The sequence below is a fragment of the Mus caroli genome, unplaced genomic scaffold, assembly GCF_978045245.1.
Source record: "Mus caroli unplaced genomic scaffold, Mus_caroli_1 scaffold_15, whole genome shotgun sequence".
Lineage (NCBI taxonomy): Eukaryota > Metazoa > Chordata > Mammalia > Rodentia > Muridae > Mus > Mus caroli.
The window spans coordinates 116,871,892-116,932,839 of NW_028227270.1; the positions used below are offsets into that span (position 1 = coordinate 116,871,892).

General features: G+C 44.3%; 1 protein-coding gene across 1 annotated transcript; it reads right to left on the bottom strand.

Annotated features, from left to right (window-relative positions):
• Nucleotides 1–40,138: 40,138 nt before the first annotated feature.
• Asb13 (ankyrin repeat and SOCS box containing 13) lies at nucleotides 40,139–60,030 on the bottom strand. Its single transcript, XM_021180263.3, has 6 exons — nucleotides 59,872–60,030; nucleotides 50,720–50,907; nucleotides 49,333–49,483; nucleotides 48,066–48,200; nucleotides 42,312–42,503; nucleotides 40,139–41,667 (listed from the first exon to the last, which is right to left on the bottom strand). Exons 1-6 carry the CDS (start codon nucleotides 59,912–59,914, stop codon nucleotides 41,540–41,542), a joined length of 837 nt encoding a protein of 278 aa, XP_021035922.1. The 5' UTR covers nucleotides 59,915–60,030; the 3' UTR covers nucleotides 40,139–41,539.
• Between the last annotated feature and the right edge of the window lie 918 nt (nucleotides 60,031–60,948).

Below are 60,948 nucleotides of genomic sequence, written 5' to 3' on the forward strand. Positions count from 1 at the left end.
TGCTTCTACTTCTTTAGGGTATATAGGACTGTTTAGATCATTAATCTGATCCTGATTCAACTTTGGTACATGCTATCTGCCTAGAAATTTGTCCATTTCATCCAGGTTTTCCAGTTTTGTTGAGTATAGCTTTTTGCAGAAGGATCTGATGGTGTTTTGGATTTCTTCAGAATTTGTTGTTATGTCTCCCTTTTCATTTCTGATTTTGTTAATTAGGATGCTGTCCCTGTGCCCTTTAGTGAGTCAGGCTAAAGGTTTATCTATCTTGTTGATTTTCTCAAAGAACCAGCTCCTCATTTGGTTGATTCTTTGAATAGTTCTTCTTGTTTCCACTTGGTTGATTTCGCCCCTGAGTTTGATTGTTTCCTGCTGTCTACTCCTCTTGGGTGAATTTGCTTCCTTTTGTTCTAGAGCTTTTAGGTGTATTGTCAAGCTGCTAGTGTGGGCTCTCTCTAGTTTCTTTTTGGAGGCACTCAGAGCTATGCGATTTCCTCTTAGAAATGCTTTCATTGTGTCCCATAAGTTTGGGTATGTTGTAGCTTCATTTTCATTAAACTCTAAAAAGTCTTTAATTTCTTTCTTTATTCCTTCCTTGACCAAGGTATCATTGAGGAGAGTGTTGTTCAGTTTCCATGTGAATGTTGGCTTTCTATTATTTATGTTGTTTTTGAAGATCAGCCTTAGTCCATGGTGATCTGAGAGCATGCATGGGACAATTTCAATACTTTTGTATCTGTTGAGACCTGTTTTGTGACCAATTATATGGTCAATTTTGGAGAAGGTACTATGAGGTGCTGCAAAGAAGGTATATCCTTTTGTTTTAGGATAAAATGTCCTGTAGATATCTGTTAAATCCATTTGATTCATAACTTCTGTTAGTTTCACTGTGTCCCTGTTTAGTTTCTGTTTCCACGATCTGTCCATTGATGAAAGTGGTGTGTTGAAGTCTCCCACTATTATTGTGTGAGGTGCAATGTGTGCTTTGAGCTTTACTAAAGTTTCTTTAATGAATGTGGCTGCCCTTGCATTTGTAGCATAGATAATCAAAATTGAGAGTTCCTCTTGGAAGATTTTACCTTTGATGTGTATGAAGTGCCCCTCCTTGTCTTTTTTGATGACTTTGGGTTGGAAGTAGATTTTATTTGATATTAGAATGGCTACTCCAACTTGTTTCTTCAGAACGTTTGCTTGGAAAATTGTTTCCAGCCTTTCACTCTGAGGTAGTGCTGTCTTTTTCCCTGAGATGGGTTTCCTGTAAGCAGAAAAATGTTGGGTCCTGTTTGTGTAGTCAGTCTGTTAGTCTATGTCTTTTTATTGGGGAGTTGAGTCCATTGATATTAAGAGATATTAAGGAAAAGTAATTGTTGCTTCCTATTATTTTTGTTGTTAGAGTTGGCATTCTGCTCTTCTGACTGTCTTCTTTTAGGTTTGTTGAAGGATTATTTTCTTGCTTTTTCTAGGGCATAGATTCTGTCCTTGTATTGGTTTTTTTCTGTTATTATCCTTTGAAGGACTGGATTCTTGGAAAGATATTGTGTGAATTTGGTTTTGTCATGGAATACTTTGGTTTCTCCATCTAAGGTAATTGAGAGTTTGGCTGGGTATAGTAGCCTGGGCTGGCATTTGTGTTCTCTTAGTGTCTGTAACAGTGTCTGTAACACCTGTCCAGGATCTTCTGGCTTTCATAGTCTCTGTTGAAAAGTCTGGTGTAATTCTAATAGGCCTGCCTTTATATGTTACTTGGCCTTTTTCCCTTACTGCTTTTAATAATCTATCTTTATTTAGTGCATTTGTTGTTCTGATTATTATGTGTAGGGAGGAATTTCTTTTCTGGTCCAGTCTATTTGGAGTTCTGTAGGCTTCTTGTATGTTCATGGACATCTCTTTCTTTAGGTTATGGAAGTTTTCTTCTATAATTTTGTTGAAGATATTTGCTGGCCCTTTAAGTTGAAAATCTTCATTCTCATCTACTCCTATTATCTGTAGGTTTGGTCTTCTCATTGTGTCCTGGATTTCCTGCATGTTTTGAGTTAGGATCTTTTTGCATTTCTCATTTTCTTTGATTGTTGTGTCCATATTCCCTACGGAATCTTCTGCACCTAAGATTCCCTCTTCCAACAGATTGCTGATGCTCGTATCTATGATTCCTGATTTCTTTCCTAGGGTTTCTATCTCCAGAGTTGTCTCCCTTTGGGTTTTCTTTATTGTTTCTACTTCCATTTTTAGATCCTGGATGGTTTTGTTCAATTCCATCACCTGTTTGGTAGTGTTTTCCTGTAACTCTTAAGGCATTTTTGTGTTTCCTCTTTAAAGGCTTCTAGCTGTTTACCTGTGGTTTTCTGTATTTCCTTCTTAAAGTCCTTCTTCATCATAAGAAGAAGTGATTTTAGATCCATGTCTTGCTTTTCTGTTGTGATGGTGTATCCAACACTTGCTATGGTGGGAGAGTTTGGTTCTGATGATGCCAAGTAACCTTAGTTTCTATTGCTTCTGTTCTTACACTTGCTTCCTGCCATCTGATTATCTCTAGTATTTGTCCTCAATATATCTGATTGAAGCCTGTCCTCCCTATAATCCCAGTTGATTCAGGACTCCTCAGGGTCCAGCTTTCTCTGTAATCCTTTGCTTGTGGGCTCCTGTGAACCTGAGATTTTGAGTGTGTCAGAGTTCTTGGCAGTCAAGTTCCTCTGAGACCCTGAAATACTTGTGTGACCAAGCTCCTTTTATCCTAGGATCCTGTTGTCAAAGATCCTGGGTATGTTACAGTGCTTGGAAGTGATGTCTCCTTTGAGGAGCGTGGAGCTCTCTTGTCAGTGGTCCTAATATCGCATGGAGAGTCCTCTAGGGACCTTGGGGGTGTCCAAGGACTCCGAGCCCAAGGTGACCCGGGTGCTGACACCGACTGGAAGGCTGGAATTCTCTTTACACTCGTCATCACAAGGCTACACAGACGGTTGGGTTGCTACGCCCAGGAAGCTCTCACAGGTACGTTTTCTCTGCCTGCTCATCTAAATTCTGTTCCTTTTGGGCTAGAAGCACTAACAACAAAATCAAAAACCCTGAGCACAGCACTTAGAAAACTAAAGGTATTTTGGAGGCACCATGTACAAAATTAAACTTAAAAAAAAAAAAAACAAACAAAAAGAGGAAAATTACCATAGGCAATGATAGGAATGGCTTTCAAATGTCAGTGCTTAAGGTCATTTTATTGTTTTCTCCAAAACCCAATACTCTGTGGAGTATGAAGATGGTGTAAACTATGTTATATAGCCCAAAGAAGTCTTTTGTTTTAGAGTTGTTTCATTTTGGAGCCCATGGGATGGCTAACTAGGTAGAAGCACTTGCTGCCAAGCCTGGTGACTTGTGTTGATTCTTGGAATTCACATGGTGGAAGGAGAGAATGAAGTCCTGAAAACCACCCTCTGATTATAAAGACATGTGGAAATGGAATACACTAAAAATCAATGTAAAAACATCAAACTTGATTAATTTTACCCACAGATCAGCTACTGTTGAAAGGCCAGTAGGTTAAATGTTGAATAGAAGATAATATTAAACAGAGTAAGTTTTAAATATATATCTATATTTTTTTAGTGTGTGTCTATCCTGCATTTATGTAGATGCCTTCAGAGCCCAGAGAAAGGTGTGGGGTCCTCTGGACCTGGGGTGATAGGTGGTTGTTACACACTATTTGGTTGTGGGAGATTGAGTCTAGGTTCTCTGCAGGTGTAGTAAGTCTACTAACCACGAGCAATCGCTAGCTCCCAGAGTAGTCATCAATACAAAAAGTCAGGGTCATGTTAACAAGTCCTAGATGGACATTGCTTCTCCTACCCAAACTGTCTGAGTTTAGGCTCAAGAGAAAGTGCTTACATTGCTCGAGTTATTCTCTGTGTGACTTGCTGAGACACACAGCTGGGATGTGGGAGAAGACTCATGAATAAAGATCAGGCTTTGAGGGGATTGCAAGCTTGTACAACCACTCTGGAAATCAGTCTGGCAGTTCCTCAGAAAATTGGACATAGTACTACCGGAGGATCCCGCAATACCTCTCCTGGGCATATATCAAGAAGATGTCCCAACCGGTAAGAAGGACACATGCTCCACTATGTTCATAGCAGCCTTATTTATAATAGCCAGAAGCTGGAAAGAACCCAGATGTCCTTCAACAGAGGAATGGATACAGAAAATGTGGTACATTTACACAATGGAGTACTACTCAGCTATTAAAAAGAATGAATTTATGAAATTCCTAGGCAAATGGTTGGACCTGGAGGGCATCATCCTGAGTGAGGTAACACAATCACAAAAGAACTTACATGATATGTACTCACTGATAAGTGGATATTAGCCCAGAAACTTAGTATACCCAAGATATAAGAGACAATTTGTAAAACACATGAAACTGAAGAACGAAGACCAAAGTGTGGACACTTTGCCCCTTCTTAGAATTGGAAACAATCACCCATGGAAGGAGTTACAGAGACAAAGTTTTGAGCTGAGACAAAAGAATGGACTATCTAGAGACTGCCATATCCAGGGATCCATCCCATAATTACCCTCCAAACGATGACACCATTGCATACACTAGCAAGCATTTGCTGAAAGGACCCTGATATAGCTGTCTCTTGTGAGACTAGGCCGGGGCCTAGCAAACACATAAGTGGATGCTCACAGTCAGCTATTGGATGGATCACAGAGCCCCCAATGGAGGAGCTAGAGAAAGTATCCAAGGAGCTAAAGAGATCTGCAACCCTGTAGGTGCAACAACATTATGAACTATCCAGTACCCCGGAGCTCTTGTCTCTAGCTGAATATGTATCAAAAGATGGCCTAGTAGGCCATCACTGGAAAGAGAGGCCCATTGGACACGCAAACTTTATATGACCCAGTACAGGGGAACGCCAGGGCCAAAAAGTGGGAATGGGTGGGTAGGGGAGTTGGGGGGGGGGGTATTGGGGACTTTTGGGATAGCATTGGAAATGTAATTGAGGAAAATATGTAATAAAAATATTTTAAAAAATGATGAATCATAAAAAAAACAATATATACTGAAAAAAAAAAAAGATCAGGCTTTGAGATTCATATGGGACAGCTGGTTTAAGTTTACTCCATAACCACAGACTATGCCAGAAATTCTCTGAGAATCTTTGCAAATCTTTCACCCAAGAATAATCAGAGAAGAGAGTATGTGATGGTCTTGAATATCTGTTGTCACTAATAGTTAAATGTCTTCATGTTCATGCTAGTGTTAGCCAAGGTCTGACTCTTGTGACATTGATAAGTGAAAAAATAATCTTTTTTAAAGATTTATTTATTTATTTATTTATTATGTATAGAGTGTTCTTCCTGCATGTATGTCTGCAGGCTAGAAGAGAGCACCAGATCCCATTACAGATGGTTGTGAGCCACCATGTAGTTGCTGGGGATTGAACTCAGGACCTCTGGAAGAGCAGTCATTGCTCTTAACCGCTGAGTCATCACTGCAGGCCCTAAGAATAGTCTTTCTGATATTAGGAAGTTGTATGATTTGGTTGAGGCCAGAGAAGACTGAGTAACTAATCTCTTTATGTGTACATTTGTGTGTGTGTATACATGTGACTCTGTGAGTGCATACATATGATTGTGAATGTTTATGTGATTGTATATATGTGTGTGGTGTATGTGCATGTGAATATGGCTGTGTTAATGTTTGCATGTGTGTGTGTGACTGTGTATGTGTATTTGTGTGTGCATAGATGTGAATCTGTGTATGTATGCATGTGATTGTGTGTGTATGTACATGTGACTGTATGTGTGTATGTGTGGTATATGTGCATATACCTGTGGGTATGGGTATTGGTGTGTGCATGTATGTGGATGCATTCATGCTTGTGTATGTGTGTGTGTGTGTGTGTGTGTGTGTGTGTGTGTGTGTGTGTGTGAAGGGCATGTCTTATTAGGTTTTCCACTTTAGTTTTTGAGACAGGATCTTTCTGAACCTGGAGCTTGCTGATGTGTTTAGACTGGCTACCTAACAACCCCTGAGATCCTCTTGTCTCCACCTCCTCAGTGCTGAGAAGACAGGCTCACACTGCTGTACCTGACTTTTTATGTGGGTGCTGGGAATGAAACTCAGGTCCTCATGCTTGTCCAACAAGCATTTTACTGACTGGGACACCTCTCCAGTCCCTTTGTCTTTTTGGAGAAAATCTCTTTATGTAGTCCAAACTCTTTTTTTTCCTTTTCTTTTTTTTTAAATTGGATATTTTATTAATTTACATTTCAAATGTTAACCCCTTTCGCAGTTTCCCCTCCGGTAATCCCCTATTCTATCTTCCCTCTTCCTGCTTCTATGAGGGTGCTCACCCACCTGCCTACCCACTCCTACCTCCCTACTCTGGCATTGAGGGTGCTCACCCACCTGCCTACCCACTCCCACCTTCCCCACTCTTGCATTCTCCTACACTGGGGCATGGAGACTTCCCAGGACCAAAGGCCTCTCCTCCCATTGATGCCTGACAAGGCCATCCTCTGCTACATATGCAGCTGGAGCCATGGGACTCTCCATGTGTACTCTTTGGTTGGTGGTTTAGTTCCTGGGAGATCTGGGAGGTCTGGTTGGTTGATATTGTTGTTCTTCCTATGGGTTGCAAACTCCTTCTGCTCCTTTAGTCCTTTTTCTAACTCCTCCATTGGGGACAGAGACAAAGTGTGGAGCAGAGACTAAAGGAAAGGCCATCCAGAAACTGTCCCACCTGGTAATCCATCCCATATACAGTCACCAAGCACAGACACTAATGCAGATGCCAAGAAGTGCTTGCTGACAGAAGCCTGAGGTAGCTGTCTCCTGAGAGGCTTTTTCAGAGCCTGGAAAATACAGAGGCGGATGCTCGAGGCCAAACTGACTGAGCATGAGGTAGTCCAAACTCTTAAAGCTCTGTCTTCATACTCTCAAGGGATGGCATTACAGGTGTTTGCCACTGTGACCAGCTACTGTCATTTTTACTAAGTGTCAATGATTTCTTTTGGCATTCAAGTTTGTCATAATTTATAATCAGCAAAAAATTCAAACTGTTAGACTAGATAAGCCAAACTTTCTTGAAGCTCCATTGTTTGTAGTTCTGAAGAGTTAGCTTTTTGGGGTAGTATGATCAAGGGTTCCCTTAGTCATAGAACAGTTCTGGAAAAAGGTTTTCAGTGAACTATGAAATATTTTCTCTCTTCATTGGCTTATTGTTTCCCAGAATGCTTAAGATTTTATGACTACATACTTAGTGCTCTCTGGACAGTGAGTGCCCGGGGCTTCCTGAGTTCCAGTAGACAAATCATTGGTTGGGAAATCCACAGGTGTTGTTGGGTTTGTACTGAGGATAACTCAAGACTATTTATCGTATTGGAGCTTTAAAAGCAAGTACTAAGGCATGAGCCAAATTCTTCCACAGCTGAAGGGTAGTGCTGAGTACTTAAGAGTATAGAGTTAGGATCTTGGTTCCTGGATCCCTCAGACACTGGTCTGCACAGGTGAGAGTGTAGACTACAGAAGCTACACAGCTTCTGGGGCAGACCCCATTTCAGGCTCCAGACATCCGGGCACCTTCCCTGCCAGAGGAGAGGTGTACGCCCCTCCCGGGAGGGCTTTGCTGGAGCACCTGGGGGAGCCATCTTGGTTCCCAGATCCCTCAGAGACTAGTCTGCACAGGTGAGAGTGTGGACTACAGAAGCTACACAGCTTCTGGGACAGGCCCTGTTTCGGGCCTTTATCTTCTGCCAGGAGGCAGGTCCAAACGCCAGATATCTGTGCACCTTCCCTGCAAGAGGAGAGCTTGCCTGCAAAGAGTGCTCTGACCACTGAAACTCAGAGGAGAGAGCTAGTCTCCCAGGTCTGCTGATAGAGGCTAACAGAATCACGGGAGGAACAAGCTCCAACCAGAGACAACTATAACAGCTAACTCCAGAGATTACCATATGGTGAAAGGCAAACGTAAGAATCTTACTAACAGAAACCAAGACCATTCACTATCATCAGAACCCAGCACTCCCACCTCAGCCAGTCCTGGATACCCCAACACACCCAAAAAGCTAGACCCAGATTTAAAAGCATATCTCATGATGATGGTAGAGGACATCAAGAAGGACTTTAATAACTCACTTAAAGAAATACAGGAAAACACTGCTAAAGAGGTACAAGTCCTTAAAGAAAAACAGGAAAACACAACCAAACAGGTGATGGAATTGAACAAAACCATATAAGACCTAAAAAGGGAAGTAGACACAATAAAGAAAACCCTAGTCAGCCATCACTGGGAAGAGAGGCCCCTTGGTCTTGCAAACTTTATATGCCCCAGTACAGGCAGGGGAACACCAGGGCCAATAAGTAGAAGTGGGTGAATAGGAGAATGGGGGTTGGGGTGGGGTATGGGGGACTTTTGGGATAGCATTTAAAATGTAAATGAAGAAAATACCTAATAAAAATTTGGGAAAAAAAAAAAGAGAGAATTTCAGAGCTATGTGGTGACTCATGGTTGCAGTTTTAAACAGGGAAGGCTACATTCTAGTTGTTAAGAAAGACTGGAAAGTTGTGGGATCCACACACAGCCTTACTGAGAGAGACAAAAGAGCAACTGAGCCTTTGAGCATGAGGAACAATAAATTGTCTCTTGACTCTGTGCTACATATGCTGTTTTAGAAATTTTCTATAAAGCACACAGCTTTTCCCAGCCAATTCCAGGATCAGAGCAGTCTTTCCCTACTGAATTATCATCCCTCTGAAGACATGGGGGTTTTTCCCCCTTCTAAATTACTGGGTCAAGGATTTAGATTGGAACAACAATAATAGCAAGGCCTCCAGGGTCCTCTTATGGTTCCAAGTCTGAAATGTCTCCCACAGACTCATGTTTCGAGAGCTCAGTCCGTGCTCTGTGGCACTGTTTTGCATGGGGTGGAGCCTTTAGCAGGAAGACTGACCCCACCCGTGAAAGCTCCATCCATACAACCGATCTTTCTCCAGACCTGATCCCTCCTCATATTGTCACTCTGGGGTGAGGACTTCAATAACATTCAACACAGCACCCGGAGAAAGGTGTGTGTGTATGTGCGCGTGTGTGTGTGATATAATAGACCGGGACCCTGAAGCATCGTTAGCATTTGATTTCTTTCATGTAACATGGGCAGAGTTGTTCCCTATAGCTGTACACTAAAGCTTAGGACAGCTTGTCAAAGCTCTGAACCAAACCTGGGAAACTAGCAATGAAGACAGCACCTGTTTTTCTGGCTTTAAACTAAAGCCTTCTCTGGAAATGTTCCCTGCTTTCTTTCCACGCACTCGTTTGTGGGGTGGGGATGGGGTTGCCTGCTTAGGTTGATTGCTTTGGCTCTGAATATTTTTCCAGAGTTGGGTAAAAAATTCACTAAGCAAAAGGCCCAGCGTGCATTCTTCCATTTAGCTCAAGTCCAAGAACGGGTATGGATAATCTCATTCTAGAAGTCAGAAGTGTGACTCCACTTGGCAACAGGAAGCAAGTGAGACCCGAGGGGCTTCTGGAGAACAGGTCACAAGGGATGTCACCAGTGTTGTCTAGTCACGTGTTGACCAGCACAATACTTCAACACGTAGCTTTTCCGGAGTAGAGCTGATGAAGTTAAGACAGAGAGGGGACACCAGCATGTGCAGAATTCTTCAAATGTCGGGGGCTCTTACAGTGTGGGCTTCTCTTCTTCCCCTAAGGCTGGTTCCCTCCTCAGCCTCCCATAGTGATAATGGCAGTTTACTTCTCAAGTCCCAGAAGTTCGGTCTTGACTTAAGGAGAAACAAATTCTCCTGGCTTCTCATTTCTCTATAACCCAGTGCCCTAAGGAAGCTGTGCAGTGAGTCAGACTCTACAAGCCCGTGGAGAAGACGCATGCAGCATTAGTTAGCCCCTGCAATTAGCAAATACAGGGCTCTGGGAGAAGGAGCTATCTTTGCAGACTTGGAAAACATGAAAAAGAGGGAGTAAAGACAGTCCAGGTTCCCAGCCAGGCCCCTCCCTTGCCATGAGGCTGCTTCATTGAAAGCTACTCCTAAGGAAAATCTGGAATGAGAGGTAGAAGTGGAGGGACCCAAGGCGGTATGATTTTCAAAACTCGGGAAAATGCCAGGATCAGGAAACCATGAGCTACCTCCATGAAAAGTCGAATAAGCACCGCCCCCTGCCACCTAAAAAAGTAAGTCCCAGTTTCAAAACAAGCCCATGGGGTTATTGACAGCCCACCTAGCAAGGGAAGTGGAAAGAATGGGTTCCTGCTGTCAAGAACAAAAACAAAAAATCCTGCCAGCCAGTAACCTAGTAGATCAGCCCCCAGAGAAACCACTGCAAGGTACACACACCCTAGCACAACCTGCTGCTGGCCAGATGTCACATAAACTCTTAGCGCATCCTAGAGCTCAAGATGCCTTTCACTACACACACCAACGGAGATCAGAGTCGAACCTTTACATCGTGTTTTATTCAGAGAACCAGTGACCTCAGAAAACAGATGAGGGAAAGGGTCCAAGAAAAAGAAGTCATTGCGTATCATCTCTAGGCAGCAGGCTTTAAGAGGACAGGAAAGAGACAAAGACGACAGTGTAGTTAGTTACTCTGGAGCTCAGCTTTAGCCCACTCCCTCCTGGGAGAGATGGTCAGCCACATTTGTGAGATTTATGGTGTTTGCATCATCCCAGGCACTCTAGTTAGTGCAAGCTAGTACCAACCTCATACTCCTCCAGGAGCACCTGGCCTCTGAGGTTAACTCAAAACAAACCATTTATGTGCCATTAGTAACATGTCTGCACAGAGTCCTTTCTACAATACCAAGCACAAATGTGTTTATAATGTAGAATATAAAAATGCACTTATCAGCTCCTCTGGTTCCCCCCAACACCCATGAATAGATATTCTGGGGCCACTAAGTGGAAACTCTGTAAATTCCTGTCATAATAACCCTATGTGTGCCTATAATATCCTGAGAAGTATAATATGCTCACTCTATAGAGTCCTGAGGAGATTGGGTGATGCAATGAATGAGATGTTTCTGGAAGATTGTCTGGCAGCATTATTCAGAAGGCATGGAGAAGCAGAGAGACTAGAAGTAGAAAAGGCAACTGGACGGTGCAAACCACGATTAGGCCCAAGGAAGGCAAAATAGGGAGAAGAAAAAGATAGATGAAAAAATTTTCTGATGGTGTCAGCCTGGAGAGCAGTGGGGTTAGCCAGGAGTCTTATGGTGTCAGGCTGGAGAGAGGAGGGTTTAGCTGGGAGTCTGATGGTGTCAGGCTGTGCAGCAGAGAGGTTAACTGGGAGTCTGATCTCACATGGAGCACAGTGAATCTATGCTACAGTGTGGACAAAAGAAAAAGCTAATGGAAGGATAACCGGGGGGGGGGGGGGTGGGGAGCAGGGACATAAGAAACAGGAGTGAGTGGTTGGGGAAGAACACTTAAGAACTATATGTGCATGAAAAGGCCAGAAAGAGACTTGGTACTTCTTCATGTTAACTAAATTAAAAAGGAGTTACACTGGAAAGCTGCTGTGACCAGAAGACCAGTGTGGCAGACTGCTTTACTGAACCTCAACACTTGCACGGCTGAAACTGAGAAAGAATTCCTTTGGTTTCAAAACCATTTGCAGTTCTGTGAAGTTTGTTTTTCTTTGGTTCGGTTTGGTTTGGCTGAGCGTGGTACCTCGTCAGAGCGGCAAGTGGAAGAGGACTTACGGGAATAAGAGCGTGAGAAGTAAGTCCTCCTCTGGACTGGACTAGAAAACGACTCAGTAGGGACGGAGAGAAGAGAAACAAGCACATTTCCTATTAAATCCCAGTTGGGTGAGTACCAGATACCATCAGTGCCCATACACTGGCTACACAACTCAACTCAACCAAGGGTTAAGTTCAAACAAGAAGATCCCACCTTCCAGACTTTCAAATATCAGTGAAGCAGAGCCTTTCTGAGATACACTGCTTACTACAAAGTAGCTAACATTCATTAAGTGTGGTAGAATGGCTCACATAGGCTCTTATATTAGAATGTTTGGTACCCAGTTGGTGGAACTCTTTAGGAAGGATAAGGAGATGTGACTTTGTTGGAGGAAGTGTGTTATGGTGGGATTGGGGGAGGCTTTGGGGTTTCAAAAGCCCATGCCATTCCCATTTAGTTCTTTGTGCCCCATGGTTATAGATCAAAGTGTGAGCATTCTGCTGTTCCCCCATTCTGTCATCATGGACTCTCACCATCTGAAACCACAAGCCAATTAAACACATTCTTTTATATGTTGCTTTGGCTGTGGTATTTTATCACTTCAACAAAAGAAAAAAAAGTAGCTAAGATGTTGGATGGGTAAAGGCAATAAAATGTTACCATTTGACAAGTGAGGAAACAGAGGCCTGGAAAGGCCCCTAGTTGGTATTTCCACCTACAACTAAAGAAGCCTTGTTGTTTCTCCAAACATGACCACCACATCCCCAAAGGAGCCTTTGAACAGTAGTCATCTAGTCATACTGAGTTCAGCTCCCTCTGAAGAGAGACTAGAAAAGTGAGGGAATCAAAACCACTGGGTTCTTTCAGTCGCCAGCTCTTGGAGGAAGAACACGGATTACAGTGAAAAACATCCCATGTTCCAAACTCAGAGTACCCTCTTTTTTTATTTGTTTTTTATTTGTGTGTCTATGTGTCTTTACATCTGGATGTCTGTGTGTGAGGGAGTATATATTTGCACATGTGTATAGGAACATGTGTGTGTAAGCATGCAAAGCCACAGCGTGGGCATCCAATGCCCTCCTCTATCAGGCTGAGCCTATGCTTTTGAGACCAGGTCTCTACCTGAATGCTTTCTCAGCTAAGTTAGAAGGCAGCAAGCTCCCAAGAGCTGAATTTATGGAGTTCACAGCTGTGTGTAGAATGCCTGGCTTGTTACATGGATGCTGACATCTGAACTCTGGTTCAAGCACTCTTTAACTGCTGGCCCATGTCTTCAGTCCAAGTCTCAAAGTTTTCCACTGACTACTTTGGGGGCTCAGTTGGAGGCAAAAAAGGGGTTCCTCATCCTCCAGTAGGATGTGTGTACCTAGTGCCAACCGCTTGCAACTTCTCTCCCCAGTGTGACCCAGGAACCCTGCCTCACCTCTCACATCTGGGTCTTGGGAATGCCTCTCACTGTGCATGCTTATACACCTGGAAAGTCCCCCTTGTGTGTCATTCAGTCACAGAAGTATTGACGGAGCCATGTAAGGTTAATGGGAAGGGCTTCTGTGCTCATTGCTATCAACGTGCAGTTGTTTATTCATTGGAAAGATCTACTCCAAAGACCAAGGCCCAGTAGCTTTCCACAGTGCCCTCCATCGTGATAAGCGAGGATGTGGTCAGAAGCCATCAAGAAAGTCCTAGCTTTATAGTTCAAAGCCAGTGGGTACAACCCAAAGTCGACAAGAGCTCCTGGAACAGCTGGTGTTTGCAGCTCTGAGTGAGTCACAGATTAGAGGAAACTGAGTCATAACTCAGCCTCCTCATTTCCCAGGAATCTGAGTATACTGCTATCACACACTTTTGGACTTGTGGAAGAGTGGCATATGGCAGCCCTTTAAAGAGAAGAGGCCAAGATACAGAAGAAAACCAGGAGTTAATCAATGACAAAGCTAAGTGTAGGGCTCATCCCCTACTTCTGGATTCCTACCCACTCTCCACCTCAGAAGGCAGTGGGGTTTTTCTTGACTCCATCTTCCTCCTCTCTACTTGAGTGACAGCTTGTACTGAGTATTGATTGTCACACAGAAGAACTTCCAAGTTTGCATTTTAGAGCCTGAGTTACACCTCCTAAACTCTTTGAACTTACTTCATTTATAGGGTCACCAGGTGATTGCTGGGTCCTTAAAAACACTACCTGGGTTATTTCTAAGGACTCTTCTGGGGCAGCTAATTCTGACAGTCTACTTGACAGAACCTAGAATGAGCTAGGAGACAAAGCTTTGGCTCTGTCTCTGGGGGTATTCTACACTGAGTTCATTGAATGAATGTTACCATTCTTTGGACTCGGGGTACCAGAGTAAATAAAAAGGAGAAAGCAAGCTGAACACCTGCATCCATCACTGTTTCCTGACTGGAAAGGAAGTGTGGTCATCTGTCTGACGTTCCTGTGTTGAGTAATGGAAATCCTAAGTGAGCTTCTACTGACATGAGCATGGATGGCCACATGGTGTCAAAGACACCAGTGCCTCAGACCCATGGCAATGGCAAAGCCTTCCTCTGGTCCAAGTCCTGATATTAAGAATGATGGACTTTTAGCTAAAAACACTGTGTGCAGAAACTTCCTTCTCTCATGTGTGCTAGGCAAAACTGCTCCCCTGAAACAATGGTTCTCAGCCTTCCTAATGCTGCGGTGACCCTTTAATACAGTTCCTCCTGTGGTGGTAACCCCAACCATACAATGATTTTATTGCTACTTCATAACTGTACTTTTGTTACTGTAACAAATTATAATGTAAATATCTGATATGCGACCTCTTTGAGGTCATGGCCCATAGGTGGAGGACCACTTCCCTACAGAGACCTCTTACCCAGATTAGCTAGCCCATCTCCTACTGGTTTAGCTGTATACAATAAACATGTCTCCTCACTCAGCTGTATACAATAAACATGTCCCCTTACTCAGCTGTATACAACAAACCTACCTCCTTGCTCAGTGGTTTGTAATAAACTGTGAATTTCTGTGATTGCATTGGTGCATCTCCAACAGAGTGCATGGCCCACCTGATCGCACCTTTTCTGTAATTGTGTCCATGTGTCTGTCTTTTCTCCATTCTCTCATTGCCTCTCTCAGGTCATGGAATTTGCCACCATGTCTTTCTTATCATTAGACTGTACCTTCAAATTACGATCCAGAACGAACCTTCCTCCCTTAAGTTACTTCTTGCCAGATATTTGATCACAGCACTGAGACAGCAAGCACCACATCTGAGTAGCAAGCAGACTCCTTATAAGGATTTCCTGATGAGGGTATGCACACAAATTTTGACATAAAATAACAAATTCAACTTTTAAAAAAATGGTTTATTTAGAGCCAAGTATAAGTGACTGTAGCTCAGAGTCATGCATCCAAGTTACCCTGAAACAGCATGTTCCATATCACATGAAGTTGTATAGTCACAGAACAAAAGAAATCATAAAACAATACATCTGTCAGGTATATTGATTGGATTGGCAGATAAACTCCAGAACAGCAAAGCAATCTGCCCTACAAGACTCATGTGTCATTGTATCGGCATCCCTAAGAGGGTTTCCGAAGGCCAGTCGGATGGTCTTTGTGGTGTATTCCCGGAGTTATCTTGTCGCCATGAGGATTCGAGATAAGATGCAGAGGTTGGCAGTTAACCACTATTAAAAGGGCCTAGAGATAGCCCAAGCCAGCTTTGGCTCTTGACTTCTCTCTCTCCACAATCATGAAGTCCTGGATGGCTGAGATCAGGAAGTCTCCAGCTTCCTCGATATTGATGCGGCTTTGTCAGAGAACTTCAGTCTGTACACACAAGCTAACATCTTAGGATTTCCTTTCCCAGAGTATGCCAGACTGTAGAGATAAGCCGCAGCATGAAGAGAGGCTACAAGAGCAGCCCTTTGAAAGTCACCATTCTTCCATTTTAAAACCTTCTTCTCAGCACTGGATCCCACTGGCTCCAATGTCTCCCCCGAGGCCCCATCCCCATTTCTCCTCTCTCCTTCATCCCTCTACAAGCAATGAATAAAATAAATGGCTGGGTGAGAGAGAGTCCCAGTTGGATAGCACTATGGGGTTTCTTCATTCCTTACTCCACTCCAAGAGAACTCTGGTTGTGTAAAGCTTCATGCGGGAGATGGAGGCTGGAGGGGAAGTGTATGCTGCCTAACTCATCTGAGTGTTTGAGTAGATTGCCTGGTTTCAAGGAAAAACTATAGATCCAGTTTGGGCTGTGGAAGTGAACAACTTAGCTCTAAAAGACAAATAGGGACTGGAAATGGAGCTCTGTTGGTACACTGCTTACCCGATATGCACAAAGCCCTGGTTCCATTCCTAGTCCCCCATAAATCCAGATGCCTGGATACCTATAATCCCAGCACTCGGGATGTGGAGGCAAGAGGATCAAGAGTTTAAGGTCATCCTTGGCTACATAATTCAAGGTCATCCTGGGATACAAGAGAACCTCTCTATAAAAATGTAAATAAATTTTTAAAAATTACCAGTCTTTCTTTTAAAAACTGTGTTTATGATGTGCAAATTCATCAGCCTTAGAGCTACTGTTTCTGAGATGCAGTAAGGAGGAGGCTACATGTGTTTTTTGTTTTGTTTTGATTTTTAGCATTGGGACCATTTTGTAGAATGTTTTTCAGGAAATCCAGATCTGCCAGGAACCAGGAATCTGGGTGTGTTTCACTATTCACATTGACCTGAGTGGTCATGGAACTGTCCAGAATTCCACATACCTAACCCACCCTAAACTCAGTATTTTGGTTAGATGTGTTTTGTACCACCTCATCACTAGGCCTGTGGTTTTCTAAGGCCTCCTCCCTGTCTCTGTTCCATCGGGTTCTTCTTTCCCCAGTGGCGTATATTGCTTAGGGCCAAAACAAATATTGAAAACTGGAACAGAACAGGGCTTTTCCAAGGGAGGGGCTGCCTGATACCTTTTCCTCTATAGTCTCTATCCTAACTCCATTTTCATGTTAGCTGCACACCCCAGCTGGACTAAGGCCATTCCCCTAAGCGCCTCGCTGTGAATATTTTCAAGTTTCTTTAGATTGGCAGCAAAAAGGGGACATTGTAGAATTGGAAAATACTGTACTTTTTAATCTACCTCAAACTACAGAGCACCATGATCCACAGGCTCAGAGAAATCAATCCTTTTGCCTGCCCTGCCATCTCAAATGTGAACCTCTCTGCTCTACGGCAGGATGCAAGAAAAAAAAAAAAAAAAGAGTAACGAAGACCCCAAGCTGGACATGGTTAACCACGCAGGGGTCAAGCACATACTCTGATTTCCTCAATCAAATGTGTTTGCTTCAGGGTCGTGGAGATAGCTCAGTAAAGTGGTTGTTGTCAAGAACAAGGATGTTAGTTTGATGTCTAGAGCCAAAGCCATATATGGTGATGCACATGGGGATGTCAGAGATATTCCTGAGGGCTCACTGGCCAGCCAAACTTGTCTACTTGGTGAGTTCCAGGCCAGTAAAGGAGCTTGTCTCAAAGTTTAAAAATGTGGATAGCTCTTGAGGAAAAACATCTGAGGTTGCCCTCTGGCATTCACATGCAAGCATACACACTCTCTCTCTCTCTCTCTCTCTCTCTCTCTCAAACACACACACACACACACACTCACATTCACAAACTCGTACACACACACTCACACACATATGCACACACACATGCACACACATGTGCACATACATACACACACCCATGCACACATGCATGTTTTCATCTTCTGGCTGGAAGTATATAGGTCAATGACAGAAAACATTACCTGCATGAAACTCTGGGTTCCATCCATGAGGCTAAACTAGTTTATTAATCGTAATTACATAATCTCGGACTTGTATTAGGCACCTCTGTCAATGTCATTCTTCCCTTGAGAACACCAGTGGCCTGGATCTGATGCTACTAAGCTGGCGAATGGGCAGATATAAAACAGCCTTTCTAATTGTGATGCAGATTACACAAGATGATGTCTTTAGATGTCTGGCACATGCTTGACCCCCAGGAGATGGGCACTAGCTTATAACCACAGCTCATGAAACTTTCTCAGACCACTTATGGCTGTCAAGGTCTTTCTTCTGTCCAGACTCTGTGAGTCTCATTTAGCAACTGTCGTGAGTAAAACTCCAGTAAGCTACCTTATATTTACCATATCCAGAACAGTGTTGTGTTCCAGAAAAGATTAAAAACAACAGCACTGTCCAATTGATCCTGGATGTTCTCTACCCACAACACTGGGTACTCTCAATCCCCCATCTACTCCACAGGGTCCTCCTCTTCTTTCTCCATAACTGACCACAATGGGTTAACATCTCCGTGGGTACAAATGCCACCAAAGTCTGACCAACAGACATGAGTGGACATTTAAACCTGCAGCAGGTAAGATGACCATGGGAATTGTTTCCAAAGTACCAAAGTACTATGGGAATTCATTTAGGGTGCACTATATACTCATATAGGAAAGTATATTAGAAGGGGGCACATTCCTGAGCATGGTCAGTTTATAGCCATGGTTTAAGAAGAAAAAGACAATGGATATTCTTCTGAGCATGCTTTGCTTACGACAATGTATGGGGTATGTGTTTGAAAGACTAAGATGGAGGGCAGGAATGCCTTTGGAATTGATCCGTCAGCTTATACCACACAGAGAGTGGACAGGAATGCCTCTGGGGAGAGAGGTGGGGGGGTGGAGAGGGAGAGGGAGAGGGAGAGGGAGAGGGAGAGGGAGAGGGAGAGGGAGAGGGAGAGGGAGAGGGAGAGGGAGAGAGACCATGCTAGCTCTGAAGGTGTAAGAGTTTGTGTCTAATGTTTGTTTGTTTGTTTTTGTTTTTCGAGACAGGGTTTCTCTGTGTAGCCCTGGCTGTCCTGGAACTCACTCTGTAGACCAGGCTGACCTCGAACTCAGAAATCCGCCTGCCTCTGCCTCCCAAGTGCTGGGATTAAAGGCGTGGGCCACCATGCCCGGCTGAGTTTGTGTCTAATGATGACTGCCTCACTGAGTGGCTAGCATCTCCTTTGCCAAAGCAAGGTAAGATAGGCAATCCTTCAATTGTTCAATGAAACAATTTTCTTTGAACAGCTGCCCCCCCCACACACCTCCCATGGCCCTTTTTTTTTTTTCTTTTCTTTTCTTTTTTTTTTTTTTTTTTTTTTTTGCACAGGAATTCAGGAACTCAAATGTTTTAGAGTTTGAGGAGACTGCTGTGGTGAGCTGTCATGGATTGGAGTTGAGAGACTGTCTAATCCCTTCGCTGTCAGGGAGAGTCCTTGTTAGGAAAATGAGCTAAATTTGAGCTCTAGACTGGCCCAGACCCCTGGCTTTCAGTGGCAGGGGGACCATAGGGGAGAGTAATGAGATCATGTCTGCAGAGGCCCCCCAGCCCCATGGAAAAGGATCCTTCCATCACTTCTTAGAAAAGCCTTAGCCCTCCAGCACATTTCTACTCACACCATCTCAATTTTCCTGTCTGGCTACAGCCACCAACAGCAGCCTGCCGCATCCTGCCAAATTTCCATTTACTTGGCCTCTGGCCTTTCCATGCTGTTTCTCCCCTCAGGACCAGATGCAGGTCTGAGTACTTGAGCAGAGTTTTTAAACTTGTGGTCCCCAACCAATCATTTAATCCTTCAGATAACTTCAATAAAGGATGCCTGGTGACTGAGGATGCATGGTTAGGTGTCTTTTTCTACCCTCACGCAGTCCCTCTATCTGTCTGGATATAGGGATCTAAGGAAGGAGAAGACAGTGTGTTTCTTTGTAGGAAATGTGCTACTGGGGGTAGAGTAACTCGGGCTTTCTGGATCTTTTGTTGACCTTTAGCTATGTGGGGTTTCCATTTAATGGTTTCTCATTGCACTCAGGTGGCTGTCAATGGGGAACCCCAAGGGGCTCCTTAAACAACTCTACCCCAGACACCATAGGATTGGGCTCCAATTCCACCTCTCATGTGGATTCTTCTTGATATTAGAAGATAAATCCCTTTTAAGCCCTTGTTTCTAGTCTCTTGCCTGTGAGATATCCATCCCTGTCTGGGAGTAGGAAAAGACTTAAGGAGGTTCACCAGCTTAAGGAGCCACTGGAGCAGGAGGACAAGGATGGATGTGTAAATCGTAGAAGAAACAGAGGGTTACAGATGTCTCAGCCAAATGGAAAAAGCCAGCTACTGAAGGCAAGGCCATGGAACATTGGCTTTCCCATGCATTAATTAGGCTCAGTGTGTTATTTAAGACATTAGTTGGAGAGGGATATGAGAAATGAATGGGGAGGAGTTAGAGACAGGATTGGGGGTGTGAATATGATCAAAACACATTGCTACCTATATGAAACTCTAAGAAATAAACCAAAATAGATAGCAGCAGAAGGGTTGGAAAACATGAGCAGACAGACAGGGCCTTCAATACTACACAAAGACACTGGCATTGCTATTCAGAACCAAGAGTTCTGAGCAAGATGTCAACGGAGCTTGGAAAAAATCAACAGCAGGAAGATTCAGCCAGGCACGGTGGTCACACCTTTAATCCCAACTCTCTGAATCAGAGAGAAGTGAATCTCTGTGAATTCAAAGCCAATCTGGTCTACCATGGTAAGTTCCAGGTCAGCCAGGACGCTGTAGTATGATCCTGTTTTTAAAAACTAAAACAGGCAGAAGGATTCACCCTGTGAAGGGCATTCCGGAGGCAGCATGTAAGTAAGAGACACTCAAAACAGTCAAGCAAGTACCTCAAGGTATAGAAAATATGTGACTGTGGGGTGCTCACCCCTGAGAGGAACATCTGTACAGACTATCGAGGAAGGGGGGCAGGTTGTAAGACTCAGAAGTTGGGAAGACTAAGGAGAAACAATGAACTATAGACTTGACAGAATTGTTGCGCTCATGAACTCACAATAGCTTTGGCCGTTTGTACAAGACCAGCACAAGATAAAGCTAGTCAACATTCCAGAATGGAAGGAAAGAGGCTCATCAGCCCCTACCTCTAGCTGGGCAGCTATTGACAGTTAGTGGTTCCCAAGGGAGGAAGAGTCCAGTTTCTGTAGGGATGTGGCCCTTGGTGTGTTTACCATGCTCCAGTGGATGGACTCCACACCCGTGAATATATAAACAGCATTAAATAAGTGTGGTGGGTTATTTAAAAATAATAAATAAATAAATAAATAAATAAATAAATAAATAGGAGAGGGGTGTGGAAGGTGAGTGGGGAGGGGTTGGAAGCAGGAACAGAGGTGAATAGGATCAAAAAGTGTTGCTATAGGTATGAAACTCTCAAGGCATAAATCAAAATGGTATAATTAATAATAAAAAAGTGTACCTTGAAGCCACTTAAGAACAAAAGTCCTTGCCCTGCAGCCAGGCAGCTCATTTACTGTCTGTCACTCTACATGCAGCACCAAGACAGGACTCAGAATTCTCCTTTAAAGAGGAAGCCAGTGTGGCACTTCAAAGGAAGACGGCAGCCTTGTGGGTGGTTGTTTCCTCCCTGGGAGATGGACTCCATTAAAGTGTGGGTTCTGGGGTCTAGTGTCCCAGTGGGAATCCTAAGGGTCAGCCTTAACCAGTGTGTGCCTGGCATGCATTTCTGCACTTCTCTGGAACTCGATTCCCTTAGTCGTGATCTGGAGGTCACAAGAGCCCATTGAGATAGTCTTAGAATTTAACATTTTAATCCATGGAAAAGACTTAGAACCACACTTTGCACGTTACATGGGCTCCACTAAAGTTAGTTAGATGCTGGTTGTTTTTCTTTCAATCAGATAATGAAAGCTTTGGAAGAATTTTGGAGGTTTGGGCTGGGATATAGCTCAAACAATGAAATGTTTGCCACACAATCATGAGACCCCAAAGTTGATCCCTAGAATCTACATAAAAAAAAACAGGAATGGTAGCATAGAACTTGTAATCCCAGTACTGAGGAGGTGGAAACAGGATGGTCCTTGGGGTTTGCTGGCCAGCCAGCCTAGTCTGATTCCCCAAACTCAGGTTGCAGTGTGAGAGTCTATCTCAGAAAGGAGGAGGAAGAGGAGGGAGAGGAGGGAGAGGAGGAAGAAGTGGAAGAGAAAGAGGAAGAGAGGGAGGAGAAAGAGGAAGTGGAGGAGGAGAAAGAGAAAGAGGGGAAGGAAGGGAAGGAAGAAGAGGAGGAAGAGAAGGAAGGGAAGGAGGAAGAAGAAGGAAGGGAGGAGGAAGAGGAGGAGGGAGAGGAGGAGGGAGAGGAGGGAGAGGAGGAAGAGGAGAAGGTGAATAAGTTCTAAGGGACAAGACTGGTGGCTGACATCTGTTTTATTTCAATATGCACATGTGTACTTGCTAACAAATGTATACACACCCACACACACACACACACGACTATTGGAGGCAAAAGTATAGCTATCCTACAAGTCCCTTGATGAATAAACAGAAGCTAGGAGAGTTAAATAACATGGCCAGGACCTCCCTGCTCTGAAAGTCTCTAGTAGCCCATTTCTCATCACAAGTATGGAAGAGGCCAGTCGAACATTGACCCTTCTAAAGCAGCTCATGTTCAACAAGGACAGGAGATAAGGAAGTCGTGTGCTTGAATCCTCGATAGTGTTCTCCCAATCCAGGCCCTTGAACATGCAGTGGAAGGAGCCAGCTCACAAGGCCCAGGCCTTGGATGCAGAGCTTTGGCTGGTTCCATGAAACCACAAGCTTGTACTTTTTCTCTATAATTTGTGGGAGGCATCAGCATTTCCTCTTTGGAGAAAGGGCAGCCAGTCCTCCAGGGATGAGGCAGGCATGGTAATCAGTAACAGCTGCAGCCTCAGTTGGCCAAGGGTCAAGGCTCCAGCCCTGTTCTTTCCCCCACAGTTTTGCAGTCTGGCTGATCTGGAGCTCAGAGCTGCCACCACAGCCCCAAGCACAGAGCCCCATTCTATCTTGAGCCAGCTGTTTGGATTAGTGTACCTGTCAATCTACAGAGACTAGAATGGCATAGGTCCCCACTCAATGCTGAAAGGATGGATTTGAGAGTCAATGGATGAATGAATCTTTCTACCTCTTTCTTCCTTAAATGGTCTCAGGAGAGTCATTGCTCAACCTAATGGGCTTCCCAGCCCTGTGCTGAGAAGGGAGTGATAAGTTCCATGTCCAGGTCTCACAGTCAGAGAGCAGAGAGTCCTCTGACCCTCCACCAGGTCATTCCTCCTGCAGGAAGAGCTCATGCCTGCCTTTCCACTGTACAGCCGGGGGCCATGCACTTGAGCAGACAGCATCAACCTCAGCACCATGCCCCTGGCTGTAGAAGAGCAGGCTGCAGAGGCAAATGGAAAGAAAGGGCAATTCTATGCAGAAGGATGTGAATAAGCCAGGACTTGGGGTGTCTCTGGGCCTTGGCCCTACTCTCCCTGGGGCCTATGAAGAAAGGACTAACTAATTAAATAGGCTGGGAGAGTTTCTACAAAGACTCAATAGGAAAAGCCACCAACAAGCCATCTCAAGAGAGGCTGTGGTTACCTGAGGGCCAAGGAAAAGAAGGAGTGTGGCAGTATGCCTGAAAAGACTGCCTTTCAATCAGCGTAGTGGAGAGGCCATCTGCCCTGTTCTCCCAGGTGGCTGTTTGCTCTGCTCTGTTGGCTGGCTCAGAGTGGGAAGCCCTGTGGGAACGCTAAGTTCTCAGCCCCAGGATGAGGGACCATCCCCTCTGCTGTTGCATTCCCCCATCTTTGTAAACTCCGAACACTGACCCCTTCTTCAAGGCTGGGAACGACCCCACTGACGCAGAACCCACAAGCCATGCATCTGAGCCTTACCACGTCATAGCTTGAAATGGTTTGGAAGTGAATCTGTTTCTGGATTTGTTTTGAGACCAAAATGTATGTTTTGACTTACTCTACCCTTTCCTGTTTCCATAAACTTGTTATGACTGGTTCTTAGAGTACATGGAGAAAACAGAATTTACAGGTTTGGGGAAAGTGGCCAAGGAGTGCCCAGCCTGAAGGAAAATGTACTAGGTACTTTTCTGATTGCTGTGACAGAAAGATTCACAAAAGCAACTTACAGAAGAGAAACATTTATTTGGTCCCTGGTCCAAGGGTTCGGTCCACAATGGTGCAGAAGGCGTGACTGCAGGAATGTGACATGGCTGGTCACATGACATCCACAATCAGTAAGTAAAGAAAGATGGATGCTTTTGCTCAATTTGATTTCTCCTTTTTATTCAGTCAGGTCCCCAGGTGGCCCATAGGACTGTGCTACCCACATTTATGGTGGATCTTCCCATATCAGTTAACCCAGTCTAGCAACTCTCTAACACTTATGCCCGGAGATTTGTCTCTTGGGAAAGCCTAGATTCTGTCAAGCTGACAGTACTAACCTTCACAAGTGGCCTTGGATAAAGAGAATGAGCAGCCAGAGAGTACCATACAGTCTCAGGAGCAATAAGAGGAAAGTGAAGAAGACCACCTAGAGAGAGCATTACAGTCAGTGTTGACTAGGAGTCTATCATGCATGAGGGACCATCTGAAGCACTTACTTTGGGTCCTGGACTGTGCTAACCTCAGACTACATTTCACACACTAGGAGTCCTTCATTTCTCACTTTTCTAGAATAATACAAAAGCAAAATTTCAGTTCCAGTCTATGGAGTCCATGGGGACCAAAGAAATGAGTGTCCTGGGCCAACCCTGCATTTGGAGGCACCCTACCAGCCCCATACTTAGGACTGACAGCAAGATCATGCAAGCTGTGTGCACAGGGATGGCTGTGCGGAGCTCGGGGACATGTCACCAGCAGCATTCCACCACAGCCCTGGAACAGCCAGCACACCACCCTAGACTAAACAGAAGACAAGAAAACGCTGCTTGCAAGGAATTGCGATTTTTACATCCCCTTTTCCAGAATTACAATATTCCAAGATACGAATTCAAATCAGAAGGCATAGTCAAAAGAGCAAAGGGCCAGGAAGACACCCACGAGTGAGAAGGATTCATTCCCTCCTCCCGTTGCCATAGCATCCTTTCACCTGGGTACCTCCGCTAAAAGAATACAGATTCTTGCCGGGCGTGGTGGCGCACGCCTTTAATCCCAGTACTTGGGAGGCAGAGGCAGGCGGATTTCTGAGTTCGAGGCCAGCCTGGTCTACAAAGTGAGTGCCAGGACAGCCAGGGCTACACAGAGAAACCCTGTCTCGAAAAACCAAAAAAAAAAAAAAAAAAAGAATACAGATTCTTGGACCCCTCATCCTTGACTGACAGATTCACTCCAGACAAAGGTGTGATCTAGGACTCTGTGTCTCCAGTCAAAAGTTCCCATGATTCTCTGCACCACTGCTCAGAGGCAGGGACCCAGAGAGAGATCTAGATGCTTAAACGCAAAACAATCCACAGACTCATAAAAAGCACTTTAAACTTTATTTTATTATTTTGTGCATAGGGATATTTTACCTGCATGCATGTCTGTACACCATGTGCATGTAGTGCCCCTGGAAGCCAGAAGAGGGTGGTGTCAGAAACTCTGGGACTGGAGTTTCAGAAGGTTGTTAGCCTCTGTGTGGGTGCTGGAAATTGACCCCAGGTATTCTTCAAGAGCAGCCAGGGCTCTTAAACACTGAGACATCACTCCAGCCCATGTAAAAGGCACTTTAATTGAAAGGTTGCTCATCTGCCAGGGAAGGGTTGAAGGCATCCGAACAGAGCCACCTAGAGTTTCTGTTGTACCGTTGGCCTGTTGTGCTGTTACAAGGAATGTGTGGAATCTGTGTCCAGACAGATCTCTATTCTGGTCTGTTCTGGTCTGAATATTTTCCCTACCAAAACTCAGCCAACCTCCCACCCTTATTTCCAACCTCTTCAACTTGACCCCTGGAGCAAAACTTCTGGAAACTTCAGATCTCTAGCTGATGTCATCTCCAACTACCAGCCCCCAAAACAGACTCCAATGGAAGGCCTTTCTCGGCTCACAGACTTGGAGCAGACTATATTTTCTCAGACAGGTTGATGGCACATCAACAGAAAAGGGCTAGCAATAGACAAAGGTAACTGATTTCCCTAAGGTCACACAGGCAAGGGAAAGGCCAAACAGGTTCAGTAAAACAGAAGCTCAGTCCTGGCCTATTTCCTGCAGGACTAAAATCTGAATTGGAGGCTGGAAAGATGGCTCAGCAGTTAAGAGAACATACCTGTCTTTCAGAGGACCTGAGTTGCAGTCCCTGTACACATATCAGGCAACTTAGAACCACCTATAATTCTAGCTCATGAGAATCTAATGCTTCTGGCCACTGCTTGTGTCTCTAATCACATGTGCATGCCTACACACAGACACACTCATATTAGTTATGCATACACACAACTTAAAGTAATTAAAAAAATAAACTTTTTCTAATCTGGCTATAATTACACACTGAATTCCAGCTCTGGAAAGGCAGAGACAGAGGATTCCTGGGGTTCACTGAACCAATAGCCTATCCCAGTTGGAGAGATCCAGGATGGAGAAGAGCTGTATTAAAAGCTAAGAGCTGGAGAGGCAGCCCAGAAGTTAAGAGCTCCAGGATGAAGGAGAGGCACTGTATCAAAAGCTAACATGGAAGAGCTGAAGAGATGGCTCAGATGTTAAGAGTACTTACTGTGCTCGCCTAGAACCCACACAGCAGCTCACAGCCTTCTGTAAGTTCAGTTCCTGGGGATCTGATGCCCCTTCTGACCTCCTCAGGCTTCGGCACATATGAAATGCACGTTTTTATGGATGAGCACACACATATACATAAAACTAAAATTAAATTAAATGAAAAACATTGGCAATGATTGAGGATCAATACTCTAGGCTCATTCACAAGCACACAGTCAGACACACTCACGCGCACACCGCATGTGCACACATACACACATGCACACACAGAGAGAGACAGACTGACATATTGACACACACATACATACACGTACACAGACAGACTGACTGATTGATAAACACACATGCACACACACACACACACATGCACACTGAATTAGCCAAAATGTGAAAAAAATCCCATTACACGAGATGAACAAGCCCCCTGAGCACTGAAGCACAGTCTGGTGACTATAGTTAAGAACCATGTGGGGCTGGTGAGATGGCTCAGTGGATAAGAGCACCCGACTGCTCTTCTGAAGGTCCAGAGTTCGGATCCCAGCAACCACATGGTGGCTCACAACCATCCGTAACGAGATCTGGCGCCCTCTTCTGGAGTGTCTGAAGACAGCTACAGTGTACTTACATATAATAAATAAATAAATCTTAAAAAAAAAAAAAAAAAAGAACCATGTGTTGTACCCTTGAAGTTGGCTGAGTCTTCCTAAGGGGTTCCCAACCACACCAGACACAATGTCTACTTTAGCTGTAGTGATCATTGCACAGCAGGTGCATACTACAATATCACATTGTACCTCTAAACCTTACAGGATGTTGTCAATTGTAGTTCTACAAAGCTGGGGGAATGTCTCAAAATTTAAATTTCATTTAAAAAAAACAAAAGACAAAAAAAGAACCCTGAGAACAGAAAGTGTCCCTTAGTATTTCAAGTAAATAGTCTAATGGCCGTGGAGGTAATACTCTCCTAAAGCCAATTAGCTCAGTTATGACATGTGAGATCTCTATCCACCTCCAACTACTAGGACTCAACTGTATCCGTTGTCCCAGAGCCATAGAGGTTGCATGGACTATTAACTGGACAGCAACGAGGAACATCTGAAGGACACCAGCAGGCCCAAGCCTCTGCAACTTGGAGAACCCCAGCTACCAGTTCCCATGAGTTGACAGACAGGAGGGTACTTTGAACAGACTGGTGCTTTGGTGCCTCCATGTGGCCAAATGTTTGAACAGCAAACTGGCTACAAATTAAGGTCTGGGCAGCCTGTCCTACAGAGCGCGGCTAAAATCGTTTAGAAACTCTTGTGCAGAGACAATGCTGGGGCCTAGCAAACACAGAAGTGGATGCTCACAGTCAGCTATTGGATGGATCACAGGGCCCCCAATGGAGGAGCTAGAGAAAGTACCCAAGGAGCTAAAGGGAACTGCAACCCCATAGGTGGATCATTATTATGAACTAACCAGTACCCCAGAGCTCTTGACTCTAGCTGCATTTGTATCAAAAGATGGCCTAGTCTGCCATCACTGGAAAAAGAGGCCCATTGGACTTGCAAACTTTATATGCCCCAGTACAGGGGAATGCCAGGGCCAAGGGGTGGGGGTGGGTGGGTGGGGGACTGGGGGGGGGGAGTGTATTGGGGACTTTTTGGATAGCATTGGAAATGTAATTGAGTAAAATACCTAATAAAAATAAATAAATAAATAAATAAATAAATAAATAAATAAATAAAAAGAAACTCTTGTGCAGGCTGGTGAGATGGCTCAGTGGTTAAGAACACTGACTACTCTTTCAGAGGTGCTGAGTTCAACCCACCACCCCCAACCGCATGGTGGCTTACGACACCTATAAAGGAATCTGATGCCCTCTTCTGGCATGTAGGTGTAGATGCAGAAGTAGATGTAGACGAAGACAGAGCACTCCTATATTTAAATATATATTTTATATATAATTAACATATTAATGTTATAATTAATATAATTTATAACATATAAGATAACTTTATAAATTAATATATAAGTATGCATTATATATTATACATTATATATAATATATTGTATAAATTATATATAAGTATATATTTATATACATATAAATGGGAAGACAGACAGACAGAAAGACAGAAAGAAAACAGAAAACGTGTGCATATTGACAACTCAGGATCACAAATTTGTGCTTAACTGTTGGCTGACAATATTTTATGGTGATTCCTTGACTCAGCCAAACTGCTCCCCAATCTGTCCCTTTCCTAGATTCATGACTTTTGGGTTTGCTTAGTGACCCATTGAGTTTAACCATCTTGTGACCATTAGCTTGGGACTGTCCACTGGAGCATGGGATCTCTTCTGGGTACATAACTACGCTATCCTTAGGGAAAGTTCAATGCCAATGCATACCGCTACCTGGGCCCTCTTCCCTCTGGTCTGGCTGATGATGACCACATCCCTTTGCAGACCCAGCACAATCACCTGCAGTCACTGAGAATAGCAGTTACAAACCCTCAGGTTGGTTTTCTCTTTTTCCTTTATTTCTTATTGTTTCTTGGGTGGACACTGAGCCGTGAACAGCCATGGAAGTCCTTGGCACTGGCAGATGGCAGTGAGGGTCTGGAGAAGAAACAAGAGACCCAGGTGGCCAGGTCCTGTTCTAAACGTTACTCTGTTTCTAACGTTGCTGACTTTGGACTGAGACAGGGAACTATAGGGTCTATGACCCTGTCTGCAGGCAGGCTGGGCTCACAAAGGCCATGGCCCTCTGCCAGACATCCTCATTGCCCTGGGTTTCAACCAACTCAGAACAGTTACTTATTCATCCCTCAACCCCACAATGTGGCTAAAATTTAGATTCCAGATTTCAAATACTGCTGAAACCTTTACCCATTGACCCCAGAAACACCCTCTCCCTGTAGGAACCTTTGGCCGCCTTGGCATCTCCACAGCACCCCACTAACCATCCAATATCAAAGCTGGGTCTATCTGGAGAATGGCAGAAAAAGGCTGCTGAGATGCTGGGGCCTGTGTTAAATAGAGAGTATGTGTAGGATTCAGAAAGAAGTCCCATAAGGATAAGCAAGCTGCCTCCCACATGGCAAGCATAGGCAGGGACCACAAGAACTACTTCCTGCTACCCTCCTCCTCTCAGCAAACACCTTTGGGGAGCCAGGCTATGGGCTGGGGATAGGATTTGGGGATGGTGGTACACAGAACCTGGCTCCCAACCACAAAGCACTTCATGTGTGAATACCTCGAAAGGCTCATTAGAAAATTATTAGAGAGGGCTAGAGAGATGGCTCAGTGGTTAAGAGCACCGACTGCTCTTCTGAAGGTCCTGAGTTCAAATCCCAGCAACCACATGGTGGCTCACAACCATCCATAATGAGATCTGATGCCATCTTCTGATGCATGTGAAGACAGCTACAGTGTACTTAGATATAATAATAAATAAATCTTTAAAAAAAAAAAAAGAAAGAAAATTATTAGAGTCAAGTATGAGTGTGACTGTCATGAAACCAAAAGCCAGGTGCTTTGGGTATATTTACAAGCCATGCCCATGGAGACCCAGAAAGGGACTAATTCTTCAGGGATCATCTAAGGAGATGCGCCAGAATTGTCAATCAGCGAGCCCAGAAAAAGGAAAGGATTTCCTTGTAGCTAAGAAGCATCTGTGCCCGCTAAAGTCTTTTCAGAGTGAAGTATAGGCCAGGCAGTGCATGCCTGGGCACCTATTGTTCTTTTTTTGTTTTTGTTTTTTGTTTGTTTGTTTGTTTGTTTGAGACAGGGTTTCTCTGTGTAGCCCTGGCTGTCCTGGAACTCACTCTGTATGTAGACCAGGCTGGCCTCGAACTCAGAAATCCACCTGCCTCTGCCTCCCAAGTGCTGGGATTAAAGGCATGTGCCACCACTGCCCTGCCCTATTGTTCTTATAAAGACACACACACACAGACACACACACACACACACACACACGTATGCATGTATATAACTTTTGTGTTGCTGCAACCACGTAGCTAACAAGAAACAGCATGAGAATTTATTTTGGCTCAGAGTGTGAGTGGATTCAATCCGTCGTAGCACAGAAGGCATGGCACAGCAACTTTTTTTTTTTTTATGTATTTATTTATTATATGTAAGTACTCTGTAGCTGTCCTCAGACGCACAGGAAGAGGGCGTCAGACCTCATTTCGGGTGGTTGTGAGCCACCATGTGGTTGCTGGGATTTGAACTCTAGACCTTCGGAAGAGCAGTCGGGTGCACAGCAACTTAAGGTCAAGATGCAAGTAGAGATGAAGGATGAAGGCTGGTGCTTACTTTCTATGTTTAATCAGTCTGGTGACGCCCACATTTAGCAAGGGTGTTTCTCCTAGGTCACTCCAAATCCATACAGGTTGACAATCAAGATTTCCCCTTACACTGTGTTCACATGGATAGCGAAGAACAGTGTTCAGATTGTATCAGAAATTACAATTCACCGCCTAAAACTAGAGACCTACACTTAAACCTACTCCTTTCAGAACTCCTGGGGAGGGTGAACATGTACTCTGTAGCTGTCCATTATCAACTACATCCATATCAAAGTGTCACAGACTGAACATTGACATTCTGAACACAGACTGAGAATACATCATCTAGGGCAGCTTCTCAGTCACAGAGGAAAGTTTCAGGAGCATGTCCTGTCCTCCTTCTCTGTCAGCTCTACTTGATTCAGTGATGACTTAGGCATATTTTTTCTCACCTGTCCTCTCCTCTTTTCACTAAAAGAAGCATTCTGGGAGATTGGGAAGGAGTGATAAGAAAGAGCCAAGATAGGGAAGCTGTGTGTCGGAGGTCCCTGGGGGAGGGGGTGCTTTCTGCAACACCTGGGAATGTAGCTCAGTGGTTGAGTGCTTGCTTAGCATGCACAAGGCAAGGCCATCCTGGGTTCAGTCCCCAGCATTTCACACAGAGAAAGAGAGACAGACAGACAGAGACAGACAGAGAGACAGAGAGAGACAGATAGGCAGACAGAGACAGAGAAAGACAAAGACAAAGAGAGACAGAGAGAGACACAGAGAGTCTGGCAAGGCTGTGGAAAATGAAGCAACAATGCCTGGGTTTAGAGTAAAAGTACTGCCTTTGATTAAAATGCTTCTGCACAGCATTGAAATCAGTGATCAAGAGGCCTCATGGAAACTACTTCTGCAAGCCTTTGAGCAGGGCAGGTAACTCCTGGTACCCATCACACACCATCAATCACAGCCCGGAGTGGCTTTGAGCTCAACACTCCACCCTCCTAAAGCTGCTAACTATTACTGTCCCATGAGCAACACTTAATGTCCTCTTCCTGCCTCGCCAGCTTCCTCCTTTCTTCTGCTCTCCACCTGGAACTCCATGTCACATGAAAGGAATCGTTGAAGTGTTTGCTGTGGTTTGTATTCTTTAAACAAGGATTGGAAATTTTAAGTCATCTTTTTGAAAATTAGACTGGGAGGTTGACTTCTTCTCTAAGAACTCAAAAATTAAGTTTGGTGAGAGAGACCAGAATCAGGTAACTAAGGTATTATGGACTAATTTCCTGCATTGTGCTTCACACAGCACTATTGGAAGAACTGGGAGATTTAATAGAGGGGCAGGAGAGCTGTGTTAGCAGCTGCTGGGCTATGATCTGCTTACTTTCTAGCCTTTCTTACTAAGAAAACCTTACATTTTATGAATGTCAATGAACCAAGCAACAAATAACAACAAACGAATGCTGTAGATGAGGACTCCCCAGCAGGCATGCACCCCTTTACTCCAGCTCTTCCTTTCTCTTCCTGCTAGAACATGGGTAACCTTGACTGGTGCCATGGCAGCCATTAAGAAGCTATGAATGGTTAAGAGAATAATAAAAATGCTTTCCTTGATATAGTTGAGCTTATACAAGGGTCGTCCAACTACAGTCCATGAACCAAATCTGGATTCACTGCTTCTTTCTGTAAATAAGATTTTATTGAAACACAGCCTCATGCTCACTGACCTAAGGCTGATATTTGTCACAAACAACAGAGTAGCTACAGAGAGATGATGTGGACTACAGAGCTAAAAATATTTGCTATCTGAGCCTTGACAGCAGCAGAAGGAAGAGGGGGAGGAGGAGGAGGAGACGGAGATGAAGACGAAGACCAGGAAGAGGAAGAAGAAGAAGAAGAAGAAGAAGAAGAAGAAGAAGAAGAAGAAGAAGAAGAAGAAGAAGAAGAAGAAACACCAGCTTCTGCAATAGACTATAGGCAGCACGGCCTACCACCTCCAGATTTTTTTCTGGAAAAAAAACAAAAAACAAAAAACAAAAAAACTTCTGGTTTAAGACCAGAGATTTCTTGTGATCAGCATCTGTTACTCTTAGATTAGTGTAACATTGACTGTTTAGAGTTTACAAGATATGAGAGCAGAGGAAAATGAGAAAAACACATAGGTCAAATTCCCTTCATTAAGACAAGGATCATAGCCAATGAACTGGACATAGAGCTACAAAGCTGCAGAAGGCTCTATTTATAGAGCAGACACTCCTTCTTTTCTTTCTTCCCTCATGCCCTTCCTTTTTCTCCTCCCATTCTTACTGCTATCCTCCTCCTGCTGCTCCTTCCTCCTCCTCCTGCTGCTCCTTCCTCCTCCTCCTCCTCCTCCTCCTCCTCCTCTTTCTTCTTTGTCAGGGTGTTATATAGTCCAAACTGACATGGAGCTCAAAAAGATCACTTGAAACTTCTGATCCTCTTGACTTCACCTCCTGAGTGCTGGGACTGGGGAGTGTGTTATCTATCACACCTGTTTTAAGCAGTGCTGGGCAATCTGAGTGTAGGATTCTGTACATGTCAGACTAGAATTTTAATTTCTTAAACGTATAGCTTTCATCTGAGTAGCTGAAGGGCCTTGTTAAAATGCGGGTTCCCAGGCTCACCATTTGAATTTCAAGTAAGTCTCAGATGAATCCCAGGGGTTAGCGTTCTACTAGGTTTCCAGAGGTGCTGGTGGGGTGTGTATACAGAGGGGCTATCCTTCTCCTCTACACAATCCTCTCTCCTTTGAACTTCCCATCTCAGTTTAACTGGTGGTCTGTACTGTCTGGCATTTTAGAGAGCCTGCTGCTCAGATCTTACCACGTTAAATTACTAGGCCACAGCTACTTACTTTTCAACTATGAACTCTGCTCTCTGCTTCCTGGAGAAATATCCCCTCACTAGGAACTGTGCTTTGCAGATCTTAAATCTGGTTTCACTTTGCCATCTGCTGCACCTTGATAGACTTCCAGATTCAGGCAAGCATTTGAGATTGCATAACTGAGCACCGTAACTGTATGTACTTTGTGCCCATGGATAACAGATGTTACCTCAGACCAGGTGAGAACCATTATTTTCTTCCTTGTGTTCCGAACACTGTAATAAATGATTGATGAATGGAAGGGATCCACAAGTGTTCTCCATATCTCTATCGTGTGGATGAATAAGGATAAGCAATCTTGAACTGTCTTTCTTTTGTATATCGTATCTCCTAGTGGATCAAGTTTTCCCTTTGAGCGCCCTCACGAGGAGGGAGCTACTTGTATTTTCCACAGGAAACATTAACTCATAGCAATGTCCTACCCACCAGATGGACACCTTTGGACAGAGCCTCACATGTCACTGCTAATCCCACAATGTAATGGCTCTATGTGTCAGGAAGCCACTGCTTCCATACAAGCAACGGAGCAGTGACAGTTTCTTTCCTCATAAGAATACCAAAGTAAGCCCTCGGCTGCATGTTATTTTCTTGGGAAATTCCTCTGCAGAAACTGGGACCTCTGGTCCTTCCAGGAAATCAGACTGTCTGCCAGCTAGCAGCACGCTCCCAGGTGACTACTCTGAGAAAAGTAACTACTGCGAGGACTGCTTTCTCCACGAACTCAGGAGAGTATAGGAAGAGTCTGAAGCCAGGGACGGACTGTCCTCTCCCTCCCCCTCACTGGAATCCCAAGCACACACCACCCACCACGCAGCTTTTGTTTTTTAATGGATTCTGGGGATTAAACTCAGGTCCTTGTGTTTGCAGGAATTTTACCAACCAAGCTATCTCCTGGACACAAGGAATTTCTGTATTTTGAAAAAATTCAAAATAGCTTGAAGAAATTCACGACACAACCTTCAGCATTTTGATGAAGCTTTCTCCTTGCCTCTTTACTTTATCTCTCCTTGCCTCCTCCTGCTTTCCCCAAGATCAGCATAGAGTAAAAGCCTGTATTTTACATTGTACATTTTACAGTTTAATCATGTTTGTTCACTCTTTGATCATTCAAATACATAATCCCTTGCAGAAATGAGACAGATTCCCATGGTGTCTTCCCCACAGCCCTGGGCAGAACAGTACCTTTGGTGGCTTGGCAGCTCTCCTTTATTACCTGGATGAGATATAGCCAAACCTAAGCTCTGTCATAGTCAGTTAATTATATTAATTAATTGTTAATTGAATACAAAACCATGCATTGTTTTTGTTGTTGTTTTGTTTTGTTTTGTTTTTGTTTTTCAAGACAGAGCTTCTCTGTGTAGCCCTGGCTGTCCTGGAACTCACTTTGTAGACCAGGCTGGCCTTGAACTCAGAAATCCGCCTGCCTCTGCCTCCCAAGTGCTGGGATTAAAGGCGTGAGCCACCACGCCCGGCAAAACCATGCATTGTTAATTGACTGGATGAGGAGTCCAAAATCACTTAAAATATCTGCCTGTGTAAAGAACTGTGTTCTGGTTCATACATGGCACTACTCATTGTGTTCCTGTGTGACAGAGAGGACAAGGCAGCTCTCTAGTAACTCTTTTAAAAGGGCATTGTCTGAGGTTTACTGCTGTGACCAGACACCATGACCAAGCCAACTCTTATAAGGACAGCATTTAATTGGGGCTGGCTTACAGGTTCAGAGGTTCAGTCCATTATCATCAAGGAGGGATCGTGGCAGAGTCCAGGCAGGCATGGTGCAGGAGGAGCTGAGAGTTCTAATCTTCATCTGAAGGCTGCTAGGGGAAGACTCACTTCCAGGCAGCTAAAATGAGGGTATTAAAACCCAAGCCCACAGTGGCACACCTACTCCAAGGCCACACCTTCTAATAGTGACACTCCCTGGGCCAAGCATATACAAACCATCACAGGTACTATTATAGCTTGGATGTAACACCCTCTCCAAACAGGCTCATATGTTTGAATACATGGTCCCCAGATGGTGGCACTGTTTTAGAAAATTGCAAAACTTTAGAAGATAGGGCCTTACTGGCCTTGAGAGTTATAGACCAGTCCAGCTAAAATGGCCTGAGCATTCTCTTTCTCTTGCTCTTTCTCACTCCTTCTGTCTCTCCCTCCTTCTCTCTCTCTCTCTCTCTCTCTCTCTCTCTCTCTCTCTCTCTCTCTCTCTCTCTCTCTGCTTCCTTGTGGTCCCAGATGTGAAGCAAGCTTCAGAGCTCCAGCCTCTCTCCATGACTGTTATCCCCAAAAGCCATAAGCCAAAGTAAACCCTTCTCCCTTAAGTTGCTTCTGTCAGGTGTTTTTGTCACAGCAAGGAAAAAAGGCACTAATAAGGCACTAGTCATAACTAGGCTCCACCCTCTATGGCCTCATTACTCCCAGAGGCTTCATGTCCTAATTGGGACACCCCCACTGGGAGAGAAGAGTCCAACTTGTGGAACTAGCCCATTGCCTGCCACCGGCTACACACAGGATTCTCTTTGTGTCTCTCCCTGCAAAACAACTCTGAACTCTAAGGTGAGAGCTGTTTTTATGGGATGTATAGATAGATAGATAGATAGATAGATAGATAGATAGATAGATAGATAGATAGATAGATCATTGTTGCTTACTGGAGAACATACACTGGTAAAGGTTGGATAAAAGGTTAGCTAAGGAGGGAAAGAGGCCCGGTAACGAGTGAATGTCCCTTCCTGTCTTGCCTCACTGCTGTGTCCCTCGTGGAGCAGAATGAACCTCAAGGACTTGGGCTAATACCAAGAAGCAGTGGGAGTTGCCATTTCTGAGCCCTTGGCATAAACAAGGGAAATGTCCTGGCTTGGTGCTTAGGAGCAAATTCTGCCTGGCTCAGCTTTAAAGGCTGTGATTACAAGAATCACGCACCTGGAGACCAGCTGCAGGGAAGCAAAATCTTACTTAAACAAATAACGGAGAGCAAGACTGAGTAGGAATGTCTTCCCTTAGTCATCATTTGGAGACTGAGCTTTTCAGAGATGCTGTTTAGACCGGACCAACTGAAAACATGTTTTCATTCCAATTGTTAGGATAAGATTATATTGTGAAGTCTGGCTGTCAAAGGTGTGTGGTACCATAGCGGATAAATGAGAGGAGGCACGGACCCTGGGGACTGGGACTCATTTCTAGGCCCTTCCAGGAAACAGAGTTGCCTGAAGGGCAGACACAGCCCATAGCTTGCCCTTATGGTGCAGCTTTAGCCTGTGGACCAGCTCAGCTGCTTGTAATAGATGTGAGCTGGAGAGCTTTGTTCTCAGACCCATTTTCATGCTCTCTTTGTGAATAAAATAACTCCCCTGCTCAGAAGGGAAAAGTGTCACACCTGAAAGAAAGCAGACTCCCTAACTAAGAAACCAGGAAGAGCCAAGTATGCAAAGGCATTCTTTTTTTGTCCCAAATGATTTCCAAACTCTCTAAAGTCTTACCTAGCTGCTAGAGGGATTATCGATGGTAGAATTTCAGAGGTACAGGAAAAAGTAAGACTTACCTGGAAGACTATAAGGTACCCAGATACAAACAGCTTCTGGGATCCAACAGAACCTTTCTTCTCTCCCTTCCCCAGCTCCATGCCTCAAACCCACAGGCAGGTCGAAGGCACCCAAGAATGGGTTGTCCAACACACAGCTGAGATAGCTAGTACAACTGCACAATCGGTCCTTACTTAGAGCATTGGTTTTTGGGGGGTTTTGTTTGTTTTTGTTTTTCATTTTGTTTTGTTTTTATCTCTACAAATGCAGGGCTTAAATCTGGAGACTTTGTCCAGAGCACATCTTAAATAGAAGGCGTGTCATCATCTCAGGGGTGAGCCACTTAGAAGCCGTGGTCCCTGAATGGCATTTACCAGCTCTTTTCTTCAGAGATGAGGTAAGTCTGTGAGCCAAGCAGGATAGGCAGGACTGCAAGGTTTAGTTTATATTAGAGTAGGTCTAAAATAAGAGTCAATGCCTACGGAAAAACAGAGATCACATAACCCTAAACACTGTACCACAGCACAGACTCCAGTTTACAGTAATCACACAGTTCTCTCCTTTTTGTTTCTTTAAAAAAAAAAAAACATTCTGCCTGTTGACGATGCTTCTCTATATATACAGTAGCTTTTTAAGAAGAGCAGGAGATAGCCGGGCGGTGGTGGCGCACGCCTTTAATCCCAGCACTTGGGAGGCAGAGGCAGGCGGATTTCTGAGTTCGAGGCCAGCCTGGTCTACAAAGTGAGTTCCAGGACAGCCAGGGCTATACAGAGAAACCCTGTCTCGAAAAACCAAAAACAAAACAAAACAAAAAAAAAAAAAAAAAAAAAAGAAGAGCAGGAGATTTGGCTCAGTGGCGCAGCAGTTAAGAGCATTGGTTGCGGGGCTGGAGAGATGGCTCATTGGTTAAGAGCACTGGCTGCTCTTTCAACCGTCTTGAGTTCAATTCCCAGCAACCACATGGTGGCTCACAACCATCTGTAAAGGGAACTGATGCCCTCTTCTGGTGTGTCTGAAATCAGCTACAGTGTACTCACATACATAAAATAAATCTTTAAAATAAATTAAAAAAAAAGAGCAGTGGCTGCTGTTCCAGAGGACCTGAGTTTGATTCTACATGGTAGCTTACAAGCATCTGTATCTCTGGTTTCGGCAGATCTGCATCCTCCATTGGCACCAAGCACACATGTGGTACGTAGACATACATGCAGGAAAAGCACCCATACACATACAATCAAAATTAAAAACTAAAAATAAATAACAAAGGAAAAAACACTGAAATTCATTGTTAACCTCTCTCGCTCTCGCTCTGTATGGTGTGTGTGTGCGTGTGTGTGTGTGTGTGTGTGTGTGAATGTGAGTGACTGAGTGTGAATGTGTGTGTAAATGTGTGTATGTCCTATTTCCCTCTTCCTTTCTAACTTGCTCTCTCTGTCTTGTCTCAGCAAGATTCTTGCTACACAGCCCACACTGTATTGGACCACAACTGGAGATTCTCCTGCCTCAGACTCCTGAATGCTGGGGTGGATGGCATGAACCACCACAGCCAGCTTAGACAACCAAGTTTCTATTTGCTTCCCAATATTAACTAGTAACAGTATTACATTGTGTTTGACTCACCTTACTGTCTCAGACAGGAAATACCAGAATTGAGATTCCTGTTCTTCCTGAAGTCACATGTCTCTACTCACTTCCCAGAGGTCACTAGGGCAAGGGTAACTCTTCAGTTTCTGCAGTGCACACGCATGCGGTGGGTGGTGATAAGCCTAAAGTGCCCTTCATGCATGGAAGGCATACACTTATGATTGCTCAGTTTCTGCAGTGCACACACATGCGGTGGGTGGTGATAAGCCTAAAGTGCCCTTCATGCATGGAAGGCATATGCTTATGATTGCTCTCTGGTTTTGTTCACATTTGCAGATCTTACACCTATATAAATTATTCTCTTCAGACCTTGGGAGGGTATCATATATTTCAGGGGATACACCACACAGGGGGGTGTGCATACATGTGTGGTGTGTGGTATGTATGTGAGGGGGGGAAGTGGAGGGGCCCTGTGGGGGAGGTAGTGCGTGTGGGGTTTGGGGTCTGTGTGTGTGTGTGTGTGTGTGTATGTGTGTTGAGACAGGGTCTCATGATGTAATATTGACTATGTAGTCTGGCTTCAAACTCCTAGAGTTTTACCATATTCCATATTCAGCTAGTTTTATATTTTCAAATATGTTCCTTATTGTATATATTACAAATGTCTTCTCCAAACTGTCAACAGAACTTGAATTGAGTTTCAAGATATCAACAGTACCCCTATGAAATATATGGCACCCTCCCAAGGTCTGAAGAGAATGATTTATACAGGTGTAAGATCTGCAAACATCAATAACACCAGAGAGCAATCATAACTGTATGCCTTTCATGCATGAGGAGCACTCTGGCCTTATCAAAGCATCCTTTAATCACCTAACTTCAGCCCACAAAAGCCTAGGACAGGATAAGGGCTCTCATCCCTCACCTGTAGGTTAAAGAGATCAGCCAATGATACAGTCAAGATCAATTGTGATCTAAGCCTGACCTGTTATTCCAACTTTATACCTAAGACAATTCGGGCCCAGAGAAGCAAAGAAACTTTTTTTTATCACCATAGCCCCGCTTAATAATGGACATGGGAGCCAGGTGTTGTAGTATATGCCTTAATCACAGCACTCAGGAGACAGAGGCAGGCAGATCTCTTTGAGTTCAAAGCCAGCCTGGTTTAAAGTGAATAAATACTTAATTTTTATTTTTAAAAATTATTTAATTTAAAAATTATTAATTTATTTTTAAATTTTATGTATGTGAGTACACTGTAGCTGATTTCAGACACACCAGAAGAGGGCATCAGTTCCCTTTACAGATGGTTGTGAGCCACCATGTGGTTGCTGGGAATTGAACTCAGGACGGTTGAAAGAGCAGCCAGTGCTCTTAACCAATGAGCCATCTCTCCAGGACATCTAGAGCTACATAGTGAGACCCTGTCTCAAAAAAATAAAGGAAAAGCAAGAGTGGACAAGGACCCAAAATCCTAGTCATCAGGTGCCTAGGACAGGGACTGACTTCTCTCATCTCACACAGTATGAAGCCTGTCCTGGCAGGACTGTCCCCAAAAATAAGACACAGGGACAAACTTCATCCAACCACTTTTATTGGACAATAATGGTGAGAGAACTTTATTCTCTACCAAAAGATATAGCAGATGGGCTGTTATTGGGTTTTATTGCTAGAGGCAAGATTCTGTTACAAAGACAAAAGAGACAGACTCCAGTGCCTTTCTGAAAATAACTGCTATTACTATTCCATGCAAAAACATGGATTTCCTCAGAACTTGTACCTAAGACCGACAGAAAGAAGGTGGCTTTTCTCAGTAGAGAATGACTACTGGAAAATTCTCTAATTCTTTCTACTGTATGTGGGGTATTATCAGTATTGTTAAAATACAGAATGTCAATCAGGAAAGTTCAGTCTGAATGCAAGACTTAGTATTTCACCCACAATGTACAGAACTCATTGTTATCACTATAGGAAGGAATTGCGACCCCTTTTCCTGCTTTGGCTAAAGAATTTCATTCTCATCTGGATAAAGTTTTGCACTTTCATATTAGCTATTGTTTATATTGTTTGCATTGCTTATTACAAATCTTGTTACAACATATATATGAATGTATGTGTATATATGTATATATACACATCTAAAGGTTCTCCAACTTTTTAAAAGATTTTAATTTATTTATCTGTGTGTGTGTGTGTGCACATACATGTCTGAGTGCTTGAGGAGGCCAGAAGAGGATGTTGGATCCCCTGGAGCTGAAGTAACGGGCCATTGTAAGCTGCCTTATGTGGGTTCTGGAAATTAAACTCTAGCCCCAAGCTATCTCTCCAGGCTCCAACATAAACTTTTTAAACAGATTTGAGTCCTAATATTGGAGACAGTCATCCCCCCCAAAAAAAAAACACTGCTTGATGTGGGGGTACAAAGTCTGATCTGTAAAGCCCCTGAGTGATATACCTGGGTGAAGGTAGACCTTGGAAAGTGCCAGCTGCTGCCCCAGAAAAACTATCCAAATGGCACGATGCAGCAGAGTAGTGTCTCAGTCCACAGGGTCAAGTGCTTAGAACCTGATGCTTCTGTGGAATGGCACCCAGATAAAAACCATCGACATCAGCATTCTGAGTCCCCAGATTCCCCTGTGCACCTTGAACTATCTCTATTTGAGGGTGGCCGGTGAAAAAAGAAACACGGAGAACTGAGCCTGTCCTAGAAAGACTACGTTTGTTCCAGAAGCCTAGCAAGGGTTACATCCACAACTGTGATGACAGACACTGGCCTTCTGGGACTTCAGGGATCTTCTCTGGGGTTCAGAAGAAGACATCAAAAAGGACAACCAGAAGGAACACGAAGGAGCATCAACCAATCTACAGCAATGATAGTGTTTCAGAGAAACAGGCAGAATCTCTTTAGAGCCCAGGGCTAGGCATAGCAAGGTGAAAACTGGGCCAGCCATCAGCCTTTCCGGCCCCCTGCCTGCAGCTCAGTTGTAGGAAAGGTAGTCGATGAGCCGGGGAGGGATGTTCAACTTGGCGACTTTCTCTAGTCCTCGGACACCGGTGGCCTTCCTCAGGCTCACCCTGCAGAGCTGTGAGAGGCTAAGAGGTGTCTCTGGAGGAAAAGGATCAAGGAAATGCATGAGAAAGGTTTCTAGAAGAAGCACACCCTGTAACCTGCGGAGGTAGAACTGGAAGAGCCCACGTGTTAGGATGGATCATATGTCATCTCTGAAAAGTCAGATAGCCAGGTACCAGCTGCAAGAAGCCAGGCAATAACATCACAGTAATATCCACAGGGGTTTCATCTCATGGGGTTGGATCTTTAGAGACAGGGGTCTTTTGTTTTGTGGGAGGTGTCGTTGATTTGTTTTTGACATGGACTGCCTAGCAAATAGGCTTAGCAAAGAACTGATTTGTGACTAAGAGGCCTATTTGTCACCTATCCAGCTAAGTCAGGCATGGGCCAAGGGTTTAATCCAGGGAGGTGCTAGCAGCTAGCTCATGAACTCTAGGCTCCTTTCCTCAGTGGACCCATAGGCTACAGGAACATAACAAGAGCTGATGCTTCAGCACATACAGTCCCCAGGGACAGAAGTATTCCTAGTACATCCTAGTGATCAAGGACAGGAACTCAGACCTCAGCTCAAAGCAGTCAGCATAAATTCAAGAACTAGCAAACTGGGGACCCAGGTTGAATGATAGTGGTTCCTGGCAGCATGGGATATGGGAGTATCTGCACAACAGAACCTGGCTTACTTTCATAGTACTCAAAGCACTTGGCTGGGGCACTGCTGCTCCACGTGTAGTCCGAGGGCTTCTTGCCCCGGTTGTCCCGGGCGTAGATGTTGCCTCCAAACTCTATGAGCATCTCGATGAGGTCAACGTTCTTTACCTTGGCTGCATGATGAAGCGCAGTCTCATGAAGTTTCGCTGCGTTCACATTGGCCCCTGGAGAACCACAGCAGAGAATGTCTGTCACCAAGGGGAGCGTGTGGAACCAAGAGGAAGACTGACCTACACATCACCCTTTGTCAGACAGCAAAAGCAATTCCCGCCCAGAAAACAAAATAACAGACTCCACTGTACCATCTCATAATTCAAGATTAAAACTTATTGTTTTCCTTATCAAAGTGAGGGTTACATTATACATATAAGATATATAATGTATATATAAAAGACATAATTTAATATATATTGTATAAGTATATATATATATATATATATATATATATATATATATATATATATCATATGTGATATATCCCCAAAAAGCAAAACACACACACACATACACACAGCAAAGTAAAGGGCTTCTCAACAGGTTAAATGTTTGTTCTCAGGAATGCTGTAGTCTGTTCTCATAGGTCCCTAGATTTCCAGAGGCTTATCCTGTGGACACAGACACGGGTGACACAGCTGCTCTGTCACAGGCATGTTGGCCTCAAAAACTAACTGGCTGGATAAAAGAATGAAAATTCCTTAAATATACTCTTTTATACACTGGGAGAGATAAAGAAGAAACAGATAATCTGCTTAAAGGTTAGCTCTGAACTCACTCCACTCCCCTCATCTCCCTGGGGGGACACAGAAAGATTCAAGGGATTAGAAGCTGGATACAGCATTCTGACCCTACAGCCATTGGTTTCCTAGGTCTCCCCTCCAACTCTAACTGTGTCTGATCTTGCTTAGTTTCTGAGATCAAACCAGAGCAGGCACTTCCAGGGCAATATGGCTAAATTCAGCATTTTAAAATACATTAAAAAAATTTTTTTTCAAGGCTTGCAAGATGGTCTAGCACAAACCCAGTAAACTGAGCTGGATCCCCAGAACCCACAAAGAGAGGGAAGAAAAGAACAAATTCCTCAAAGCCGTCTGACCTCCAACTGCCATGCGTGCACTTTGGCGTGCACACCTGAAACTATATGCATACAATTACAATAAATTAAAAAATTTAAAGTAAATGTTTAAAATTTTTAAATTTTGATTTTTAAAAAAAAAGGGCCTATGTGAAATGTCCTTCTTGATACATAGCAATCACCAGTTCTATATAATGATTTTCTAAGGCCTCAGAGCTTGTTTGGAAGAAGATGTTAATGTCTTTGAAGTCTCCTCCTGAACCAGTAAAGAATTAATCACTAACAATTAATAGGAAAAGATTAAAGTATTTTAAAGAAACCAAGCAAATATCTTAGCATCCACAAATTGCCCAAATTACAGTTTCAAGCCAAGGTCATAAAATCAGAGCTATGCTGGCAATGTGCCAGTGTTTAGTGGTCATTTTAGATGTTGGTTCCTTTGCTCCTAGCTGGAAAACCCTACTTTCTGCTTTAAAATCTGCTTAATCCTCTAAAGGGATTAAGAGCTGTGTTATCCCAATGGCCACGATGTGGTCCTGAGAACACTCTTTCTATTCTCCCTGGCAGAATCCAGAGACCTCACGTCACCAGGGACTGACTGTTTCCTCCTAAAAGGAGAAGGCTTGAGTTACAACACAGAGGAGCTACAGAGTGCCATGAAAGGGCAGTATGGAAAAACCTGGCCAACACTTCTATCACTCTCTTGCCTCAGATGCTTTCCTTTCAATACCAGCTTACAGGAGTAAATATTTTTCACACTGCTGTAATCATCATACACAAACAATTTTCTCATGCTGGAGACATGATTTGTAATGAAAATCAAATTGTAGAGCTCACAGAATTTAATGGCTTTTTCTTATTGATTCTTCCAATATTCTGGCAAGAGCCAACCAGGAAAGGATGGGATTATCTTGATTTTTTAACGATGGAGAAAGAGGCACAAGGAAGCAAAAGGCTTCCTCAAGGTTGGAGAGAAAGAAGAAGTAGGAAAGATCTAGAACATCCACCCCTCCTTCCTTGCTGTTGGCTACCATGGCTCTTTGATAAGTTTTTGGACTCTTCCAAAGTGGCCTTCCCAAAGTAAATAATTCTTTAAAAAAAAAAAAAAAAAATTATTTACTTTATGTATCTGAGAGCTCTATCTGCATGTACACCTACATGCCAGAAGAGGGCATCATATCCCAGTATAGATGGACAGTATACTTTTAACAGCTAAGCCATCTTTCCAGCCCCAGCACCACTCTTGGCATTCTTTGGCTGGATAGAAAGGAGGGTCAATGAGGAGGGAAACTGACTGAAAACATCAGTTCCAGTGTGCACACAGCAATGCATCTAGGCCCAACTAGTGTGAATGAAAATGGGAATAGTGAGAGACTGCTACATCCACTCCAGTAGTGACACACATTACAGGCCTAAACGCCTGGAAGCAGTCACGAGGCAAAGAGTTTCAAGGAAACAGTCTCCTGGAATCTTGACATTCTTTTTTTTTTTTTTTTTTTTTTTAAGATTTATTTATTTATTATTATATGTAAGTACACTGTAGCTGTCTTCAGACATTCCAGAAGAGGGCGCCAGATCTCGTAGCTGATGGCTGTGAGCCACCATGTGGTTGCTGGGATTTGAACTCTGGACCTTTGGAAGAGCAGTCGGGTGCTCTTACCCACTGAGCCATCTCACCAGCCCGAATCTTGACATTCTAATAGCCCATATACTCAAACCCTGTCCCCACGTTAGCCTGATGTATGGATCCATGTGCTCTCTTTCAGTATTGTTTTATTATAAGTGCCTTTAAGGATTGATTTTGACATATAGCTAAGCGTCCACCAGTGTTCCAATGTCCTAGACAGTCCTTGAAGCCGACCCTGAGCTTGGAATTTAGTAAGAATGTTACCTATTCAGTAACATTCAAATTCACTTCTAGTAGAGACAGTGAAACTAATTAGGCATTACAATTTATTTGAAACAGAGCTAGAAAAGCTCAGGGCTAGTCTGCATAGTAATTACTTAGGACAATAGCCAAGTCACACCCAAACACAGGAATACACAATGGCCTAGGAAATAGGTGAGTTGTCAAGCATGAGGTTCATTAGGCCCAGAGGACTAGCAAAATCAAGTATTTACTAAAGAACTGGTGGTGGGTTTAACAATAGACTAGCATTGCATCAGAGCATTCACCTGGCTCCAGGGTTTAGCTGATCTTTAGCTGATCTTTTTTTTTTTTTTTTTTTTTTTTTTTTTTTGGTTTTTCAAGGCAGGATTTCTCTGTATAGCCCTGGCTGTCCTGGAACTCACTTTGTAGACCAGGCTGGCCTCGAACTCAGAAATCCACCTGCCTCTGCCTCCCGAGTGCTGGGATTAAAGGTGTGCGCCACCACCACCACCACACACACACACACACACACACACACACACACCCTCACCTAGCTGATCTTTTTAATTAAGAGCTGTTCCTATGCTCAGTGGTAAACGCAGCCTGGCTCCCATCATCTTTAAAAAGATTCTTTTTGATTTGTGTCAATGTAACTTGATCTTTCAAAAGATTCTTTTTGTTTTGTGTCAACATAACTTGACGGATGTGTTCACCTGGATTTCTTGTTTTAATTCTGTATTAAAAGTCTGGCGTTGTTTGGACAAAAATACATTCAGATTTAGCACACTCTCTCACGTCTGGGTCTGTCTGTCAATTCTCGCTGACCCTTGCTCACCTGCAACCAGAAAGTTCTTCCCCACAGATAGGAGACCCAATAGAGGTTAGACTGCGGCAAGAGACCCGCCAACACCAACAGAATTTTTGTTAGAAAGCTGGAGCAGTAGCAGAAGGAGATGAGGAAAGAATGTCGGGAGAGGGACTTTGTGGCACAATGGTCATTTCATGTCTTGGCCAAGCAGGGAGATGGTAAGACTGTTAGCACCAGGACACTCCAAGCCTCGGCCTAACTATGTGACCTTTGACCTGCGTTGCCAGGACAACCCTCAATTCCACAATCCACTTGGCTCAGTTCCCACCCTCACCGGTGTGATGTCATTTTCCGTATAAATTAGGGAATCACCCCCCTCCTTGCTCTCTTCTCTCTCTCTCTCTCTCTCTCTCTCTTCTCTTTCTTCTCTACCCCCTCTTTCTCTCTTTTTCTTCTTCTCTGCCCTTTTACCCGCTTCGGCCACCCCCCTATCCCTGCTCAATAAACCTCTCCCATGTAGAACCACCTTGGCCTGGTCTGCTGTCTGGTCTATCCGCTCAAAATATTTCTAGATTAATATTATATGATATTAATTAACATATCAAAGACAACCAGCTTCTTCTGGCCAATCCCATGCTTCAGAGAAAGAAGTAAGTCAAAGCTGGCTCATTACCAAAATCTTCACTTCAAAACAAAATAGGATTAATGAGATTTGGAGTAAAACAGAAGCCAGAGAAGTGAGGATTGCCCTAACACACCCTAGCACACAGCTGAAAATGGCCACAAACCTGGGCCATCAGCACAAGTGACCCAGTGCCCAGGAACATGGGCTCTGCCAAGGAGATGGAAGTGTAATTAATCCACATCTGCCACCTCTGGACCCTTCCAGAAGAGTTTAAATATTTACTGTTAGTGATCAGGTGAAAAGTTACTTAACAAGTGGACTTTGATCCCACCAGCTCTCTTCCTCTGCAAACACAATCTAATTCCTTAACAATCTAATTCCTTAACTCAGCATCTCTACCTACAAAAAGGAAAGGAGCAGCCACCTCTTTGTCCACCTGTGGAGTACAGTATGACCACTTCATATATGTCATAGATCCGCCAGCAGAGCCAGGACCTTTGACGTCACTGCACAAGCACCTGCCGAATGTTTTCCAGAAGATGTGGAATGTGGCTCTCTTAGGTTCTCCAACAGGTTTATGGCTCAGCCTCAGTAGCTTAGAATCTCATTGATTTTGTAAAGCTAATGTGAGTCCACGGGACCATGCTACTTCTCTCAGCTTCTATACAGGATGGAAATACTTCACAATGAAAAAGTACACAATGAAAAAATTGGGGAAGACAGACCCACCCATAGCTCCAGGGTAGTATAATCCCTTTCCTTCTAAATTTGACAAAGCTGGACTATAAGGATAAGACCTAGTTTAAGCCAGTGGAGTGTCAGGGGAGGTACACTGGTGACACTTGGAAAGGAGACTTCACTCTTCTGAAAAAGCTACCAAAGAGCCTTAAAGTGTAATGTGCTGACAAACTGAGAAATGCTGTCCTCACAACTGCCTATAACTCCAGCTCCAGGGACCTAATACCCTCCCTCTTCTGGACTCTGCAGGCACCCATATACCTCTCTCTCTCTCTCTCTCTCTCTCTCTCTCTCTCTCTCTCCCTCCCTCCCTCCCTCCCTCCCTCCCTCCCTCTCTTTCACACACACACACACAGAGACAGACAGTAATCAGATGCATTTACTGAGCAATGACTGTATACCAGGCATTATAAAAACATTATTGAGAATATTCCCAACACATGGGAAAATAAGTTTTACTTTTCCAGTTTCATAGACACAGAGGCCAAAGCCAAGATCTCCCTGTGAAGTGGAAGAACCTGTCTATCTGCTTCTGCTACCCAGCCATCTGCTAGTATTGTGCAGCTAAGTTATCCACTCAGGTAAATAGTAGCTTGGGCAAACAGCAACATACCTGCATTGAGCAACACTTTCACACAGTCCAAATGCTCCCGGGCACAGGCAACATGTAGAGGCGTCCCAAAATGGCAATCGTGGGCTTCCAGGTTGGCCCCGACGTCAATAAGAAGCCTCACACATTCAGAACTCCCTTGAAAAAAGTGGGGGAAAAGATGAAGAAGTTCATGAATACACACACTGGAAATGGTAGCCATGATGAACAGCAGTTGAAAAGGTGGCTGTCTTAGTCAGGGTTTCTATTCCTGCACAAACATCATGACCATGAAACAAGTTGGGGAGGAAAGGGTTTATTTGGCTTACACTTTCGTACTGCTGTTCATCACCAAGGAAGTCAGGACTGGAACTCAAGCAGGTCAGAAAGCAGGAGCTGATGCAGAGGCCATGGAGGGATGTTCTTTACTGGCTTGCTTCCCCTGGCTTGCTCAGCCTGCTCTCTTATAGAACCAAGACTACCAGCCCAGAGCTGGTCCCACCCACAAGGGGCCTTTCCCCTTGATCACTAATTGAGAAAATGCCTTACAGTTGGATCTCATGGAGGCATTTCCTCAACTGAAGCTCCTTTCTCTGTGATAACTCCAGCTGTGTCAAGTTGACACACAAAACCAGCCAGTACAGTGGCCCATCAAGAAACCAAGGGAAAATAGCTATATCTCAATATACGAAGTGGCTGGTAACTCTTCATGGCCCTTCTTTTGTGGGTTTTCCCCCCCTTTAGGGGACCATAAGGAGAAGTATCCTAAAATGAAAAGTATGTCGGTTCACCATAGCTTAGGAGGAAAATATGCCACCTACCTCACAAATATTCATAAAAACCGTCTTTAAGATCCACACCTCAGAATTCTCTGGGCTGCCCATACTTTGGGCTGGCACATTCCAATCTCTCTGTGGAGTGTTTGTTCTCAATTAGCTTTGATAAGTGAACTTCTCCTTAAACTATTTATGTCTCTTGGCTGAATTATTTTCTTCAAGGAGACAAGAACCTAGGCTGGTGAGATGGCTCAGCAATTAAGAGCACTGACTGTTCTTCCAGAGGTCCTGAGTTCAAATCCCAGCATCTACATGATGGCTCACAACCATCTGTACAGCTACAGTGTAGGTCATATACATAAGATAAATAAATAAATCTTTAACGGGGGGGGGTAGGAAGGAGACAAGAACCAAGAGATTCTACTGGTGACACCTGGTATCTATACAGGCCTCCTCCTTTGGGCTCTTAGCGCTTTGTACTTGGGTAATTTTGGTCTCTTAACACATGGACTCACCGCTCATGCAGGCCTCGTGTAGCGGGGATGCTGTGTACAAAGGAGGGTTGACTTTCGCCCCATAGGACAGCAAGAGCTTCACACACTCAATGCTGCCTGAGGCACAGGCATCACAAAGAGGGGTGCTGCCGTCAATGTTGCGTGCGTCCACCTCAAACAACAAAAGAAGCAGATGTCCAAGGGTTAGGCAAGTGAGTGCAATGATGCTTTGTAATCTTTATGTAGGTCCATCATTGCAAAGATAATATCTTAAAATTATCAGTTCACTGGTCCCCAACAAGCCATGGGAGGAAGTTCAAAGAGAAAGGTGCATGGATTGGGGTAGGAATGTAGGAGCCTCTTAAATATAGAAATCTCTCATTGGAGGGTCTCTTCCTGCCCAGAGCAGGAAAAAACTCTGCTTCACCCTCACTACTGCCCCCAAGCAAATAATAAACATAGGGCAGAAAGGAGAGCCTGAGGTTGGGGAAGCAAGATTCAAGATGGATTTCAAGTTGAGCTTTGACTAAAAGAAAATGTTAGAGACTGCTTAGCATGCCTCATGGAAAACCATAGGCCAGGAAGAAGCCAACGCCCTAAACTGGAAAGACACACTTAGAATTTATCCAAGTTAGGCTTCTGTGGGTTCACACTGAAAACTGTGACATTTGTTCCATCAAGCTTCGGGGAAGGGTAGATGGTGTGCTGTGTTCACTCTGCCCTCACATGGTGAGCTTAGAGACCAGAGTCCTGTGTTCTCCTTAGGCACATGGGACAGCGAAGATGTTGCCAGCTCTGCTAAGCAGGCAGATAACCTGCAGAATGGAAACCACCAGCAGCGAAATCTACCTGTGCTTTGCTAATGTGCACACTAGCAAAGGCAGCCAGGTCAGAAGTTTGTTTTGTTACCTTTTTTTCTCTGCCTCACACCAGAGGTTATGTCAGCATCTCACACTGTATATCCTGGAGTTAAGAACTCTGTTTGTTAAACCTACACAGGGATTCCTTCCTTCTACACTTCTTAAAGCAACAGGCCACCTTTTGGCACTTATTCATCTTTTAATAAAAAGGACAACTAGTCGACTTCCTTAAACAAACAAACACAACCAAACCTACACAGCAGCTGTTCAGCCCAGGGCCCAGGCAATCACAGAAGAGTCTACCTGGTCGTCTGAGAGCAGAGCTGTGCTAAGCCACTTTGCTAAAAGCGCCCCGTCCGAGAACCTCCTCTGGTCAATAACAACCATCCCGCCTCCTCCCATGGCTTTCAGTACCCTAAGCAACCTGTCTATCCACATCCTTGAGCACCTTACAGACTTTTTTTTTTTTCTTTAATGCTCTACTGAGCCTGTCCCACCAACCCCCAGAGCTGCCACTAGGTGGCTGTCAATGCCGAATGGTCACCCACCTGGGCACCAGCTGCTAGCAGCAGCTGCACACACTGGGCCTGGCCCTGCAGACTCGCTGCATGAAGGGGTGTGATCGAGTCCACAGTGACCTGGTTAACACATGCTCCACTGTCAATCAGCTGCTGAAGCTGCAGGCTCTCACCCCGCTGAGCCGCCTCATGCACGGGCGTGCGCTCCACCCAGAAACCTAAAGAGAAAACAGAACCCTTACTAAGACCCTCCTGCTTCCATCAAAACAAAGGTTCCGAGGCCCATTGGCAGCCAAGACCCCACATGTAATCTTGTAATTGGTCCCAATGCTCTTATTAAAATCCATAAGCAATCCCCACTAGCTGGAGGGTGGAGCTCAAAGTTCTTGCTAGGGCATATAAGGGTGTCTGCGCTACGAATCTGGCTCATATTGTGAGCCAATCTCTTGCCCCTGGTTTCTTACAGCTATATGCCTTATAGCTCACTGCTGCACCCAGCAGTTCCACATGTTTACCTCTGTATGTTGTACCTTACCAAAAGGGAAGTGCCTCATAAGTGGCAATATACAGTTTGAGGGGATAGTGAAAAATAGCGAATTAACAGCTTAAAGTCAATGTGAGAGGTGAAAAACCCCAAGTAAGAGAAGTTTCATGAAACCCTTAAAAAGAGGATAAAGGAACTGGTCGTGGTGGTGCACATCTTTAATCCCAGTACTTGGGAGGCAGAGGCAGGCGGATTTCTGAGTTCGAGGCCAGCCTGGTCTACAGAGTGAGTTCCAGGACAACCAGGGCTACACAGAGAAACCCTGTCTCGAAAAAAAACAAAACAAAAAGAAGAAGAAGAAGAAGAAGAAGAAGAAGAAGAAGAAGAAGAAGAAGAAGAAGAAGAGGAAGAAGAAGATAAGGTAACTGTTAAGTTTACGTTGGGGTGGTGGAGAGAGAAACAAGAGGAGAGGAGTAGTAGCTTTCAGATGCTATCACCCATGCCGGGGTCAACATGCAACTGCCTTTAAGTTATCTCTGATTCTGTTAGTAAGCCTTCACTCACACTCCTGTAAGTAAACACAACAAATATAGAAATGATACAAGTAAGTGTTCAGCAAGAAATGGGTGGATAAGCAAAATGTGCTATACAAACATTAGGTTTACGTAGGGAGAAGATAGGAGCGGACATGGATAAACCTTGAAAACATTATGTTAAGTGAAATAAGCCAGTCACAACAGGCCATATGATGTATGGTTCCACTCACACAAGGTACCTAAAGTAAACACAATTGTAGAGACAGAATGCAGCATGATGGGACCAAGGAGGATGGAGACTTATAGAACATCTAATGGGTATCTGAGGTCAGTTTTGCAGGATGAAGAGTTCTGGGGTGAAGGGTGAGGACTGGTGTGCTCATTGTGCAATGTCATGCAATGAAACAACTCTCCATCTGAAAAGGTTCAGATGGTAACCTTTAGCTCTATGCTCTTTACCACAATTCAAGTGTTTAGAGGAGAGCTAGGGAGATGGATCGGCTGTTAAGAGTGCTGGCTACTCTTCCAGAAGACCTGGGCTCAATTCCTAGCTCCCACGTGGAGGGTTCATAATCATTTGTTAACTCCAGCCCTGAAGGATCTGATACCCTCTTCTGGCCTCTGATGCCTCTGAACACATGTAGTACACAAACATACATGCAGGCCAAACACTCATAGCATAAAATGTTTTAAAATTTTTTAAGAGTAACTGTATTGGTTCCTTTTCTCACTGCAATAACAAAACACATGACAGAAGCTACTTAAGGAGGGAAGACTTTAATTTGGCTCAGAGTAAGAGAGGAAATCCATCCTGGCAGGGAAGGCATGCATCGAGAGCAGGAGGCAGCTCACACACTGTGTGCACAGTCAGGAAGCAGAGAGAGATGAATGCGAGGGATCAGATCACTTTCTGCCTTTTTTTTTCCTTTTCCATTCTGTCTGGGACCCCCAGCTCGTGGACTGGAGTCACCCACATTCATTTGGGTCTTTCCTCTTTAGTTCTCTCAGAAATACCCAGAGGTGTATCTCTGAGATTATTCCGAGTCTAAGTAAGAAATAGTAGCCCTTCAGTAACAACAAGCCAGAGAAGAACATGCTCACTGATATCAGAACAAAGATAGCATTACAGCAGAGAAGTACATTTGTCATCTAGGCTTCACTGGATACTCCTAACCACTGGATGTCTCCTCCAGGTTTATAAATCAGGGAGGAATCAGACATTCTCCCCATAGAGCCCAGTAACAACCATCAGGAAGGGTAATGGGAAAAGTATGGGACAGATAACATGTGGATGTGAACCTTAAACAGATTCCTGAAGACTACACACAGAAAGCAGTCAATTGGAAAACTGGCTGGCTAGTCAGGCTTCACTTCAGGCTGGTCCAACCCAGTGCCAAGAACCCAGTTATGAGAAATTGCCCCATTTCTGAATCTCAGCATTATGCCCTTGAATAGAGTGCTGCATTGGAAACCTGAGCCCCTGTACTGTTTTAGCAAGCTCCCTCTGGGGCTGGGGCTCAGTCCTCAATCTTTGCTATATAATTGCTCTCTCATTACCAGCTTGCTCCCATCTCCCCTCCTCCTTACAGAGTCAAATAATAAGATGGCCATGTGGGACCTCAGTCATAGTCTTCCAGTGACTTCTACTTTTTTTTTTTTTTTGTATGTGTGCTGCTGGTTCATGTGTACATATGTGCACATATATGTCAGGCCAGAGGTTGATCCCCTGTGTCTTCCTTAATTGTGTTTTCTATTGTCTTATGAGATGGAATCTCTCACTGAAACTGGAGTTCACCAACCAGGACAGACCAACTGGCCAACATATTCTATCACATCTTAATAAACCTCAACTGGCTCAACTTAACAAACTTCATACTGACTCCTCTTCAAAGTCTTTTCTTCAACACAGTCTAGAGTCCCTGCTTTACCTTAGTGGGAAATCTCTGAGAAGCACTCCATAGGTATCAATGTCTCTGGCTTCCACTGCCCTTAGCAGACTGAGTTCCTACCCTGCTTATCTGCTCAGTTCCTGGTCTTCTGAGATGGAGTCCACACTCTTTACATACAAATGGTGAGCTCCAGATAAACAGCAGGGGCTCTTCTGACCTGGCAGCTGTGGTGTGAGCATTCATACCAGGACAAGCAGCAAAAGAGTCTCTTCTTTACCTGCTTCCTCCCTGTTGGTTTCTTTAGCATCTCACTTAATTACATAGGGCAGAGACCTGCTGCATGAGCTCAAGAAGAAGCTGTACAGTCCAGGCCCAGCTACTGTCCAAGAAAACTAGGATTGTAGCTGCCCTTCCCCAGCCTGCCTGGTGCAGAGCAAGCCAACTTTCCAGAGACCTTCCTTCACAATATACTATAGATATGTCCAGTGGTGGGCTGGACTTGACCTTAACATTGACAGGGATCGTGGCTGTGACTGAAACTGCCTCTCTCCAGCCCTGTCATCTCTCAGCAGGAAGTAGCCCATTCCAAAAAAAGAGCATCTTCAAACCTACCAAGGACATAATCAGGGCAAAGTGCTCCATCATTGTGACTGTGAATGGGGTCAAACCTCAGGGATGCCTTCTTCGATGTGATATGAACCAGCAATCTTATTCCAAGTAAGTCACTGAAGGGGATGTGAAGGTTAGAGTTGAAGCTCAGTTGGTAGAGAGCTTGACTATGTGAGACCCCAACTTAGAGCGTTTCTCCCTAGAAGGTAAAGCCCCTGGACGTTCCCCAAGCTTGTTTTCCCTGATCTCTAAAAATACAGCCAGAAAGAAGCTCTTTGTTCTCTATAGCCAGCAAAAAAAAGCCTTTTTGTTTCTGAGCCTTACAGCCAGAGATGCGATAATTGTAGAAAGACCTACAAGGACATGGAGATAGACTCCGGAGAGGAGGCTGCAGCTCACTTCCCCCTCACCAGAAAGAAGGTGTAACCAACTCTCCTCCCAACTCCTTCCAATCCTCCCAACTCCTTCCAACTCCTTCCAACTCCTCCCAATTCCTCAGCTAGCTGTTAAAAGACCCCTACTGTCACTCCCTGCCCTGCACGGGCGGAGGGACTTCATCCTCAGCTAGCTGATAATAAAACCTCTCGCAGTTTGCATCAGGTGTGGTTTTCTCTCGGGTCATGGGATGCTGGCCAGCTCATCCCGGGACTTGAGCGGAGGCCCAGCTTTGGGGGTCTTACAACTACATGCACAAAGCTTGGCTTAACCCCCAGCATTGCATAAAACAGGGTGGACTTGGATCTGAAGAGATGCCTCAGAGGTTAAGAGAACATAGTACTCTTCCAGAGGATCTGAGTTTGGTTCCCAAGTCTCTTATAAACTGCCTTTAACTCCAACAGCAGGAGGTCTGATGTAGGCATTGAATTAACACACACACACACACACCATGTAATAACTAAAAATTATTTTTAAAGTATTTAATGGGGTAGGGGGACCTGCCTGCACACACTTGTAATCCCAACACTTGGGAGGCAGAGGCAGGTAGATCTCTGTGAGTTCAAGGCCAGCCTCATCTACAGAGCTAATTCCCAGCACAGTCAGAGCTGTTACCCAGACAAATCCTATCTAGAAAAACACATAAGCAAATGAAGATAAATAAATATAGATACAGAAGGGGCCAGCTACACGTGTGGGGATACCACCAGGAAAGAACTGAATGCCTATGATTGGGAACAAGATGCTGTAGGGGATGCTTCAAGACACACTTATCTTTATTTAGCTCTCAGGGAAAAGTCCAGGGTCCTGAGTGACTTATCCCCAGAGCTTTGGAAAACTAAGATTTGTGTCCCTAATAATGAATTCTAGAGCTGAGGACTTCAGAGGTATTATACAACTGACACACACGCACACAAGCAGGGAGAGCCAAGTGTATGACCCCTTTACTTTCCCAAACCTCCTTACAAAGGCAGTCAAAGAACCCAAGCATTCATACAGGGGTAGGAACAGACCAGCCTCTTCCTGAGGTTATCTCTGTACACTGAGGTTTTACCCTCCTCCTCACCATACAGATGACAGTGCCTGTTCTTCAGGATCCTGCGACCACTAAACATAATATATGTGCCTGAGAACGGCCCAAAGTAGACAGTGCTATTGATCATTAGCATCCAGCTTTAATTGTACAGTCTGTATTTAAACAGACCCGAAGCCGGGCGTGGTGATGCACACCTTTAGTCCCAGCACTCAGGAGGCAGAGGCAGGTGGATTTCTGAGTTCGAGGCCAGCCTGGTCTACAGAGTGAGTTCCAGGGCAGCCAGGGCTACACAGAGAAACCCTGTCTTGAAAAACCAATAAATAAATAAATAAATAAATAAATAAATAAATAAATAAGCCTGCAGAGAAACCCTGTCTGGAAATAAATAAATAAATAAATAGACCTGAAATTGACAGGAACTTTGACTCCCAAGAGAAAAACAGATCTCTTTATTTGTAGAAATCCTTACTTTAAATTTGGGCTGCTTTTGTTAGTGTTTAAGATAGTTCTCAAGCATACCTTTTTAAATGTTTTAATTATGAATCTCCAAAATAGTCTTTGACAAAACAAAATAAAACACGATACAAATGACCTGTGATGTGACTTTAAAAGGCACTCAATGTAAGGGGGGGGGGGAACAATATTGTTTTGTTTCAGTCTATATTGGTTTTTAGATATTTTCTTTATTTACATTTCAAATGTTATCCCCTCTCCTATCCCCTCCCCCTCCCCCTGCTAACCAACTCAACCACTCCCACAGTCTATATTTTTTAAAAAACATACAATGAGGTAAAAAATAAAATGTTTGCCTTCAAAGAGGAGCAGGGAGCAGCAACTTGAAAGACTAAGTAAAGAAAAGAAAGTGAAAGAGAGTAGGGGAAAGTGAAACAGATTGGCAACTAAGTAAAAGAACAAGGAAACCGGGGCGGGCGGGCGGCACAGAAAGAGGACTCCTCTCCCTGCTGAAAAGGAGCTCACTTAGAACACCTAGGACACGTGATCGCCCTCCTTCCCTGCCTTCAGTCATCCTGGTTTGTTTATTAAGTGAGGGTACACTCCCTTAGTTCCCACAGTTCGATCACAAAACACAGCGAGCCTGGGCTTCAAGCCACAAAGCCGTGGGCTCTCATCCTATCTTTTCTTGTTTGTCTTTTACTTTTTGAGAGAGGTCCTTGGTAGTGGCCTGAGGTGGCCTTAAATTCACAGCCTATCTGGGCCACCTAGCTGAGATTACCAGTAAGAACCTTCAGGCCTGGCTTATTTTCTTCATTCTGAAGAACTTGAGAAAGGTTTCATTGGCAACCAGCCACCTTAGTTTTCTTGTGAAGGAGGTGACTTTTCACAGGGCCATGTTACAGAAAAGATATTAACGTGCTGTTTTGTTCATAAACCTGTTTATTACTTGACTATTATTTTCTTTGAAACTTTTTCGGCCTCCGATATGCTTTCAAGCTTGTTTGTCAACAAGTTCTCTTTGAATTTCTACTTTAGTGTAGGTTTTTCTTAAACAGTTTCTCTTTTTTTTTTAAGATTTATTTATTTATTTATTTATTTATTTATTTATTTATTTATTTATTATAAGTACACTGTAGCTGTTTTCAGACACTCCAGAAGAGGGAGTCAGATCTCATTACGGATGGTTGTGAGCCACCACGTGGTTGCTGAGATTCGAACTCAGGACCTTCGGAAGAGCAGTCAGTGCTCTTAACCGATAAGCCATCTCACCAGCCCCACGTTTTCATTCTAACCATTCAAAGTATCACTCTAAGCCTTGAAAAGCATCCTGAATCCTTGCTAAGACTGAGCATGTCACAGGGATAAAAATGGTAAAGCCAGAGGGCTCCTAATAACACGTGGAAGATCTTCTCTTTCCTTTCTCTCCAAAGACCTCATGAAGCCAAGGTGTAGTGGCACAGGCCTTTAATCCCAGCACTCAGGAGGCAGAGGCAGGCGGATTTCTGAGTTCGATGCCAGCTTGGTCTACAAAGTGAGTTCCAGGACAGCCAGGGCTACACAGAGAAACCCTGTCTCGAAAAAAAAAAAAAAAAAAAAAAGACTTCATGAAATCGAGAGAAGATTACATAAGCAAATGAAAGCAATCTAAAATTGCTATACATAAATGTTCCGGTTACCATTCAGCAGGAATATAAAATTAGAAGTCAGAATATTTCACAGTTAAAGTTCCCTGTGGTGGGTTCCACTTTTACTGGAACAGTGATACTGCTTTGGATCCAACACCTTCAGTTTAAGCCAGAAATACAAATACCAGAAGGACACACTTTTGGGGACGCATATTAAATTTTTAAAATTACAGTGTCAAAAATAGCCAAGAACCCTAACACCCACTAATCAAGAATATGATTTTCGTCGGGCAGTGATGGCACGTGTCTTTAATCCCAGCACTCAGGAGGCAGAGGCAAGCGAATTTATGAGTTCGAGGCCAACCTGGTCTACAGAGTGAATTCCAGGACAGCCAGGGCTACAAAGAGAAACCCCGTCTAGAAAAAAAAAAAAGATGTCCTTCTCCACAAGCAATGCAGAAAATATACTTGGGAGTGGTGGTTTTTAAAAATATTTAGAGACAATATTGTGACATATAGCCTAGGTTGGCCTGGAACTCACAGCCCCACTGTCTCTACTTTCTGAGGGTTATGATTACAGGTAAGAACCCTCATGCCAGGCTCTGAAGTCAGACTAACCTCTACCTGAACAAAAAATGTATGCTTAGTAGGCTTCTGTGGTTAGCCATCCACTGCCTAGTCACACGAATCAAATAGTGACCACGCTATCAGGGTCAAAGTCTTGTGCCAGCCTAGGGTGCCAAGAAAAACAGGTGCTTATTAAAGAGGCTTTGATTGTTCTAAAGGTGTTTGCTTTGAAGAAATCATTTAAAAGATCTATCTACCTTGTTATGATTGTAACTACAATCATAATAAATTGCAGCTAAATTAACTCGATTTTCTTTACATTACTTTTTTTTCTTTTTTCTTTTATTTCTGGTTTTTGAGACAGGGTTTCTCTGTGTAGCCCTGGCTGTCCTGGAACTCACTTTGTAGACCAGGGTGGCCTGGAACTCAGAAATCCTCGCCTCTGCCTCTGCCTCTGCCTCTGCCTCTGCCTCTGCCTCTGCCTCTGCCTCTGCCTCTGCCTCTGCCTCTGCCTCTGCCTCTGCCTCTGCCTCTGCCTCTGCCTCTGCCTCTGCCTCTGCCTCTGCCTCTGCCTCTGCCTCTGCCTCTGCCTCTGCCTCTGCCTCTGCCTCTGCCTCTGCCTCTGCCTCTGCCTCTGCCTCTGCCTCTGCCTCTGCCTCTGCCTCTGCCTCTGCCTCTGCCTCTGCCTCTGCCTCTGCCTCTGCCTCTGCCTCTGCCTCTGCCTCTGCCTCCCTAGTGCTGGGATTAAAGGCGTCACCACCATACCCGGCTTACATTACTTTTTTTTTAACTCACATAAAGGAACATTTTGGCTTTCTTTCTTCTATTTATTTTCAAGCTATTGAAGCACAATGTCATTGTCCTTTCTATTTACAATATTATTATTTTGTAAACAAGAAAAAAATGTACTTCTCCAAAGAATGCTCCTTTGCCTTCAAATCCATTTTATGGATTAAAACAGCCCCAAAGGTACAGAGGACACTTCTTTAGCACCAGGTATGTCCCTGTGTTGGGCCATGACCTCATTCTGGAGCAGACTCCCTGGTTGCAGCTGCTGCAACCTACAGGGTATGTGTAGATGCTGTAACCCCGCAAGCAATTCACTGCACCAAACGCCCGGGAGGTGGTGCAGTGACCGCAGTGGGCTCCGGAAGAGGCTGCCAACCAGTGCATACTTTCCAGACTCTGCGGGTGAATTGGGCAACGACCCCGCATGTTCCCCAAAGTGTGCGGTGCTCTGGTAGACTGGCGGTTCTGAATCCCATACCTGGTGCATCACAGAGAAGACCAGCTGCACAGTGCACTGGCTAGGAACAGGGCGACAGACTTTAAACGTCGGTCTGAGATGACCAGGATCCTCCGGGCCCTACTCAAATCCCTACACCTCACCCCAACGCCTCTGACCACCAACTTGGAACGGCTCGCGATGCCCATCTCTGGGACAAAGGCCACCCATGAGCTTGCTCTGTCCCCAAGTGCTGATCTCGTGGTCCTGACTCCAGCCCCGGTGTGGTGTCCTTGGCGGTTGCGGCGCGAAGCACGTACCCACATCTCCCAGGAAGCAGCCGTCCCCGGCGCGCGGCTCCATGCGGCTCGCCGGCTGGGCTCCCCTGCCTACCGGCCTTATGACTCCGAGCGCTGGGACCTGAGCCGGGACCTAAACCGAGACCTTCCCCGGAGCGCAGGCCGCTGGGCGGGGCCTGACTGCTACCATGGCCACCGCTGGGAGTTGTAGTTTCTGTATGCGCCGCGTGCCACCTGAGCGTCCCCACTCCGCTGTCACCGCTGAAGGGTGACATGCAAACCAGAAGAGTGCAAAATAAGTGTCCGTGTTGACACCAGTGAATATACGTCCATTAACAACTCCTGTGTTTAGCACAAAAGCTTAAATTCCGGTGTCCTATCTAAAAGATACGTTCGTATGCAAAATGTTTAGCTCCTCAAACGCGTGCCCATATGCAAAATGTGCTTAGCTGCCAAAACTGACCTTCTGTGGTTTACACTGATCCCGCTGAGCAAAGTATTCAGTCTCTTCATGCCTGAAACTTTAAAGAAAAAGTTTTCACTGAAGATGGTGATCAAAATGCCTGATTTCTTTCTTTCTTCTTTCTTTCTTTCTATCTTTCTTTCTTTGTCTCTTCCTTCCTTCCTTTCTTTCAAAATAAATCTTAACTTTCAAACAGCTGGTATTCATCGAAGAAAACCACGTTTCTTGGTGAATGGTTTTAATCAGGTGTCTCACTAACCAGTTTAGCAGAAGGAAGTTGGAGCTCTACGAGCAACCTAGCAGAAAGGAGAAACCAGTCTTCCCAGGGCCTTCCAGGTCAGCCAAAAAAACGTGAGAGACTGGGGAGATACCCTCACCTTGACCAGTACAGAGACTGGGGAGATACCCTCACCTTGACCAGTACAGAGGCTCACGGTGGAAATACAATGTGACTTGAACACGATAACATCAGAATCACTGGAAATAGCACTAGAAGTCATCCTTTGAGGTAAGGATGCTTAGATGACCCGAAACTTCATCTGCACCTTGGACCACAGGTTTAGGAGACCTTGAATGGTATCTGTTGGGAACCCAAACTTCTGGGGAAACCTTGGAATAAAATTCCAAATCTTTTA

Bases quoted from the DNA above. Each gene is read 5' to 3' on its own strand.
- Asb13 (XM_021180263.3), bottom strand. From the start codon at position 59,914: ATGGAGCCGCGCGCCGGGGACGGCTGCTTCCTGGGAGATGTGG. The intron at 50,908-59,871 runs GTACGTGCTTCG...TTTTCTCTTTAG, and splicing joins CTGCTTCCTGGGAGATGTGG to GTTTCTGGGTGGAGCGCACG. The intron at 41,668-42,311 runs GTAAGCCAGGTT...CTTTTCCTCCAG, and splicing joins GTGCTTTGAGTACTATGAAA to AGACACCTCTTAGCCTCTCA.